The sequence below is a fragment of the Lemur catta genome, chromosome 7 (assembly GCF_020740605.2).
Source record: "Lemur catta isolate mLemCat1 chromosome 7, mLemCat1.pri, whole genome shotgun sequence".
Lineage (NCBI taxonomy): Eukaryota > Metazoa > Chordata > Mammalia > Primates > Lemuridae > Lemur > Lemur catta.
The window spans coordinates 104,577,198-104,642,545 of NC_059134.1; the positions used below are offsets into that span (position 1 = coordinate 104,577,198).

Consider the following 65,348-nt stretch of genomic DNA (forward strand, 5'->3'; position numbering starts at 1 on the left):
TTCCTGGCCCTCACTTTTCCTGGTGTCCCTTATGTCATTCAGCAGCCAGTGTGTGGAATGTGAGGCTGTGGATAGAGCATAGCTGTGAAATCTGTATATATTAAATGTCCTATGGGATAAATTCATAGCAGACCTTTTTTTTACTCTTATTTGAATTGTTTTTTGTGCATATTTTCTGCTACCACAGAGATTGTACTATATAAATAAATAAATAAATAAATAAATAAATTAAAAACCCAATCTCAAGCTGTCACCCTTGGATGTGTCCTGAATCTCAGAGAGGGTTCCTGCTACCTTAGGTCCCCATGTGAGGCTCCTGGGCTGGGAAGTGCTCCAGGCAGGGCGAGCAGTGCCCTGCTGCTCCACTGTGCCCCTGAGGCTCTGTCAGCGCTTCCCCCTCCTCCCCCTTCCCCTCCTCCCCTTCTCCTCTCCTCCCCCCCCCCTTCCTTGACATAACTACTCTCTGGGCCAGCACGCTCCTAAACCCTCTGCCTCCCTGTCCCCCTCACAGCCTGGGCCCCCCCTCACAGCCTGGGCCCCAGATGTCAGAGGGCCACTAGGTCTGCCCTTGACCTCTCCCTCTGAGTCCTAAGCGGATCTCGGCCAGCAGTCCCCAGACGTGAGACCTGACTCCTTGTCTCTGCTTCCGGCCCAGTGTGAGGACCTCTGGAAGATGCAGGTGAGAGACTGGGAGCAGGGTTGTGTCTGGAGAGGACACCAAGTGGCTGGGCCGGGCAGGAGAGGGGCTTTTCACTGTTCACCCTGCTAGACATTTAAAACTTTAAGCAGGTGAATGGGTTTTGACATCCAGACAATAAAACAGCAAGGTAACGTCACACTCCTGTGTAAGATCCCAGTGGCTTCTCCACTCAGAACGAAGATGCCAGGGCCTTCCTGTGTGTGAGGCCCTGCTGGCCCCTCTGCCAGCTCTGCTCCAGCCCTGCTCTTCCTTGGACACACCAGGATGGTCACATCTTCAGATGATGGGCTCCTGCACACTGCCCCCCTGCCCGCTCCGTGGAGAACATGGCCTTATTTGGGGAGAGGGTCTGAAGAGGTAATCAGGACCCAATGGGGCCATTTGGGTGGGCCCCAATCCAAAGTGACTGGTGGCCTTATAGAAAGTGCTTTCTAAACTGCTCCACTAAGATGGTGCCGTTCCCAAACCACCCGCACCCCACGTCCCTCCCCGGCCCATCACTTCCTGGTGCAGTTAACTCCCCTGGGGTTCTCAGGTGCCTCCTGTTGGGCCACCCACCGGGCAGGGATGGGGCCTGTGCTGCTCTCTGCAGAGTTCTCACCCCACCCCACCCTTGTGTCTCCTGATCACCTCCACTCCCCAAAGGTCTCCTCCCAAGTGCCTTTGCATATGCCATTCCCATGGCAACGAGACTTCTCAACCAGTGCTGCCCGCTGGGATCCCACACCTGTCTCCCCAAGTCACACTTGGCTCTGAGTGTCTATTCATAATCATCCCCTGCCTCACTGCCTCTGCTCCCCAGGAAGGCGTGAGGCTTTGAGCTCTGGGTTTAGTCCAGAGCGGGCAGCAGCCACCTCGGTTCCTAACCAGCCACTCGCACCAACACTGCTCTGAGGCAAGTCTCTGCCAGGTATGTGGAATCGCCGCGGAGCCCCTCCTGCCTGCTCCCGGGGTCCAGGGGTCCTGAGTAGGGCAGTCCAGGCCCCAAGGGACAGGCCTCTTCCAGCAGCCAACCAGAGCCACAGCCATGGGGCAGGCTACCTTGGCTCTCTGTGCCCATTGCAGCTCTGGCCTCAAAGTGGCCTTTGTTCCTAGGGCCTCCAGCTGGAAGAACCACTTTGCAGGGCTGGCTCTGCCTCCCAGCTGGTGGTAGGGCCCCACCCCAGCAGCCCTGAGTGAAGGACCACCCAGGAGGGGAGTCGGGGGAGGTAGGCAGCCCCTGTTCTGACCCTCAGGGTCCTGGGCAACTCTTAGGCTGCTCTGGGCAGCCCCTGCCCTGCACTGCGGGCGTGTGGCCTTGGGCTGTGACACCACAGTCCTCCCGCACGGAGAGCACTGTGTCAGGCTTGGGTGTCCCGGGTTGCTCTCTTCTTCAGAGCGCCTTGAGCCTGAGGCCCAGCACCGCACCCCGCTTCCCCCAGAGTGTCCCAGACACGCCTGCAGCCAGTTTGTACACCTCCAAGGATGCCAACCTGGCCCCGGGAAGACACTTGCCTCTGAGTTAGAATGTGCTGGAAACATCCTCCTTGGCCCTAGTTCTGCCCTCTTTTACCCCCAAAGTCTGGGGTTATTGCAGATGTGCTCAAGCATCAAGGCCCCAGATCCTAGACCAGTGCCCCCACCTCAGCCAGGAAGGAGGGTGTGAGCACAGGCAGGTAGTGCGGGAGGGACCCTGCCCCTGGTGCCCCCTGCTGCTGCCGACAAGAACAGACACAGCTCCCAGGCCTGCCACCTCTTTATTCTTTTCTGCTCAGAGCGGTCGGGACAGGGAGCTGGGTGTGACCCCCAGGTGGGCGCTATTCATCCTCCAAGGCGAAAGTGAAGGGGCTCAGCTTGTAGCCAGTACCGGAGTAGAATTTGTTCTGGAACTCCACCCTGGGGGGTGAGAAGGGGAGAGGCAGGTGAGCGGAACCTCCCCCTGGCCCGTGCTGCCCAGGCCAGCCCGGCAGGCTCTTACCAGTGCAGCCGCAGGGCGTGCAGGAAGGCCGAGAGCCCCTCCATCACCAGCAGGATGGCCACAGTCAGCACGGCGAAGGCGGCAAAGATGGGGACCAGCGCCACGGCCGCCACGCCCACCTCCCGGCCCATGCCCAGGCCCAGGCGCATCACCATGGCCCACAGGACCTCCGACAGCTCTGCGGGCAAAGGAGGGGGCCGTGAGGGCCGAGAGCAAGCAGGTACCTGCCAGCCCCCCTCAGTGGCGAGGGACCTCCTCAAACAACCCCATTTTACAGCAGGGGGTACTGAGGCCCAGAGAGACGTGACCCGCCCAGGCCGCCCAGCCAGCAGCTGTGTGTGAGATGGAGCCAGGGCCCAGGGCGGCCTGCCCCACCGCAGCCAGGACACTCACGGGCGTGGGCCAGGCTCAGGGCCCAGAGGCGCAGGTAGGAGGCCGTGTTGGAGATGCAGCCCAGGCAGAACTCAATGGTGTGGATGGCCTGGTGCATGAACACCTCGGAGGGGACGAGCTGCAGGGCAGGTGGCAGTGAGTGGCCTGCAGGGGCCAGCAGCCAGCCACCCCGGAATCGGGAAGGCGCCCCGCCCACCTTGGCCTCCTTTTCGTCCTCCGGGCACCCTGCCTTCTCCTCATCAGAGCCCCAGCCGTTCTCGGACACCTCGGGCGAGTCCAGCAGCCCGGCCTTGTCTTCCTCCTGGGGCGAGGGGCAAGCAGGGTGGGCAGCCCCCCAGCCTCGGAGGGGCCCACGCCGCCCCCACTGCCTGCTCACAGCCACTCAGGAGCCAGCCCCCAAGGGAGCTGAGGGTGCGGGTTGAGGACATGGCCACCTGCAGCCCCACCTGCCAACCGTGCCCCCACCTTGTGCTCCCAGCCCTACCTGCCTGCCCGCGGGGTCCCTCCGTGAGTGGCGGCGCTGCCTGCACAGCAGGTACAAGGGTGTACCGAGCAGCAGCACGGGCACCGTGGCCACAGCCAGGACCACCAGTGTGGACTGCACCACTTCCTGCCGGAGAGAGGGCGCGAGTCAGGTGGACCCCACCACGCACACGCGAGTCGTCCAGAAACTTGGGTCGCACCAATCACACGGGCCCAGAGAGCCTACAGTCCCTCCTCCCCAGGGCCCTGCAGGGCGATGGCTCCTACAAGACTCCTGTGAGAAGGGACCTCAGGCTTCCAGCACCTACTGCCAGCTGCCCTGCTCAGAGCTGTGCACCGTCGCCTCCAACCGCCCTTTCCGCACAGCCTCAGCCTGCACCCCCATCTCCCAGATGAGGAGCCTGCAGCTCTGAGCGGCCCAGTGACCACAGGGACCCCGTGAGGCCGGGAGCCCTGCTGCCCTGGCCCAGCCCACCTGGCCGGGGAAGAGCGGCTGGTTGCTGGGGCTGCGGGAGAAGAGGAACATGTTGATGAAGTGGATGAGGATGCTGGGGGCCGAGGCAGCGCTGGTGGCTGACGCACTCAGCCACTTGTAGACGACCAGGAAGACGAGGTAGCCAAAGAGCCCCAGCAGAAAGGTGAGCTCCGGCAGGGTCTCCAGCAGCAGCCGGTGCCTCTGGCCAAAGTGCCTGGCGGGGAGGAGGGCGGCTTGGTCACTGGGCCCACCCTGCTCTGCGTGGCCTCCACACCCCGCCAGCAGCCCTGGCCCTCACAGGTGGTTGAAGACTCCAAGGACCACCCCAAAGGCCATGTGCGTGACCCCCAGGATGACGGACATCTTCATCTTGAAGGAGTTGAGGAAGCTCAGGTGGTTGCCAGCCAAGCTCCAGACCTGGGGCAGGAGGGGCAGGCTGAGCTCAGGGACTCCCCAGCCACCGCTGCCAGGAAGCCCCATCCCCCAAGGACGCAGCCCTATCTGTCACCTGCCCACCTGTCCAGGGCAGGCACCTTGCCTGTCTCCCGTGCCCAGGACAGGGCCTGCCCATCGAGGGGCAGCAGAGCACACATGGGGCCAGATGGCTCCGGCCCCAGCTCCGCACAGCTGGGTGACTTGGGCGCGGCATCTGTGCCTCAGCCTCCGCATGTGTAGAGTGCGGTAACGCTAGCATGCACCCCCCGGGTGTTCTGAGGATCAAATATAAAATTGCTTCACAGCCAGGGCTGAGAGAGCAAGCCTCAGAACGATGCGACATCCGCCCTCCCTCCTCTCTGTGTGCTTAGGAGACCCTGACGTAGCCCGGCAGGGCAGGCGCCTGGTGTCCCCCGTGCCTCGGGTGGGGCCCGGCAGCAGGAGGTGCCCAGCGACCTCCCCCTGCCTCCGCCCTCCACGGGCACTCAAGTGGCCGGGGCTCACGGGGTCAATGCCGAAGGGGTAGGGTCCCAGGAAGACGCCGTTGACGCTGGGGTCCAGGGTGAGCACTGCGTGCTGGGCCAGGAACGCGTCGCTGCGGCAACATGGGCAGGACAGTTAGGGCCGCAGTGGGCCGGGGGCAGGCAGGGCCGGGGGCGGGGGCCGGGGCCTCACCTCCAGCCAGACTGGTTGGCCATGGCGGCCACGCTCCAGCCCGAGGGGAAGATGGTGGTTGCTCGGCTGAAGCACTCGTTGTAGATGAAGCCGGTGTAGATGGAGAACAGGCCCATAAGCAGGAGCAGATAGCGGCCCCCAAAGAAGGTCCGCCAGATCTGGGGGCAGCAGCAGTGCAGTGAGGGGCTGCCGGCCCCCACCCCCACCCCTGCCGGGACCCCAGCCCGGCCCGCACCTCGTTCTGCGCTGTCTTCACGGCCGGCCGGTCCTCAGCGAGCACCATGGCCAGGGCGAAGAGGAACATGAGCAGCCCGTGGCCCACGTCGCCAAACATCACGGCGAAGAGGAAGGGGAAGGTGACGATGGTGTAGGGGGCTGCGGGCAGAGGGTTCACGCTCAGCCAGGACCCCACAGAGAAGCCAGCACCTGCTTCCCGTCCAAGACGCCACAGAGGTGCCAAACCCAGGCTCCTGGGACCCCAAGAACGGCCAAGGTGGTGCTCTTAAGGCAGGGACACCAGACTGCCTGCCTGCAGTCAAGAACCTGCCATTTAGGAGCTGTGTGACCTTGGGTTAGCTACTTAACCTCTCTGAGCCTCCATTTGCCATCTGTAAAATGGACATAACCCCAGTGTTACTGTAGGGTTCCTAGAAGTGAGCGAGGCCACAGGTGTGGCCGGCCGACTGCGGGTACGCCACGCAAGGTCAGCGCTCCAGCTACTGCTAGTCACAAGAAGAGCGTTTCGCAGAAGCCCTGAAAGGACAGCTGCAGCCCTGGCTGGCATGTGGCAAGTTCCAGACGGCTGAGCTGGTCACTTACTCCCTGAAGTCCTAGGTTCCCTTCAGTAAAATGGAACAATTCCTAGAGGGAGTCGGGAGGATTCCAATACACAGGCCCTGCTAGGGCTGAACGGTGATGCTGCCCCCAAGAAATATATATTGGAGTCCCAACCCCCCAGTCCCTCAGAAGATGGCCTTATTGGAGAAAGAGTCTGTAGAGGTAACAGGTTACCATGAGGCCATCTGGGTGGGCCCCATTTGGGTGGGCCCCGATCGAGTGTGACTGGTGTCCTTACAGAAAGGGAGAATTTGGACGTAGAGACAGAGGAGGACAGCACGTGAGGATGAGGACGGCCACCTGCAAGCCACGGGGAAAGGCCTAGAACGGATTCTCTCCGGCAGCCCTCAAGAGACACCAACCCCGCTACACCTAGATCTGGGATGTCCAGCCTCAGGCAGAGACAGCACCCAGGCGTGGCCCCGTGTCACAGCAGCCCTGGCAAACTGACACTCCCCAGAAGATCGCCGTCCACCACGGGTATCTGGTGACTCGGCTTGTTCCAATTCGACTGGCCTGTCGGTGTGCAAGAGCTATGGCCAGGTGCAACCGGGTGGCCGCCCCAGATCGCACCTGGGGATGCTGGCCCTGAAGGATCAGTGGGCCCCAAGGAGCACACGGGCCGTCCTCACATCCTGCCTGCACCCCTGGGGCCCAAGCACCCTGACTCTTGCCCACTGGGTGAGGCAGGGCCCCTCCCTGGCCTGTGGCCAAGTCCCCTCCCCAGAGAGGCTCCACCACGGTCACGCCCATGCTATGGCTGGGCCTCTCCTCCCAGGCGACGGCATCGGCCACACTGCAGTCAGCCCACTGTCTGGGGGGAGAGGAACCAGGCAGGGGACAGACCAGGTGTCACAGATATCAGGGATCCTGAGAATGAAGGGGAGGGGGCAACCAGAGCTCCTCCCCCACCATCTCTTACTGGTTTCTGCTGGGGGCGCCTCCCTCAACAGACCCCTCACACCACAATGCCCGTCTCAGGGAGAACCTGACCCAAGACAGCATCCATTCAAACTTTTCACACAACACCGCCTGGCCAAACCAACCACACTGGCAGTGACTCGTTTGCTCTCTGCAATGACCATGAACCTTCTCCACATTCCTCTAGGGGCTGCACTATTATTTCCATTTTGCAGTTGAAGCGACAGGCTCAGCAGAGCTAAGAAGCTCACAAGGCGAGTGGGCTGGGCTTCGAACCTGGGCCTTCCCCTGCAAAGCCTCTGCCCCCCGCACAAGCCCATCCAGCGCCCTTAGTAACCCAACTGGGGCGCGCTGCGGACGACAGAAAGCCTGCCCAAGGGCCCCTTGAGAGCGTGGCAGGGCGCGCACCTCTCATTTAATCTCCAGAGGCCGGGCAGGCCCGGGGTGGACACGCCCCCGCCCCCAGGCTCACACCCTACTTGGGGCAGCTGAGCCTCCCAGAGGGCGGGGGTTGGCCTGGGGGCGGGGACACACCGGGGCTCTCACCTGGGTTGACCTCCTGGTAGCGGCCCACGCCGTAGGCGTCCACGATGCCCTGGAAGCTGGCCGTGAAGCGGTTGGTGCGGATGAGCGTCGGGGGCATGTCCTGGCTGGGGATGCGGTGAGCCACTGCGCTCACTCCCGCCTCGCTCTGTGGCACCAGGCAGAGAGATGGACCAGACCCGTGGTGGAACCCTTCAGGGACCCTGGGATCCCCTAGGCAGGCCCAGCTGGAGAAGCGGAGCATGGCAGGGGCTCCCTGGGTGGGCACCGGGGGAGCCAGGGCAGCCCCTCCTCGCTCTGCAGAATGGGATGATCAGCCCTGCCCTGCCCGAAGTCGGGGGCCCAAAGACCTCACTTGGACTGGGAGGTGCTCAGGAAAGGAAAGAGTGGTCCAGGAGAGGGAGCCCCAGCCTCACCGTGAGCACCTGCTACGCAGGGGCAGGTGTGTGCGCCAGCGGCCCGGGGCAGGGTCACGCACCCACAGATGAGGAGCCTGAGGCTCCAGAAAAAGCCTACGGCCACCAGGCCAGAGCCTGGGGCAGCCTAGATTTGAATGAGGTTCCTGACTTTATAACTGCCTCGGGCGTGGCCTCCGGGGGCTCTGGGAAGTCAGGAGAGTGGGGGCTGGCAGGGGCAGGGCCAGGGCCCTGGGGGGGGCGGGGAGGACGGACGCCTGCAAAGGCCAGGTGGGAACTCGAGGCTTGGTGTGAGAGAGAAGCAGGCACCTGCTGGCAGGAGGCTCCTTGGGGATGCCCAACCCAGGGGAGAGGAGTGCAGCCCCCGGTGACCCTGCTGAGCTCACCGAGCTGTCCCGCAGCGCCTCCTGCAGCACCGGCAGGTCCCGCGTGGCGCACCAGCCCTCGGCGATGAGGCACTTGTGTGTGGTGCTCACGCTGCACTGGTTGAGGGCCAGGTACACAGCCTTCATCTTGCGGACCTGCACCTGCCTGGGCGGCAGCAGCTGCTGCACCCGGCCCAGCACCTGGCTCAGGAAGCGCTCGGTCTCGCCCAGCACCTGCGGCCAGAGCGGGCGGTCAGGGGGAGCCAGGAGGGCTGGGCAGGGGTCCGGCCACGCCAGGGGCACCCACCTCCTGCAGCTCCTGGCTCTGCTGCTGCAGCTGCTGCAGGGCCGCGCGGCGGGCCTCCTCCTGCTCCAGGAACGGGAAGACGTGGCAGTGGAAGCTGGCGGGGAGGAAGGGCTGCGTGAGTCTGACGGGAGCCCATGGGGCAGGCTGCAAGAGGACAGGCTCTGTGGAGGTGACAGCCGGCGCTGGGGAGGGCTCTGCACGCCTGCGAGGCCCAGCGGTCCCCATGCGCTCACCAGTCGGTGATCTTGCGGATCTTCTGTCCAATCTGCTCGCCCCAATAGGAGATTACAAAGGTCATCCATGTCGCGGGCTCACCCTGCGGAGCCAGGCTCAGGTCACCCTGTCGTCCTGCCCTGCCCAGGCTGCCCCTCTCCCTGGGCGCCGCCCGCTCACCGTCACGGGGTCCTCCAGCTGCTGCTCCGTCTCCCTGAAGCTGGCGATGAGGAAGCCGCGGCAGGCCCTCCAGAGCAGGCGCTCCAAGGCGGCGGCCTTGTGCGGCTCCACAGCACCTGCCACGAAGCTGGCGGCCGGCCGGCTGGGTGGGGGCTGCCCCGCACTCCCTGCCCACCTCGCCCTGCCAGGCCACCCCAGCCAGGCCGGCCGGGCAGCCACCTTGGCCCTGCCCCCAAGGAGAAGGCAGGAAGCCACCCAGGCAGGGCCTGAAGAGGAGGACCCCCCACCCAGCGCAAGGGCCAGGCCGAGGGAGGAGGCAGAGGGCACCCCAGCCACGCGGTCGTCCCTCACTCACTTGACCTGCAGGTCCTTGTGCGGCCCCCCGAGGGACAGGAGTAGCGGTGTCCTTTCCGAGGGCCCATCCATTTGGGCGGCTGCCAGCTAGGAGTCGAGAAGCACCGTGAGCCCTGGCCCGGGGGCCTGGCATCCGCTCTCCCAGCCCCGTCCCCTGCCCGGGCTGGAGCTGACCCGGGGCGCGTGGCCCTGGCCCAGTACGGCCGAGTGGAGCCGCAGCTGGTGCAGCTGGATCTGCAGGGCCTGCTGGTTGCCCCGCACGTCCCGCAGTTCCTGCGAGAGGTGGTCCGTCTCCTCCTGGATGCGCAGCAGGTCTCGCGGCGGGGGCGCCGGCAGCCTCCCCTCGGGCGCGGGTAGTGCCAGCCCAGCTCGCCGCACCTCCTCCTGCAGGAAGGCTAGGTGCAGAGGGACAGGGTCACACCAGCCAACGTCTAGTGGACCCCACACATTGCCCCAAACTCCCTTGGCCACCAGCTAACTAATCCACCAGGCCGGGGGCCCCAGGAAAATGCCAGGCCAAACCTCCACCGCGAAGGTGTGCTCCCAGCCTCGGAGCCCCAGTCCCTTGGCCACTGCCCAGCGCAGGGCCTGCGCCCCACAGACGTCTCCCCACGCCCTACTCACCGCAGGGCCTGAGAGCTTAACGGAGTTATGTACCTGCCTGATTATTTAAAAGCTACAAATCAAACTAACAGGCCACAAAATAAAACCTGCTCTATCCTCCTACCTGGAGGAGACTGAGGGGCTGATCTCTTGGTGCCCCTAAAGGCTCCTCCTGGGAGAGGTTGCCAGAGGGGGCCTCGGATCCCAGATCCTGGCCTCCACCCAGCCCAGCCCAGCTGCAGAGGAGAAAGCTCTGTCCGTGCCTGTTCGCTGTTTAAGAACCCCTGTGGCTCCCCAGTGCCCACGGGATGATGTCCTGGCTGCATTCAAGGCCTCCTCCAAGCCAGCCCTGCCCGGCTGTCTGCTCAGCACAAGGCTACCCACTTTCCCAAGAACGTCCCAGCAGCTCCTCTTGGCTCTGCAGGGCCCTGACTGCACCTCCTTTCTCTACCTTCCACCTGGGGAACCCAGACTCTCCCTCTCAGGCCAGGCTTGGCTGGTGTCTCCTCCAGGAAGCCTGCCTGGGTTGCGGGCCTGGGGCCAACTCACTGAAGGTCTTCTCCAGCTCCTCGCAGCGCCGGACATCTGCCACAAAGCGTCTCTGGAAGGCGCTCACTGAGGCGTTGAGCTGCAGTTGCCGCATGGAGGGGTCAGTGTCCCAGGGAGGGGACCAGGGAGGTGTGCACCCTGGGGCTCAGGTCTTAGCCGCCTGGTCCAAGAAGGTGCTGAGCACACCGTGAGGCCCCAGACACCTGAGTGGAGCACAGACCAGAACCTGTGCCCTGGGAGGGTGTGAGGGGGGCCGAGGAGGCCTGGCTGGACCCAGGCTTGGGCAGGGGGCCTCAGCCGTGAGCTTCCCAAGAGCAGAACGTCTGCGGCAGGGACTGCTGGGTCCACGTGGGGCTGGGGCACTGCAGTGGGAGGCTGCCCTGCCCAGCCTGTATTCCAGGCCCACCTCACAGCAGCGCCCAAGGAGGAAGCCCCCCCCCGGCCCAGCCCCCACTCACGTCTCTGAACTCCACGAGACCCAGCTCCCCAAGCTGGCTCACGCAGCTGTAGGCGGCTGCCGTGGGCAGGAAGAGCTGGACCAGCGCCACCTCCTCGCCGCGGAACATGGAGCCCATGGTCCTGCAGGGCCGGCCACAGACAGTTCCCAATCAAGCTGGTGTCCCGTACACCTCGGCTCACAGAATCCTGGAAGGTAAAGCTACCAGCCCTATCTGACAGATGGGGAAACTGAGGCCCAGGAAGGCGCGATGGGGTGCTACGGTCACACAGGAAGTATGCAGGGCGGCTGGGAGTGGAGCCCAGCCTGGCTGAGCCCCCAGCCCAGGCGGTCCACCCTTCAGCTCTCTCCTGCCTTGCTCCAGCCCCACCCTGGCTCTGCTCCTACCTTTGCTCCCGCTGTCCCCCTCTCTGGCCTCACCACAGCCCGCTTGCCCCAGGCCCCAGGCCGAGGGCTGCCTCCAGCGAGTGGGGATCGTCTCAGAGGCCGCTGGAGCCCTCCCACCCCCTGTGGGGGGCGCTGCAGAGGGGGCACCTTCCCCGGGGCCCACCGGGCTGCAGGGGTGTGCCCTGGGGGCAGCACAGCCTTCTAGGTGTCGAAACCACGAAAGTGAAACTGAAAAGGGCGGGAAGGCCCGGCTTGTTGCTCAACCTGTGCGGGGAGGGCCAGGGTGGCCTCTAGCAGCCGCAGACGTCCCAGCCTGGGCTTTCCAGCCCGCTCAGCGGATGCCAGGGCCCCTCTGTGCAACCCTTAGCTCTTAAATTAGAGGGGAGGGGACAGCCAGGGGGAGGGCCCGGCTGAGAGGGGAGTGTTTGGCCCCAGAGTGCCCTGCCTGCTGTCTGGGCCGGCCAGGGCCTGCCCGGCTGGCCACTTCCTCCCCTGAGCCCAGTTTACCTAACTCTAAATAGGGAACCGCAGCCCTGTCCCCAGTCTGGGAAAGGGGAGAAGGCTGAGGCAGCCCGAGGTTGCAGGAGGGCAGGGCCCTGGACAGGGAAGGTGGGCAGGGGATGCTGGGTTCCATCCCCCAGGGACACGGTCCCACCCAGGGCAGAGGGCCCTGTCCAGGCTGTGACTGGCTGTGTGACCTTAGACAAGTCTCTTGCTCTCTCTGGGCCTCTACTTCCTCTTTGGGTGAATGAGACTTGGCCACCCATGGCAAAGACACGATCTGGGTGGGGAGGTGACAAAAATAGCCAGAGTCCCCATATAATCAATCCCTTCCTCCACTGTCTCACATAGGGGTCCCTAGAAGCAAGCCCAGTGGGAGGGGTACTGGGTGTACAGGTGGCTCAGCTGATACTTGCAGAGGTGAAGTCCAAGGTCACGTGGCTACCCAGTGGCCAAGCCAGGCCCCAGGGCTGCAGGTGTGGAAGTCCCGGCACACAGTATGTGCTCAGAGGAGGGCTGTCCTCTGACCTGGGCAGCCTGTGCGGCTGTGCATCCAAAGAAGCAGTTGTGGGGAGCTGGCTCTGGGGACTCGGGGTGCAGCAGCCCTGGGCAGCAGCTGCGGCAGCTCCAGCCTGGTACCCTCACGGGGCCATCCGGGCCTCCCACCGCCCTTCTGCCTAGGGGTTGGCTCCCTCTGGCCTGGGCGCTTTCCTCGGCTGGGACAACCTGTGGTGGGCCGGGCTGTGTGTAGGGGCCTGGTCAGACCCGTCTCCTGGCATTGGAGGCCCCCACTGACTCACCCCTCACCCTGGGCCCCAGGGCCCCTGTTCCAGCCAGGGGACACCACAGCCCCATTTAAGGAGCAAACGAAGGTGCCTACATCCTGTGGCCTTCAGGGTCCAGACTCGTCCACTACTCACCCTGTGCCCCCCTCCATGTCCCTCAGGGGCTGGAGGCTAAGGCACCTGCTCCAGGAACCCCCCAGATCTCTCCTCTGAGCCCCTCCTCCCCACCCCGGTGATGAGGGGCGGGGGGAGCGGCCTGCGGCCCCCTCCATTACAGACTGGTGGGCTCTAGTGTCTGGATGACCCGGCTCGTCTCTGGCTCTGCCATTTCCTAGTTAGGCCTCAGTTTCCTCATCTGTAGAACGGGTCCCTCCCTCCCAGGAAGATGCTGCTGGGAAAGCTCTGAGCGCCCGCCCGGGCAGAGTTGGGCACAGTAGTTGCGGCGGCTAAGGCCCCACCCTCCTCCTCATCTGCCCCGCAAGCCTCTTTCCTGGGCGTCCTCCGTGGCCCCCGGCAAGGCCTGGCACCCGGGGCGGGGGGTGACGGACTGCGCTGCCTCCCCCCCCGGTGGGGCGACGGGGCGCCCTCCTCGGGGCAGGGGGCGGCGGGTTGGCAGGCAGAGCTGGGGCTCCGCGGACCCCGGCGGGGGCACTCACCCGGGCGGGCTGCGCGCCGCCGCTCGGCTCTTCGCTGCCCCGTCGGCCCGGGCCCGGCCGGGCCTCGGCACTGCGCTCCCGCCTCGCCCGGGGGGCGGGGCCTGGGGGCGGGGCCAGCGACGCGCCCGCCCGAGCCCCGCCCCCCGGGTCGCGGAGCCTGCAGAGAGGCCCGGCCGGCCGTGACCTCGCGGAGCCGTCCTCCGCGGGCGGCTGGGACGCCCTTCCCGGCCGTGGGGCGCGTAATCCCGGCGACCAGCGCCAACCGCGCGCGTCTGCGCGACCGGAATTGGGAAGAGGCGCCGAGCTCAGGCCTAGCTCTGGACTAGGGGCTGGGACCCCCTCTCACCTCGAGGGCTCGCTGGGTCTATGTCTGAGGGGACCCCCGCACACTGAGGCTAATGGCCCTGGGCCAGGGCCCCCCAAGACCCGCGTCTGCCCGGCGCGCTCCCCCAGCTCCTGAGTCCCCTCCACTTGGGTGAGGCGTGCGGTGACACCACCGCCTCCTGCGCTGACTCCTCAGAATGGTGTCATAGGCTCTTGGGTGGGTGGCTGCCTCTCTCTGGGTCCTTCTTCAATGGCAGCTGGGCGTTAGGGACCGGGCCATGTTGTATGGTTCTGCTTCCGGCGCTGGGAAGTGCCTCGGAGCAGAGTCTAGCTGTTAGCCAGGGCTGCAGCTGGGGCCGCCCACCTTGCTCCTCATCAGCTCCCAGGCCCCAGTGCCTGGAAACGAGCTGACACCCGCCCGGCTGCCTGCACTTTACCCACTGGGGCCGAGAGGGACAGTGGCCCCTCAGCTCTGGTGACCCTTAAAGCCACTCGGTGAGCAAAGGCCTGTGAGGGGTGGGGGGAGGGGTGGGCAAATGGAGTCCCAGAGCTGGGCCTGGAAACTGAGTCACAGCCAAGGTCAGCTTCCTCAGAGAGTTGGGGGACTCGTGTTTGGGTGCCATGGTCTGTTGTGATGGGGGTGGCAGTGGGGCAGGGGGGCTCATACAACCACACAGCGCCAGAGGGGCCTCAGCAGAACAAGGCCTGGGACACCTCAGTAAGGGGAAGAGCCAAGTCACACGCGGACACATTCTGACCGTGCTGAACAGAAGTTCTCTGTGTGTGGGTACAAACTGGCTCCGTGCCAGCTATCTGTGGCAGTTATGTCCGGGAAAAGCTAAACTCAAGGTGACAGGATTTCTGAGCCCGCTTCGTTTTTAGAAACGCTCATCTCTTCTCCCCCCAGCTTCAGTCTGTGGGGGCCCCCAAGACTTGGCCGGGGGAGGGGCCCACAGAAGGGCCTGGGCCACTTCCACGTCAGATGGCAAGGGCTGGCCTAGGAAATAGGCCCAGGTGTCAGCAGGTGATCCGAGGAAACGGACTCCCTGGGAATGGGCTGGGGAAAGGCTGGGTTTCTTTGCTGCAGGCCTTCTCAGAGCCTTGAACGTCTAACATGCCATGTCTGCCCAAGAGAAGTCACTGAGGCATTTCCCACACTCACTATTCGGCAGAACACCCCCCCCCCCCCCCGCTTCTTTCCAAGAAGCATCTTGGGATGAGCGATGTCCTGCAAAAAGCACTTTTGGAAACGAGGGTGGGGAGGACTCAAAGCCTCTGACTCGAGTTGGCTTGTCCTCTGGATGTGTGATCCCGAGCAAGTCACCTCACTTGGCTAAGGCGTTTCCTCACACCGAGAGTGGAGCGCAATCCTTTCACAGTGGCTTGCGCCAAGTTCAAGGGGGCTGTTTTTGACTATTATGTCAGCACGGGGCTCAAGTCCCCGGAGAGAATCACACCACTGTGCTGGGACTTTCCTGGGACTGCAAAGCAGGAAGTCTCGAGCCACAGGACCCAGGTCGGCAGCCTGGGCAGGGGAACTTGCGGCGGGAGGCAAGGCCAGCTCAGGGCCAGCAGGGCCTGTGTCACCCCCTCATGACTGTCACCCCCATAGCAAGCTTCCTCCTACCCCGACAAGGATGCTTTGGCCTTCTGAGTTTCTGCCACTTGATGTTCTTCAGCCTGAGGCCTGGGGAGGCTCCAAGTCCTAAGGGTCTTAGTTGTGGGGGGCCCTCAGGAGACAGCAGGCCCAGGCCTCGGGCAAGACACCCAGGGTCACAGGAACAGCCGGCCTGAGGGGACCTCTGCATTGCCGTGCCTTGGGGAAGATGTGTGGGAGACAGGGATGCTCTGGCCATGGCCCAGCCTTGGGGAGGCCCAACGGGTCCCCTGAAGCCACACAGGCAGGCTGGGGATGGTCCCCCCCTGGTGGCTGGATTCAAGACAGGAGGCGTTGGTGGGGTCGGAGCTGTTTTACTGGGCAGCAGGGGCTGCGGGCAGAGCCAGGTAGGCGGGGGCGTCACCGGTACAGGTAGTCGGCCTGGATGTTGGCGGCGATCTCAGCCTCCCACTTGTCCCCGTTGTTGAGCAGCTTCTCCTTGTTGTACAGCAGCTCCTCGTGTGTCTCAGTGGAGAACTCAAAGTTGGGGCCCTGCAGGTGGGGGTAGAGGGATGGTGATGTCAGGCCCCTCACAAGAGCATCAGCACCCTGACGCCCCCATCCTGGGGCCCGCTCACCTCCACGATGGCGTCCACAGGGCAGGCCTCCTGGCAGAAGCCACAGTAGATGCACTTGGTCATGTCGATGTCGTAGCGTGTGGTCCGGCGGCTGCCGTCAGCCCTTGGCTCGGCCTCGATGGTGATGGCCTGGGAGAAGGGGACACCGGGCACTCCCACACTGACCAGCCATGTCCGAGCCCCTGGGTCTACCCCTGGTGTCTGCACAGAAGCCCTCACCTCTCAGATGTCTTCCTGACACCCCCAGAAGCCACCCCTCACTTTTCCACATCCGCTTCTCCCAGTTTGCTTCTTATCTGTTAGCCGCTGCTATCTCCACCCGGGAACAGACTTCCCGCGAGGGGCGGCCTGTCGCCTGCCTTGCTCAGTGCGGAACCCGCAGCCCTAGGGGGCTTGCTCTACAGTAAGCACTAGATTACAGGCACACTTTGTCTTACTGCACTTTGCAGATAATGCTTTCTCCCCCCATAAATTGAAGTTTTATGGAAACCCTGCTTTGAGTATGAGCTCACTTCATTTCTCTGGGTCAGTACTTTTTAGCAATAAAGTGTTGTTTTTGCTTTGTTTTGTTTTGTTTTTTAAGAGATAGGGTCTTGCTCTGTTGCCCAGGCTGGAGTGCACTGGCATCATCATAGCCCACTGCAGCCTTGAACTCCTGGGCTCAAACAATGCTCCTGCCTCAACCTAAGTAGCTGGGACTCTAGGCATGAGCCACCATGCCTGGCTAATAAAGTATTTAAGTATATTTTAATTAAGGTGTGTACATTGTTTTCTCAGACATAATGCTAATGCATACTTAATAGACTGCAGTATAGTATAAACATAACTTTTATATGCCCTGGGAAAACGTGTGGCTCTTTATTGTGATGGTCTGGAACGGAACCCACAACATCTCCAGAGCGCCTGTTCTGTCTGTTATGTCGAGCAACTCTCCGACTTAAGTCTACTTATCCCCACTTGACGGATGAAACCTGAGGTTCAAAGCGGTTGAGGGGCTTCCCAAAGCGAAGTGAGGGGCAGAGCCCAAACTCAAAGGCACGTCCTTAACTCAGTTCCTGGGTACAGCCTTATGCCACCTGGAGGAAGGGCTGACCTGGGCCTCCCACAGCTGGGAGGACCTTCAAAGGTGCTCAGCAGTGACCCTCATACCCCCCCAGCCCCGGAGTGGAATGCACACTACCTGCAGTGGGATCTCTGCCTGGTAGCCTCATCTGTTTGTGCCCATAAAAAAGGGGATAATAATCTCTACATCCTAGGGTTGTCGTAAAGATTAAATGAGATAATGTGAGTAATGCGCTTGGCACAGCGCCTAGTCCGTCTCTAGACAGCACTATTTGGAAGCCACTATCATCGCTGCTGCTGTCTGGGGACTCTATATGCTCCTGGTCTGTGGCTGGAGTGGAGACATCAAGGCCACAGCCCATGGCCTGGAGGACCCGGGAATGATCCAGGAGACAATCTAGGACTTGGACAGGAGCCACCCCGAGTCACAGAACACTGGGGTGTGGGGGGCCATTGTGTGGACAGTGAGTAACGGCCGTGACTGCTGGAGGTCATGCTGGGCACACCCAGGGGTCTGGACCACAGCTCTAATCAGATCTTTCTGTTTCTGCACTAACAGGCCCGACTCCAGCGGGACGAGATCCACCAACAGAACCAAAAGCTCAAAGGAGCAGCAACCAGGGACAGGGAGGCCTCAGCTGTGGCATTGCGTCATTGGGTAAAGCCTGCAACAGGCATACAGGCAAGGCTCCCGAAACCAACACTGTGTTCGGGGACAGCGGACAGCCTCATGTGCCACCCTGTGGCTCAGAGGCCCTGGTTTCACACCCCTGACCAAACACCAAGGGGGAACCCATGAGTGTCCCACACCTGCTCAAGCTAGAAGCTTCACTCTGCAGACTCGCTGCCACAGAATGCTCTGGAACAAGGCCTCACTGTTCCCATTTGTGGGGGGATGTGGCTAAGAGAGGGAAAGGGACTTTCTTGGGGACACATATCAAGCAGGGGCAGAATTCGGGCCCAGAGCACCTAGTCTCCCTCCTGCAGGGGCAGGGGCCCGGTGGCAGTTAGGGGCTCACCTGGGCGGGGCAGATGGCCTCACAAAGCTTGCAGGCGATGCAGCGCTCCTCTCCAGACGGGTAACGGCGCAGCGCGTGCTCCCCACGGAAGCGAGGGCTCAGCGGGCCCTTCTCAAAGGGGTAGTTGATAGTGGCCGGCTCCCGGAACAGGTAGCTCAGGGTCATGCCCAGGCCTGTGGGCAGCATGGGCATGGTAGACGGGGAACACCTCCCCCTACACATCTGTGACTGCTCCTGCCTGCCCCGTCCCCTCCCCCTAGGACCCACCTCGGAAGAGCTCAGTCCACAGCAGGGTCCGGGCTGCCCGGTCGGTCACTGACTTCATGTCCATCGCAGGCTCCTGCATGTTCACATACTCTGCAGAGAGGACGTGGCAGGAGGCCTCACACACACCTTTCCTCCCTCAGGAATCCAGCTCAGGGAGATGAGGCCTGGCCCTCACTTCCAGGTGTGAGAGTTGGGTTCCCCAGTGGCCTATTCACTCACCAAAACTTTCCCAGCCTTAGCAAGGGCCTGTGAGGCTGCCTCCGGCCCTGGCCAGTCCGTGCCCACTTCTCCTTGTGCTTGGGCAGCCATTTGAGCAGGGCTTGAAAAGGGAGTCAAGGGGTGGGTAAGGGCCTTGGCATGGGGCTGGTGAAGAGGCACAGGCACCATGGCCCACACCTGGCAACCCTCTCCCCATCACGGGGGGGCGGGCAGTGAGATCACACCTGCCAACTCCTGCAATGACGGAGTCTGCCCCCAGGAGCCACAGTCAATCTCTCTTTTTTTTGAGACAGAGTCTTACTGTGTTGCTCCAGGTAGAGTGCAGTGGCATCATGATAGCTCACTCAATCTCAAACTCCTGGGCTCAAGTGATCCTCCTGCCTCAGCCTCCCAAGTAGCTGGGACTACAGGTGTGTACCATGATGCCTGGCTAATTTTTCTGTTTTTAGTAGAGACAGGGTCTCGCTCTTGCTCAGGCTGGTCTCAAACTCCTAAGCTCCAGTGATCCTCCTGCCTTGGCCTCCCAGAGTGCTGGGATTACAGGCCTTAGCCACCGTACCCAGCCTGTCAATCTCGTCATCATCCTCATTTTAAGAGTGGAAACTGAGGCTAAGAGAAGGGAGTCCTGACAAAGCCAGGACTAGAACCCAGGTCTCCTCCCCATCTCTGGCAGGACCACAGTCAGAAATGCCTGAGGCTAGAGGCCACCTCTGTACTCACTGTAGGTGGCTGCCACTGCACTGCTATGGAGGCTCCGGCCACTGGGATGTCCTGCAAGGAGAGAATGACACTCTGTGGCCGTGACCTTATGCCAGAAGACCGAGTTCCTCCATCCCCAGGAAAGGCTCCCTTAGTCCTACCTGCATTTGCGGCTTGAGCCAGGGCCCGCAGCAGCGTGGGTGTGGTCAGGCAGCGCATCTGGGCGTACAAAAAGGGAGGGAGGAACATAATGCTGAAAATCTGCAGACATTAGTAATACCAACAAAACCCACAATGTGACACCTAAACCATTATTTGTTTTCCTTCAGGACATGTGTTCAGAAAAAGAACTGTGGCAGTTCTCAGCCTTTTAAAGACATCCACAGTTAAAACTTATTTTCGTGGTACTAATTTATTAATTGAAAAAACATTCGGTTGTATTTTGTGGTACAGCCTGAGCTGTTCAGTTTAAGCCTGGTCTCTAAACCCTGTCATCGAGGAAAGATATAACTAATAAAGATTTATTTTAACCCCCCCCCCCAAAACGGAGGGAGGCTGGTGTGCATCCAAGACCTGCCCCCTCCAAGAACTCTGACACTGAAGGAGCCTTCAGCCTAGACTCCAGGCCATCTCGTCCCCTGCTAACACCCCACTCTTGTCAGAGGCACAGATGGTCTACTACCTGTTCCCATGCTAGGCACCTCCTGGCCCTCCAACCTGACCCAGCTCAGCTGGGCTAAGGTTTAGAGAGCTCCTGTGGACCCCAAGTTCTATCTAACCTCCTTAGAGGCCTTTAAAATCCATCCCTCCTCCCTCCCTTCCCAGAGTTCCTGCTGCCCATCTCTCCCCTCCTTTATCCTCCCCAATCTGGCCAAAAATAACATTACCAGCCAGCACCACCATGCACTGGCAGTTAACTTTTTGCCAGGCACTGTGGTGGGCGTGGGGGTCACATGCACTGTCGTCTTACAGATGAGGAGCTGCTGTTAGCCCCAGTCACACGATAGGGGGGTGGGCCAGTACTGGAACTCAGCCCTCCCCTGCTAGAAACCCTTAAAGGCTTAAATAATCCTCAGTTTCAAATTCTTTTCCCCAGCTTCAAGGCTCTGCTGGAACTGGCCCCCAGCCTGCCCAGTGACCTTGGGTAGAGGACGTCACCTGGCCTCAGTCTCCTCACCTATGAAATGGGGAGGGGGTGTCATGAGAACTAAGGAAATTCGTACATGCCAAGGGATTGGCCCAGAGCTTGGCACTTAGCCGGAGATCAAAATGCCCCTCCAGTGACCTGTAACCTCTGGCAGACCAACTGGGTCCGAGGCACCCAAACCAGCACCTTCTCCGACCTTTCCCATGACCTTTGACCTCAGAGCCGCCTGCCCACCCAGGAGGCGCATGCGCCCTGAGGCTGCCGGCTCCTCGGTCAGTCCGCTACACGATTGAAGGACAGTGGCCGCGGGCCCTGAGCAGGCTGAGATGAAGCCCGACGCAAAGCCGGCGGCGCCAACGGGGACACTACACTCGACCCCGACGCCGCGCTGCTCAAGCCGAGCCTTCACGACGGAGCTCTGAATACCCACCTTGAGCACTGCCGATTCTTGCCTGGCTGAGATGGTAGGTCAACCGAGAGGCGGAGCCTACACTCTGAGACGCTGCCATTGGGCCAGCTGGCCTCGCCTTTCCGAGCTGACCCTCCATGATATGCTCTGATTGGTTACTGGAGCTACCGACTGTCACGGACTCCCGAAATATCTTTCTTTTGATTGGCTAGAAGAGTTTTGTAAGACGCCGCCATGTTGGTTTGGGGAGGCCAATAAGCGACGACTTCGGAGCCGTTGGAGGCGGGACATCCGGGGCGTGGTTTAGAAAGCGGCTCCGGGTCGCTCTGGGCGCCGTGGGCAAGGGGCTTGTGATAACAGGGGGACTGACAGCGACAGCGATTAGAATCACGGCCCGCAGCGACTCACCGGGCAAAGGCTTTACCCATATGCGGCTTCATTTAATCCTCACGGCAGCTTTGCGTGGAGGAGCTACAAGATTATTAGCATGACGTTACAGTTGGGGAAACTGAGGCATGAGCGTATTTAGTAACTGTCCCCGGGCCGTAGAGCTGTGAGTTTCGGTCACCTCATCGGCACCTGGATCTCTATGACTCAGAAGCCCCGTCTCTCAACCAGCCCTGTGAATTCTGTGATGGAGGCTGCGGCGCCGAGGCATCCCCTGACTCAGTCTCCGTGTGTTGACGGAGGTGGTGGTCTGGGAAGGATTCCTGGAGGAGGTCATGTTTAAGGTGTCTGTGAGTAGGAGTTGGGCAGGCCAGGAAGGTTAGAGAGGCGTATCTTGCGTATCTGCAGAAGTCCTTGGACAAGGAGGACACGCACACTAGATGAGGACAAGGACAGGCCAAGTTCGGGCAGAAAGGGCAGGGGCTTGGTGACCAGCGTCCCTGGAGCGATAGGCAGAGCTAAGGATTTGGGACTTGTGGGCCACAGGAAGCCCCTGGAGGATTTCCCAGGCTTTGGGAAGATCAGCAGGTGCCCTGAGGAGGGGGCTGGGCCTGGGGAGAAGGGAGGTCGGGGGATGGTGGCCCTGGCTGTGGGCATGGCGATTCAGGTGTGGATCCGGGAAATCCCTTGGCGATACACAATCATCAGGACTTGCTCAAAGATGGGACTTGGGAGGTGAGAAGTGGTGTCAAGCAGGAGACCTGGGATTTGGGCTGTGACGGCTGAGTGGATGGGCCTCAGGAGGGTAAGCATGATGGGGACGAGGATGAGTCCAGGGTGGGACGTGATGAGGGTAAGGGGTCCGGAGCTCTGAAAGGCCCACCTGGAGGTGCTGCTGCAGGAATCCCAGCTGACCTGGGGGAGGGAAGAGGGTGGCAGCTCCCCAACCCGCGAGAGAAAAGAGGACACCGGGACCTTGGGTCAGCAGCTCCCCAATTTAATTCTCACAACAGTTTCAGGAGATGTCAACTGTCAGTCATCTGCACTGCACAGATGGGGAAACTGAGGCCCAGAGAGGGCAGGGCCAGCCTGGGTCACAGCAGTTCCGTGGTACGGCCTGGACCAGAAGCCAGGGCCCTGCCACTGCACCCTCCACAGGAAGGCAGTGGCTCAGCGTGCGGCGTCTGCCTGCTTCTCCCAGGACACAGGTGCAGGGAGGGGTGGCCACTGCACTGTTTCCCATGCCCCTCCCCACGGCCCATCCTAGTTGAGGGGAGGCTGAGGCAGGAGGGCAAGCACTGGTCTGTGGCCTTGGCGGTTCTTCCTCCGCGTGCTCTCAAGCCCAGGCCCTGTCTCTACCAAGTGGCAGCGGTGGTGGAGGATGCAGACAGGAGCCTGGGGAGCGCGGGCCGGGCTCAGAGGAGCGTGCAGCTGCAGCAGCAGGTCTCCATGGCCACCAGCAGCACCCTTAGGTAGCGCTGCGAGTTGGGTGGGTAGCGGAGGGCATTGACTTTCTCCATCCCGGGCCTGCGTAGCAGGCAGGCGCGATGGTGGGAGAAGGTGTCGAAGGAGAACTTGCCGTGGTACCTGCCCATCCCACTGGCACCTGCACAGTAGCACAGAACGCAGGGAGTGAGGCTCTCAGGGGCCAGCCCTGGGGATAGCAGACCTGAACTGCCGGTCACACACTGGGACCTAGGTGGGCTGCTTCACCTCTCTGGGCCTCAGTTTCCCCATCTGTCCAGTGGCTAATCATGAGGCACTGTGGGTAAAGGGCTTGGCCTCAAGCCTGACACCAGCTCAGTAAGCGTGAGGACATCAGGAGTTGGGACAAGATAGGCAGACAGTGGTTGAGGCCATGGGTTCCAGAGCCAGGCTGCCCTTGCTTGAATCCTGGCTCTGCCACAAACTAGCTGTGTCACCTTGGGCAAGTGACTGTGTCTCTGTGTGCTTAAGTCTCCTTCCCTGTGCCATGGGGTGACAATGGCACCTAGCTCCTGGGTGTGGTGGGGATTAAGGGAGCACTCAGGCTTGTGGACACAGTAAGCACTGTGTCGTTAGGAGTCCTCCTCAGCCTCTAGGTAGCGAGGGCAGCGGGGACCCAGAGGGTCCAGCGACACAGCCTGGGTGGAGTTAGGGATAATCGGGGAGGGCTTCCTGCAAGCAAGTGAGGCCCGCGGAACGTGGAGTTAACCACATGAAGAGGGCGGGTGGGGGCTTAGAGGTGAGTGACGCCTGGCATGTTAGGGACCTGAGCAGAGCTCAGGCAGGGAAGTAGAGGGAGGCCAGAGCAGGACCCCACAGCCAGGCCACGAAGGGCTGGCTTCAAGAGCTAAGTCAGCCTGGCTTGATGCCCGGGGCCCTGGGAGCTGGGGGAGGTTGTCCTCAGGGAGCAGCAGGGTCAGATTGCCCGCAGACAGCCCTGCCCTCTCTCCCGCAGAGGAGGTGGGGTGAGCAAGGCTGGGGACTGGAGGGGGATCTAGGCAGGGTCTGGCGCAGAGACCCAGGTGAGAGCCATGGCTCAAGGCCAGAGGGAGGGGGTTCCAGAGCCAGGGACAGCAACCCACTGGATGCTCCTGTGGCACTGGCCACTCTCCAGGGAGGGTCCCAGCCCATCTGGTTCCGCTTGCCAGGCCCTGCGGTCATTTACTCTGGTGCTGAGTATGGACAGGTGGAGGGACCTCGAGTCACCTGCTCTGGCCCTACCTGTTCTGAGGAGAAAGTGGGCTCAGAGAGGGCAAGTCACCCCAGGTGACACAGACTGTCAGAGCACTGTTGGACCCAGCCCTGAGGTTTCCTGACTCAGAGGCCAGGACTTTGCAGCTGCATCAGGGCTGCTCTGTGGGTCGGGGGTGGCATTGGCGCTCACCCGGGCCTCCCCAGGGCAGGGGAGCCGGAAGCAGCCACCTATGGGGTGGGAAGGGGTGAGATACCAGGGATTGGACTGAGGGGACGGGGAAGAGGTTAGAGAAGTGGCAGCCATGGAATCAATGCAGAGATAGGTCTGGAAGGTTCCACAGACTGTGGGGAGAGGGGCAGGATAGAGGTGCTGGGGTGGGACGTGGACAGTGAGGAGGGGCACCCTTGCTTGTCCCTCTACACTGAGGCTGGGTTGGGACATTTTTTAGTGAGGACGTGTGCAAGTGACACTGTCGCAATTCATTCAGGAATGATGAAAGCAGGCCAGGGTCAGCTGGCACCTACCCACTCCTCCGAAAGGCAGGCTGGTGAGCGTCAGGTACATGAAGCCATCGTTCCCGCAGAAGGCCCCGCTGCTGGTCTGGGCCAGCATCCTCTCGACCACCTGGGAGAAAGCAGGGTGTGTGCGAGCCTGGCCCCGGGCTAGGGTCTGTCCTGGCTGAGCTCAGTGACACTGACCTTGTTTCAGAAAGGGTCTCAGGCCACCGTGTCAGCTGAAGGGGGCGTGGTGGGACAGGAGGGTTGGGTGGTTGTGTTCTGGCTCCTCATCAAGGGCCCAACTTGGGACGTGTTTCCCGAGTGTCTGCTTGTGTGTGGCCCATGCAGAGTGCTGGAGACAGTGGGGAGTGTAGGAAACTCAGTGTCACCTGGGGACATGGAGGGTGCAGGGGCAGCTGTGCAGTGCCCGATAGTCAGGGAAGTGTCCCAGGGGAGGGACATGATGTGCCTGCCAAGTCCTGGCACAGGGGAGGAGTTGTTCCGACAAAGGGGGCCCCCCAGGCAGAGCAGAGGCCAGGGGCCCTATGTGGCGTGAGCACTGGGGATGTGACACATGCACGATTGTGTGGTCATATGTGCACTTAGAACATGAACTTTGCCCTTGCTTAACTTCATAAAGGACTTCCTTCTTCAATCTATAGGTACTAAATAGTCACTGCAGAAATAACTTCACTATATTTAGTTCCAATCATTGTGACTCTCAGATGACAGCTGGGTCAGGGCTTGTCTGACGGTGGGTAGACTGGATCCGCCACCAGCAGGGTCAGACATCGCTTCAGCGCAGTGAGACCCGCATTCCTGAGCACGGAGCGTCAGAGTGCCTCCCAGGGAGTGTGGGCAAGTCCCCTGTGCAGTGTGTGTTTGGGGTGTGGCCCTGGTCCTAGGACCAGGCTGGGTGGTCAGGAAGGTGTGAAGCCAGATTACCCCCAAGAAACCTCTAGCATTTTCTAAGGTTAAAGTATCCAGATAAACCAAGGCTCCTTAGAGGAATGGCTGCCTCTAGAATTGGGCAGGGAAACACAGAATGAGCCTGGTGCTTCTTGACCACCACCGGAAAGGAAGTGGTCAAAACCTGAAGGCCAGCACATGTCACCAGAACGCAGGCGCTCCCGCTGCCAAGCCTGGGACAAAGCTCACGGCCTTGGATTATAACCCAGAGAACCAAACATGCATGAGGCCATGCTGGTCTAAATAAAGAATTCAAGACACAAATCTTTCCTACAGGACTTCAAAAAATATATGTAGGTATTCCACCTTCTGCAGATAGAGCTGCCACACACCCTGCCTGTTGGCAGTGGTTCGACTTAGAACTTGCTTCCAAAGCACAGACAGGGAACAATGGCAACTCCTGGGTGGAGACCCCTGGCAGACACAGCCTTGGCCAAGCAGGGAAGGTTAACCTCACCAAACTGGGTGGGTCTCCGGACTCCGGACGTGGTATGAGGAGATGGCCCTTCCTCTGGTATTCTTGCCAAAGCCCGTGACACTGATCTAATCATGAGAAACACCGGACATCCTGGGCTTGGGGACATTGTGCAGGAGACTTGGCCAGCACTTCGCAAGCTACGGCTTGGTTAGTGCATCGTGGGACCCTGGCTGGGATCCTGGGGCAGGAGGAGGACATTCATGGCAAACTGGCAAAATCTGAATGGAGTCTGGAGTGTAGTTAGCAGTAACACACCAGCGCCACTTTCTTAGCTTAGACCACTGTAAGGGCCCTTAAACAGGGAACCCGGATGTGGGGTCTGTGGGAATTCTGTACTATCTTTGCAACTTTCTATAAATCTAAGATTATTCCCCAATAAAAGGTTTATTAAAAAAACATTGTTCAAACAGGGAGGGGACTGCGGTACCTCTCAGTGTGTTTTCATCTGGGGGCCCCCAGGCTGCCCCCACGGCATGAGCAGGGGTGGGGAGGACAGGGCTCACCTTCAGAGCTGTGTGTCCCGCTCAGTCCCCACCCTGGGTCACTCCCGAGGATGTCGTGAGTGCCTCCAGAGCCAGGCATGAGGAGGACTCACCTCGGCCGCCAGGCTTGGGTATGTGAGGAGGGACGAAGGAGAGGGCTGACGGGGCAAACAGGACCCTGTAGAAGACCCCCGGAGCTGCCCACTGAAGGCCCAGGAGAGTGTGGCTCAGGTGGGGGTGTGGCGGGAGGGTGAGGCCCAGCTGCTCCCAGGACAGAGGGCAGCAGCAGAACCACGAGGACCACCACCAGCCCTGAAGTCCTGAGACTGCCTGCACGGGCATGGCCCCTGTGCTGCCACCACACCCACTCCCACAGCCCGTCCGCCACCCAGCGCGCCGAGCCCCACCTGGCTGCTGTTGGAGAAGGCGTAGAGGGCCAGGGGCTTCTCCCGCCGGTTGATGAAGTCGATGGCCTCGTCCAGGCTCCGCACGCTCACGATGGGCAGGATGGGCCCGAAGATCTCCTCCTGCATCACCGGCTCGGTCTCCTGCACGTCCACCAGCACCGTGGGGGCTGCGGGCACAGGGCCGGCTCAGCCCCGGGGCCACAGCCGGGACACGACCTCCCCCTGGAATCCAGGCCGGGGAGTCCCAGGGCCTGACTTCCCAGGACGCCCAGCTTCGGGGTGTCCTAGGGAAGAAAGTCCCCAGAGGCCCTGACAAGGGACCGCAGGGCCTTCCCCAGCCTGGCCCGGCCTACGGGGCCCAGAGGATCCCCCAACCTCGGTCTCACAGTCAGGGGTGACAGGATCTTAGAACCACAGAGTCCAAGGTGACAGTACCCAGAATGTTGAAGCCACAGCGTCACCATGAGCTGCTGAGCCGCACGGGCCCAGGAGACTATGGGGCTCAGGACGGAGCCGTGGGAGTTTAGAACCTGGGCGTGGTGGGCCCACGGACTCTGGAGTCACGGCCTCGTGGGACAGAGATGGTGGGACGGGGGTTTAGGATCTTAGCGCCCTGGAGCCCTGGGGTGTGAGCTTACGAGTCCAGAGCTGTGGGAACTGAGTTTGGGGTCGTGGCGTCCCAGGCTGAGAACCACAGCCACGGGAGTGTGGCGTCAGGGGATCGTGGCACCGGGAGCCGGGGCTCAGGGCTGGGCTCTGGCGGTGGGGCCGAGGTTTCAGGCGCCGGCCCAGGCTCGTGGCCCAGCTGTGGCCCCTCCAGCGTGGAAGGGTCTCAGCCCGGGTGGGCTGTGGCCGGGCGAGTGGGACCCACCGATGTAGCGCTGGCTCTCGTCGCTCTGGCCACCGATGGCCACACGGCCACAGCCCAGCAGTGCCCGGAGCCGCTGGAACTGCTTCTGGTTGATGATGCGGCCCAGGTCTGGGGAGCTCTGGGGGTCGTTGCCATAGAAACGGGTGATGGCGCTCTGCAGGGCGGGCAGCAGGCGCTCCTGGGTCTCAGGGCTGCACAGGATGTAGTCAGGGGCCACGCAGGTCTGGCCGGCGTTGAAGTAGCGGAACCAGGCCACGCGGTTGGCCACGGTCTGGGGGTCGCAGTTGTCATCCACGTAGCAGGGGTTCTTGCCCCCGAGCTCCAGAGTGACCGGTGTCAGGTGCTTGGCGGCGGCGGTCATGACGATCCTGCCCACACGAGGGCTCCCTGGGCGTAGAAAGAAACCAGAGTGGCCTTTCAGTCACCTGGACCAGGTAGGATGGCCTGGGCCCGGGGGCCCCGTGACTCCCTGGAGAGGTAGTGGGCTGGGGTCGGTGCTGGCTCTCGCCTGGCCTTTCCTTGCCACCAGCTGCCACCTTGTAGCCCAGGACTCTGCTCATCCCTTCCCCACCCCGCCCCAGGTGCGGAGCCTGTGGGAGGAAAGAGGCACCACTGCCCCTGGTTCCCCCTCCGGAGCTGGGCCCCTCGGCTCCTACCCTGAGCCTGGCTCACCTTGCAGGGGACTCTGCAAAATGCCATGTGGGACCCTCCCCACGTCTCCATTCTCCTGTGTAACCTTTGGGGACCCCCTGTCACCCAAGGCTGGAGTACAGCTATTCGTCTTGTGACGTTTGGGTTTCTCCTCTCTCTGACCTAAACCTGGCAGCTCTGCCACCCTCACCACCCGCCTGTCCCTCCCTCCTGACTCTGGACTGGCCCAATCCCATGCAGTCATCCCCATGTCCGTCCCGGCTCGGCCTCCCCTGTCCTCTGTGCTGACCTGGGCCTCACAGTCTCCCTCGTCCACCCCGCGTCCTCTGCCCCAGACCCGCCTGGGCCTCGGGACCTCCTGCCCAGGCCTGGCCCAGGGCCCGTGCTGCCTCGTCTGCTGGGGTGGCCAAGGCCCATGGCCACATGGCCCGCGTGTCACTTCTCTGCTCTCACTTCTGCCCCTCCCACTGTGGCTCTCCCTTGGCTCCTTCTGTCTTCGTGCAGACGTGGCCTGGCCAGTCCCGCCGGACCCTCCTCACTACGGCCCCTCTTCCAGCCCCACAATTCTCATCCTCTCCACGCCTGCTCTCTGCCCCTTGCTGACTCAGGACCTCAAGGTTTTGTCCGTCCAGTCCCTGCTGTGCCACGAAGGACAGCCCGCATCTGGCCCGTGGTTTCATGCTCAGGGCGCTGCTGGCTGAGCGGTGAGCAGAGCTTCCCAAGGTGCCGTGTGCCATACAGGGCGACATCGTTACTGCTTTCACCCTCACCCACAGCCCCGTCTTGGGGATGGCCCCGGGTTTAGAGGGAAGGAAACTGGGCCCGGAGCAGCTGGGGGCCCCGGCAGGCAGAGTAGGTCCCGGCTGGGTCTGTTGGCCTCCGTGCGGGCAGCCGTGGTGCCTGGCCTGGAAGCTGCCTCCTGGGGCCTCCTTTCGAGACAGTTGGGGACCTCACCCTCTGCCCCCTCCGTCCCCTCCCTGTTAGCAGCTGGGGGCAGGCAGGGCTTTTCCTGGGCTGGAGGCAGGGTCCAGGGAGGAGAGGGCCAAGGCCGTGGCCCCTGCTGTGGCCCTGTGCACAACGTGGGAGGCCAGCCAGGAGCCACTCAGACCTGGCCTCCTTGGCTCTTTCGTCTCTTCCAGAAACTTGTCCTGGTCACTTGAAGCCAGACAGTGCCTGTGCCATGCGGGCACATGCCAGGATGATAGCAGGTGAGCCCCCATCTCACCAAGGACCTGGGTGCAAATCCCGGCCTGCCCCTGTCCCGGCCAGCGTGGTGACCCTGGGCAGGGCACTGTGCCTCTTCATCACCCTGAGCCTCCAATCTCTCGTCTGTCCTGCCTGCAGGGGTGGCCATGGGACTAACAGGGTCACCTGCAAGGGCCTGGCACGGCGGGAGCTCAGCACGGGCATGTGCTGTGATTCATGAGATGTGGCTGGTGGAGGCAGGCTGTGGCCCTGGACACGGGACTCCGTCCCTTCCTGAGGGTCCTGGGGTCCAGGGCTGCTCCCAGCCTGGTCGAGAGAGGAACAAGCGGGTCGTGGAGCCGCAAGTGCAGCTCCAGTGCTTGCCCGATCTCGGTCCTCCTGGCTGGCTGCCGCCTCGGTCCCTTCTGGACTCCCTCAGAGTTAGGGACAAGACACCTGAGGGTGGGGCTGTCCTCCCCTCCCCCGGCCTCACCTGTGAAGAAGATGTAGTCGAACTTGTGCTCCAGCAGCTGCCCCATCTCCTGGGGCCCGCCCAGCACCACGGCAAAGCAGCTCTGCAAGGTGGGACAGGCGGAGGCTCCCTCTGGGATCCCAGCCCGGAGAGCCCAGAGGCCGGCGTGCCCTGCCCTCCTGGCCCGGCCCCTGGCCCCATGCCTGGCCTGACCCTGAGTCGCCAGGCCTCCAGGTGGGCTGGGGGGGGGAGGTGGGAGTGGGGAGTTCCCCGAGGCCCAGCCCAATAGGGGTGAGGTTGGGTCTGGCCGGGCTGCAGGGAGGGCTGAGGCGAGCAGGGTGCAGCAGAGGCAGACATGGGGCCCCAGGGGATAGGCTCCTCAGAGGGAAACTGAGGCTGAGGGGGTGGTTGGGACTCCGGTCTGACCGACAGGCCCTTCCATGCCAGGGGCTGGCCAGCCCACAGGCCCTGCCTGCTTCAGCTCCCTGTGCCCCGGCCCTGCTCACCTGGTCCAGGTATCGGGGCAGCACCTCGGCCAGGACCTTCTCCATGCTGCTGCTAATCTCTGACGGCTTCAGCACCACGCAGTTCCCTGCAGGGCAGGCGGGGAGAGAGCTGGGCAGGGCGTCGCCCACTCCTGGTCTCCACATACCCGTGGGGTGGATGCCGGCCTTGCACGTGTTTAGAGGAAGAACCTGGTTCAGAGAGGTGACATGACCAGCCCGAGGCCACACAGCCCGGGGATGGTGGACCAGACCTGTGCCAGCGCACCCCATGTCCTCCCTGGCTTCACAGGTGGCCTCGAGGCCTGGGGGTGGGGACAGAGGCAGGAAGGTGTGGGCTCAGCTCTCACCTGCGGCCAGAGCGCCCACCAGGGGCACCAGCGTCAGGTTCAGGGGGTAGTTCCAGGGGGCGACGATGAGCACCAGGCCGAAGGGCTCCTTCCGGATGAAGGCCGAGTCCAGCTGGGTGGCCTGGGCCGGGAGCCAGAGGTGGCCGTGAGGTGCCCAGTGCCCTCAGCCCCTCACAGCCACCCGCACCCTGAGAAGCCACCCGGTGGAGCCAACAGTCCCTGAAGGCCCCGCTGCCCTGACGCCCAGTGCGCTCACCAGGTTCTTGGGCACTCTCTCGTCCTTCATCCAGGCCCGCAGGTTCCTGAGGGCCAAGGTGACCTCGCCCCGGCTGATGGCGATCTCAGACACCTCCGACTCGAAGGCTGACTGCAGGGGGGCGGTGAGGTCAGTGCCAGGCCAGGGGACCCCAGGGTCAGCAGGTGGCCAGAGCCCTGGGGAGGGCACAGCCTCCTCCAGCCAGGCCTGCTGTTATTCACTCATTCACTCATTCCTTCGTTCCCTCACTCTGCGTTCAGTGCTCCCCATGTGGGATGCCGTCCCTGCGCCCAGAGCAAGCTGCCCTGTGGGGCTGACCTCGTAGCGGGTAGTCAGTGTGACCGTGAGGGCACTGGTGGCGCCATTAGGATGTGGCGGTGCTACGGACAGGACAGAGCAGGACTGAGGGGTCGGGACAGCTGGAGTGTGCGGGTGCGGGTGTGCACGGTGTGCACAAGTGTGCGCACACGAGCGCGCGTGTTTGCTCTATTTTATACAAGATGGTCAGTCCAGGCCTCCAGGAGGAGGTGACATTGGAGCAGTGATCTGAAGACAGGGAGGGAGAGAGCCCGTGGATACCTGGAGGCAAGGTATTCTGCGCAGAGGTGCTGGTACGTGCCAAGGCCCTGAGGTGGGCAGGGTTTGCTCTGTTCCTGCCCAGTGAGGAGAGCTGTGGGCAAGGTGACAAGGCCAGGCAGCCAGGGCAAGGACTCCCAAGCAGAACAGGGACGAGACCTGACCCAGGTTTTAACAGGACTGCCTGTGTGGCCTGTGTGGCCTGCTGCGTGGGGATCCGTCCGCAGGGAACATGGGGCAGAGCCATCCCTGGGGAAATGCTGGCATTTCATAGGCCAAGGGCACTACCAGGTTTGCAGGCAGGAGTGAGAAGGAGAGGAAATCAGTAAGGACGTTGTCCCGGTCTCTGCCAGCCAGTGTGCCCTGCCCTGCCCCGGGGAGCAGAGACTCAGCCAGCGGTCTGCAGGCAGCTGGAGGCCGGGCCAGGGGGGTGGAGCCAGGCTGACCCCACCTGAGGCACTGCAGGCTGTCGTGTGTCAGAGCAGAGAGGGACAGGCCAAGGGGCCAACAAAGCCCAGAGAGGGGATGCCCTGCCAGGGCCACTCAGCAAACCAGGGGCAAGGCCAGGGCCAGAGCTGAGCCCTGGGCAGGAGGGGAGTGTGAATTTGGAGGATGACATTGCGGCCACCAGCACTTCCTAATCGTGAGTCTGGTTCCAACACGCTTCCAGCTACCCCTGTGTGGAGCCCTTGCTCCCTCCCGGTGATTGGCCACAGGGCAGTGTGCTGCTTGGGGTTCTGCCGTGGCTGCCGCTGGAATTGGGAGGGGCTGAGCCCCCAGGTTTCACACAGCGGCCACGATGCCCCCTGCACCCAGAGTGAAACCAAAGTCCTCCATGGCCTACGTGGGGAGACCCACTCCCCAGACCTTGTCTTTTGTGTCTCTGCCTCCCACCCGCTGTAGCCATGCCGGGTTCCCTGCGCTGCTCAAGCACAGACACACCGAGCACCTGCCTCAGGGCCTTGGCACACGCTGTGCCCGCTGCCACTTCCCCCAGCATCCACGTGGGCTTTCCCTCTCCTCCTTCATCCCTCTGCTCTAATGCCCCCTTCTCGGAGAAACCTCCCCTGAGCCTCCCCAACCCCACATGTAAACCAGCAGCCTGGCCCTGCCCTCCCCCTTCACCTGGGGCTGTCTCCATGGCAGTATTTCAACCCAACATGCTGTGTCATTATTTATTTACTGTTGTATCATCCCCATGGGCACAGGGACTTTGTTTCATTTCTGCTGTATCCCCAGAGCCTAGAACAGTACATGGTGCATAGTAGGTGTTCAATAAATAGCGGTTGCAGGAAGGCAGAAACGGACGACTGGGCGAATGCAGGCGAGCAGGCCCTGGCCCAGGGAAGGAGCTGGGCTTTGATGGGCTTTTAGTTCCCCTTCACGAGGACGCAGCTGTCCCCATCCCCTTGTCCCAGCTGTCCCCCACCCCCGCCCCGGCCCACCTTGTGCAGGTCCTGGGCCAGCGCGTCCTGCAGAAGCTGCTTGTTGTCCTGAAGGAAGCGGCCCAGGGCCCTGAGCTGCGCAGCCCGGAACGTGGCCGGCCGCGTGCGCCCCGCGTTGAAGGCCTCCCGCAGCCGCTGCAGCGTGTCCTCGATGTGGTTCATCCTGCGGGAGGGGGCGGCATGGGCTGGGCGGCCGGGGCTGCCCCTCCCTCACAGGCGCCCTCCAGCCGCCCAGGGCCCACGGCACCCCTGCCCCCCCTGCACCCACAGGGGCTCGTGGACACTCCCGCCTCGTACCCACGAGGGGACCCACTGGGGGGCCTCACAGGGGCCAGGGGCTGCCTGCGACCCCCCTGCCCCCACCACAGGACACACCCAGACACACACCAACAGACCCACAGACCACTCCCAGAGTGGTCTGGAGGCCTGGAGGCGGCTGCAGGCCTGGGCGTGGGCTTGGGTACAGCTACTCCATGGCCCTGATGGATGGGCAGGCAGGCAGAGGGTCACGCTTCTTCCTGCCACGTAGAAATTAGCCCTAAGCCATGGCCTCAGCCTGCCCTGGTGCCCTCCGGGAGGCGGGGCAGCCTCACCACTGCCTGGCCTGAGTGGAGTAAACAGGAGTTTGCTAAGTAGAGGGACATTCCCACCTCAGAATGTGCCAGACACAGAATTCTCCATCCTCCCCTGCCCCCAGCCCAGGCCAGCTGGTGGTGGCTCGGAGGCCTGGGTGACCTTGGGCAGTGGCCTCCTCTCCCCAAGCCTCAGCTGCCAGGGAAGAGAGGAAAGATACCTTGGGCCCCCAGAGGCCCAGCTGCCCACCCAGCCTAGGCTGCTGTGTTTGGAAGAGGAGGTGACAGTGGAGGCGAGGGGTGAGAGGGCAGTTGTGCCTCCATGCTGTCGCCAGCTGGGGCTGGCAGGTGGGGTAGGGGCCCTGACATTCCCCCGAGGCCCTGTCTGTTTACCTGAGGCTCATCAGAGGAGTGCTCTGACGCACTCACTGCTCGGCCTGGTGCCAAGAACCTGTGGGAACCCTTTCCTCCTTCCCTCTCTGACTCCCTTCCCTTCAGGGCTTAGTTTGGCTGATGCCTCCTCCAGGCTGCCCACCATGATTACTCCCTCATCTACTCCCACAGTGGCCCCTTGGCTCTGCTGCCTACCGACGGGGGTCTGGGTGTGAAAACTGCCTAGTTACACTGTCCCCGTGCCTCCCCCATTGCCCGCTTCCCGTGGACTGGGAGGCAGGCCCCTCTTTGCCTACTTAACTCATCATTTGGGACTTGGTGCCCCAAATGCCTCATCTGTTAGGGGCACCACTATAGTCCCTGCCAGCTGGCTGGTGTTCCCGAAGGCTGAGACCGTGCTGTCCGCTCTGTGCCAGGGCTGGCATCTGTGCCCCCAAAGCTGCGCTGTCGTGAAGCAGCTCCCTTGAGGGCCGAGCCTGCCCCAGCCCAGGAAGGCCTGGCCCCACAGTTGTGCTAAGAGCCAGTCTGCAGCCCTGGGCCGTCCCCCAGCTGGTATGACTGGGGGCACCGAGCTGTCCCCACAGGCCTCCTGCTCCGATTGGGAGAAACTGGGCAGCTGCCTCAGTGCAGGACAGGCACGGTGGTCTCCAGAGCGGGCGGGCAGGTCACAGAAGGGAGATTGAGACCCAGGAGCCCAGAGCCCTGCCCACCTCTAGAGCTGCCGTCAGCCTTGTCTCCTGGCTGTGCCTCTTACTGGCTGCGTGACCTTGGACAAGTCACTCGCCCTCTCTGCCTCGGTTTCCTCATCTGTAACATGGGGATGATCGTAGCACCTGGTATCGTCATGACGATTAAATGACACAATGTGGCATAAAGCATTTGCCATTGTGCACACAGAAAGTGCCCAGCAAAGGGCAGCGCGGGTATTTGCACCAAGTAGTCTGCAAACATTCCTCCCCGCCAGCCTCCCGGGCCTGCGTCTGCTCTGCTCTTGCCCTCAGACTTCGCCGGTGGGTGCCAAAGGCAAACCACACCTGCACCTCTCGCCCTTCACGAGAGTCCCCACAGAAGCCACAAAAATGTGAGGCACGGAAGGTGAATGGGGGACCTGCGGGCAGGGCAGTGGGCAGCGGCTCTGCGGGTGGGGGTGGGGGGCCTGGATGGAACATTCCAGCAGCCTCTCCTAGCAACACTGAGGCCAACTCACCCAGGGCAACAGGACGCACATCTCCCCTGCAGGGCCGCCAGACCTGGCATTGTCCCCTGTGGTTGGTCACTCTGGACTGACAGCCCGGCAGGGACAGGGAGCTGGGCAGGACCCAGGCAGGCAGAGGAACCAAGGCTGTCTTCTGCCCTTGGGGGACCCTGGGCCTGTGGCCTCACAGAGGAGCTGAGCAGCCCTTGTTGACCCACAGAGCAGGGGACTCCTGCACCGGGCGCTGGGCCGGGGCCCCCAAGCCCCATCGCCCGGCCCGCGTCTGGAAGGATGCGGGGTCCCACCGCGCCTGCCTGACGCATTTAGCCACCGCAACGGCCCAGCCGGGGCCACTGCTCGCCCACTGAAGGAGACAGAGCCCGAGGCCCAGACAGCAAGGAGCTTGCCCAAGTCCAGCCCGCTCCTCACACTGGCAACCCCGAATCCAGAGGAGCAGAAGGCCACGCGCCCCTGACCCCCCACCTCCTGGCTGGATACCTACTGCCCCCCTGTCCCCTGGGGGAGGGGCAGCTAGAGTCCTCAGGGAAGGGGAGGCTTCTGGGCTGGGGCCCGAACTGCAGACCCAGGGCCAGGCAGACACTGGCACGTCAGCTGGGGCCAGGGGGTGCCCGGCCAGGGTGAGAAGTGGCACTGTTTGGTTCCGTTCCCTCGGCTTCCGCCTCTCGCCACTGCTGCCAAGCCCACCGTGCTAGGCTGGGTCCGAGACCTCTTCTGGCCTCCTTGGGCTGAGCTGCTGCGGTCCAGGGCTGAGAGGCCCAGGGTCTCTGGGGCATGGGCCCCCCACAGCTGGCTGAGGTGGCCCCAGCTTCCACCTTCTGCTCTGGGTTTCTGTCCCAGATCTGCAGCTTCTGGGCGAGCAGGGTGGGGCGGGAGTTGCTATATCATTTGATGGTGAAAGACATTTGATGTGGGGCAGGGCAAGACCAGGCACTTCCCCTCATGGCCGTGGGCCTCTAACAGTGACGGCCAGCGCTGACTGCCAGGCACCGTGCCAAGCTGGCGCTCGCCGTCGGGACCTGTGGGTTCTGGCTCGGTGCTCCACAGAGGTCTCTCGGAAGAGAGTGGAGGGGAGTGGGGCCTGGCACTCGGGTCTGCTGGCTCCAAAGCATCACGGGAGTGAATGCCACCCCTGCCCCGTCCCCATGGCAGGGTCCTGCTGAGGGACCGTCCATAGGGCAGACCCACGGCTCATTCCCACCCCCACCCGTCAAGCGGGCTGGATTCTGGGGGAAGGAGGCTCCCCCCATTCTCTCATTCTTCCTGCCTCAGTTTCCTCATCTATACCACGGGCCTTCTAAGAGTACCTCCCAGTATGGCATGGTCTGGGGGCCCAGTGACCTGGGTTCAAATCACAGCAGCTGCGTGTATTAGCTAGGAGGCTGGGGCAGGTCGCTTGGCCTGTCTGTGGCTCACTCCCCGCCTGTAACAAGGGGCGGCACCTGCTGCCACCCTGCTGCTGGGAGAGTTCAGGCATAAAGCTTCGCACAGGCGGGGCACAGGGTGAGCCTGGAAGCACCCAGTGACCATGGCTCTGAACGATCACCATGCAGAAGGCTGTGAGGGACACTTGGGCCAGAGGGGGCCTTTGGGAGGAGACCCCTGGTTGGGGGCCCTAGGGAGCCTTGATCCAGTGTGGGTGCCAGGGAGGCAAGGACATCATCCTGAGACCCAGGTGGGGACACAGATGTGACAGAGGGAGTGAGTGGGTGGTTTGAGGGCCAGGGGGACTGTCACCAGGGCAGGCAGAAGGCAGGGGTCCTGGGCTGGCCTCAAAGATGCCACAGGCCCTGACACCCCAGGGTCTCTAGTTCTAGTCTCCTGCCATGTAGCCTTGTTAAAAGTTACGGGAGGCTGTTGTTTTACATGGAACTTCTGCACCAGGCCCCAGCAGGTCAGACCAACCAAAACAGAGTCACTTGTGCCAAGTGCCAAGTGATCAAACTGAAATTGTAAGGAGGTAGATAGATCCCAAAACAACAGCCCCGTTTTCCTGAAAGCAGAAGATTCCCGTCTACCTGAGTCAGCAAGGTGAGGGCATCTGCTCTGCCCTAACCCTCACCTGATGGTCGCCCACCAGTTTGTGCTTCCCATTCTCCTGCTTCCTTGTCGCCGCCGCTCAGAGCCCACTGTCCCGCCACTGCCTGGCCGGGGCTCCCCCTCTGCTTTGTAGAACGGAGGCTGCCTCGGTCCGTGAATTGTGAATAAAAGCCAATTAGATCTATAAGTAAGTTTCTTGTCATCTTGGCTTTTGTCACCCCTAACCTGGATTTTCACAAGGTGTCCCACAGCTCTGGGCAGCACCCCTCTCATCCATGAGGTCCTGGGGGAGCTGGGGGCCGAGCCAGCCCCCAGCCCACCCCATGGAGAGGCTGCAGGCCCTGGCCACAGCTCCCTGACCCCGGCCACCTACCTCTGATAAGCCCCTCCTGGGGTGGGGTGGGTCTGGCGAGCCCCTCCTTCCCTGGACCCTGACAAAGTCCATCACCGAGGAGGACTCTCTCCCGGGGTCATTTGTTGCTGTGTCCCTGCACCTGCACCGGGCACGCACGGTGGTGCCCAGGAAATAGCTGTTGCCTGGGTGGACACTCGGCCCCTCCAGGACGGGAAGCACATTCCTTCCCGGGGCAGCTGGGTCCCTCAGCTCCCCAGAGAATGCCCCAGAACCCCAGCAAGAGGAGGCCACGGCAGCCCAGCTCGGACAAACTGAGGGTGCTGCTGGCCGTGGGCCCCACCCCAGCCTCTCCTGGTCTTCTCCCTTCCCTTCCTCCCCAGCAGGCGGATGAGCTCAGTGAGGACAAGGCCGCCTGTGTGTGCAGCTGTGTGTGGCCAGCCCTACCCTGGTGGCTGGCAACCCGGGGTTGCTGAGCAGGATCCCGCCCTCACTGCTGGCCCGCTACAGCCCAGCCTCCCCGGGGTACTGTACCTGAGGCCTTGCCAAGCTGTCCTCCTCCTGGCTCTCCGGCTCTGCCTGGCCGCCCTGCCGTTATAAAATGCCCAGCGCCGGCCCTGGGGCGGGGCTCCCTGGCCTGCTTCCTGGCTTGGCTCTGGGCGGGCTGGAGGCTGTACTGCCTCCCGCAGGCACCTCTAGAGCCTCTCCGGGCTGCAGAGAAGGAGCTGGGCGGAGAGGACCCGCACCAGGCCCGAGGGCACAGCAGGGCTGAGCTCTGTGCGGAGGGGCCCGGCCCAGGGAGAAGGAGAGCCGGGGCAGTGGCTGCAGGAATCACTGCGTGGGGTGGGGCCCAGCGCCTGGAATAGCAAGGAAGGCTCTGTCCCCCCTCCCTCGATGCCTCCCCGACCTGAGCCTCAATTTCCCTATCTGCAAAGTGAAAAGGTCACACCCAAAGATGGCTGGAGTCCAGAAATACAACCTCGGGGGCCACGCCTGCTGCCTGCTCTGTTTCCCAGCCCCCTGCGTGTCTGCCCCTCAACACCACCCGTGGACCACCCCATTCACGGAGCCTGTCACCCCCAAAACCTGACATTTTACAAATGAGGAAATGGGGGATGGCCACATGGGGCGTGAGTGGCAGAATTCTCCCTCCAGAGCTGGGGCTGCCTCCATCCCACATGTCCCCTCTGCTTCCTGGGGACGAGTGCCGCTCTCCACCCTCTAGGACATGGGTCATGATGCTAAGCATTGCCACGGTTGTTCCTGCGGTCCTGCTCCGCCTCGGGTGCCAGAGCTGTGCCAGGGGGTCTGTCCCCTGCCTTGGCCCGGCCCACCCTGGGCACAACCTGCCGGAGCCGGTGCCCAAGCAGCTGCTGGTGTCAGACAGGCAGGTGATTGGGTTACAGGTGTGGGGGAAGGAACATCCTTTGTGCCACTTCCTGGGCCCACTGCCACCGCAGTCTCCCTGCGCGCTGCTGCCCTGGGTCCTCCTGGGCTCCTGGCCCCGGGGCCTCTGGGCCGACCTGGCACCTGGGAGGTGCCCATCATTGCCACCACCTTCCCGGCTCCCCTGCCTACCTGGGAGGGCGGAGAGGTCTCCTGGTCCACACCCACTCTGGTAGCCTCTGGATTTCACTAGTTAGGGTGGGGGCAAGGGGCTGCCGAGGCCTCCGTCCTCTGTGTGGGATGGAGCCCCCGGCTGCCGTCAGTCACGTGGCTCAGCATGTGACAGCCCTGCCCTGCTGCTCTCTGGAGGTGAGCCAGGCAGGAGCGACAGCAGAGCGGGTGCCAGGCAGGGCTGCACAAGGGCTAAGTGTCTGCAGCTCTCAGCCAGGAAGCAGGCCCAGAGAGGGGCAGCCATTGGTCTAAGGCCACACAGCAAATCAGGGGCCCAGTCCCCCGCTGGTGCCAATACCTGCCCTCCAGACCCCCGCAGCCCCTACATCCTCTGCCAGGGCCCCTAGCTTTGGGCTTCCCACCACTCCCCACTCTCTGCTCCTGTCCCGAGGCTACAGAGGAGCGCTGAGGCCCAGAGAGGGGCTGGGACAGCCCCTGATCAGGTGCTGCTCTCTGGCTCCACCAGGAACTGAGAGCCCCTCTCCTTGGGCTGGGCCCCTTCTGTGTGGGCCCCGTGGAAGCCGGGGCCAGGCCCTGCTGCCAGCGATACCTCTGCGGCTTAGTTTGGAGGATTTGGAGGATTGTTTCCACCTTTGGCCTCCATCCCCAGGGCAGAGGGGCAGGGCAGGGTGGGCTGGGCATAGGCCATGGCAGTGGGTGCATTGATTCATTGATTCATTCCTCCCGTCTCAGACACCTGCTGAGTCTTGCTCACAGGGCCTCAGACCTGCCTAAGAGCATCTCACTGCCTCACCTGCCGACAGGCTCCTCAGCTCACCTGCTAAGTGACCTTGAGCAAGTCAGGTCCCCTGGCTAGGCCTCAGTTTCCTCTCCTCACCTGTAAAATGGTGTTGAGTCTACCTGCCTGACAGGGCTGCTATGAAGGTCAAACAATTGCATATCTAGAAGGCACCTGGTACACAGTAGGTGCTCAACATCTGAGAACGCCTCCTGCACCTGTCCCTGCCCTCCTGAGGGAGTGGTTGCCCCAGGCCTTGTCCCTGAGGCTCTGGCCCTGCCTTCCTTCCTCTCCTTGCTGGCCTTGAAGGCTAGACCCACCCTGGCACCAAGGAGCAGGGACCCCCAGAGGCCAGCGTGACCCCTGCCAGGGTGTGAAGGTAGAGGCCGCAGGGGCACAGTGCCCAGGACACAGTCGGCACTCAATAAGCTGTAGAGATTGCCAGTCACTCATTCATTTGCTCACTCAGCAAACCTTTATTAAGCACTGACTGTGTGCCAGACGTTTCACAAGTCTCATATGCTGCTCAGACATTACTGTCTGTGCTTTAGGGCGGAGACGACAGAGAGTATAGTGACCTGGCCAGAGCCACCCAGGGAGGACACATGGGGATTCAAACCCGGCCAGGCCTGAGTCCTCGGCCCATGATGTTTCCAGGGTGCTCTTACATAGGAGTCAGGCTGGGGTCCTCGGCGCTGGGTGAGCCCTTCACCCCTGACTCCTGGGAGCCTCATGTCTCAGCTAAAAACAGCAGCCACTGTTTCCTGGACATTTGCTGGCCAGGCACTGGGCAGGTTCCTTGGCACACCTCAGCTTGGGGACTTCCCAACAGCCTGTGAATCGGACTCAACTCAGATCAGGAGGAACAGAGGGGAGAGGGGAACTGGATATTTTCTACCTTTTGGGGGGTTTTGTTTTGTTTTAGCCAGCCAGCTTTTGCAAACCAGTTTTCTGGATATTTAAACAAGCGTCCCAAGTGGTTCCAGCCAGGTGGACAGTCAGTGCTATGGAGTGTCAGCTCCGCAGGGTGGGAGCCCCCTGGGCACCAGCTGCAGCCCTGAACCCAGCACCCGCTGGGTGGGTGCAGGAGGCTGTGAACCTGGCTGCAGGGTGTTGGTGGTGTTGCCCACTGCAGTCCAGCAGCCACCACAGTCCCCGCCTCCCAGTGGCCCTACCCGAGCTCCCATTTGCAGATGCCAAAACTGAAGTTAAGAGGGCTCAGGCTGTGGGTCCAGTGGGTGCCACTAGTGTCCCTGCAGGGCTCTTTGATGACCTGCAAGACCAAGGCCTGGAGGTGGGGCTGGGGCTGACCAAGGCAACACTTAGGGGAGCTTATAACGGGCCTGGCACTTTGTAAGGCTTTGCATTAACTCTATAGTTCTGCCATAGCCCCGTGAAGCAGTGCTGAGTGTCCTTGTTTTACGGGTTAGGAAACTGAGGCACAGAGAAGTGGAGCTAATTCCTAAAGTGCAGAGCCGGGAAGTGGCTGAGCAGGGATTTGAACTCCTATTTCACATAGAGGGCACACGGGCACTCCCCTGCACAAGCGTCGCAGAGGAGGCGGCCCGAGGGGCGGGGCGGGCCGGGCCGAGGGAGGAAGTGTGGGGCCGTCGCAGGGGCTCCCGGGGCCGCCGCCGCGAGTCCTCCGTGGGGTCGGGCCATGGAGCCGCCGCTCTACCCGGTGGCGGGGGCCGCAGGGCCGCAGGGCGACGAGGACCGGCCGGGGGTCCCCGACGGACCCGAGGCCCCGGTGAGGAGCGGGACGGGGGCGCGAGGGGGCGCGGGGCCCGGGGGCCGGGGTGTCCCGGCGGGGCGGGGGCGGCGCGGGCCCCCGGGCACCAGCCGGCGGTGCGAGCGCGTGCGTGCCCGCAGCTGGACGAGCTGGTGGGCGCCTACCCCAACTACAACGAGGAGGAGGAGGAGCGCCGCTACTACCGCCGCAAGCGCCTCGGCGTGCTCAAGAACGTGCTGGCGGCCAGCGCGGGCGGCACGCTCACCTACGGCGTCTACCTGGGTACGCGGGCGCCCGCCCCCGCCGGCCGGGAAGTGGACACCCTCGCCGGCCGCCCTTCCCCTTTCACTTCCCCTTCTGCCCTCCCCGCGGCTGCAGCTGGGCCGCCCACGTGGGGCGGGGGCGGTGTCAAGCAGGACAGAGTCCCAGGTCCCACCCAGAGCCTCCTTGTGGCTGGGGGGGAGGGCGGTGCTGGGCGCCTCTGCTGGGCCCCCAGGCCCGGCGGAGCAATGCGGGTGGGGGTCCGCTGAAGCTGCCACCGACTGGCAGAATGCTTGGCACAGCTGTGACCTCTGTCCTGAGGGGCGCTGGAATCGGGGATCCCTTTGGTGCCTGGAGCTCCCCACTAGGCTTGCCTTCCAGCCTCTGCCTGGTTGCCCCCAGAGCCAGGCTGCTCCCTCCATGCCTGCTCCCTGCCCCCAGGCCTCCTGCAGATGCAGCTGATCCTGCACTACGATGAGACCTACCGCGAGGTGAAGTACGGAGACATGGGGCTGCCCGACATCGACAGCAAGATGCTGATGGGCATCAACGTGACGCCCATTGCGGCCCTGCTCTACACCCCTGTGCTCATCAGGTAGGGCACAGCTGTCCCAGGGATGACGGGGCGGTCACTCCCATCTCAAAGGGATGCAGAGGCTGTTGGACCTTGAGGTCTCCAGCTGCCCTGGTGTCATGCTGGGCAGAGAGCCAGAGAGAGGCCTTCGTGACCTGGGAGAGTGAGAGCGAAGAGGGTGAAACCTGGGTTTGGGGAAGGAAACAAGAGCGTTGACCCGGGACACATTTGGTTTTGAGCAACATATTCCCACAGGCTCTTTGCCTGGGCTTGCCTGTGCCCCACGTGACGTCCTCCCCCGCAGCCCAGAGCCACTGTGACCTTCTGGGTTGGGGCCCTGGAGTCTCTGGAGGCTCTGATCAGTCAGCAAAGCCCAGGCACACACCCTGGCCTGATCTTCTGTGACGGGTGTTGAGAGGGTGTTTCTCACAGAAAGGGGCATGGCTGGGCAGGTGCCCAGAGGGTCCACTCTAGACCTGAGCCCTGCAGGCCTGTGGCACAGCCTGCCTGCTAGAGCAAAAATCCCTTCCACAGCACCCTCCTGGATGGGACCCGATGGACAAACTGGATGGGCGTTAGTCACCCCTTTTATTTACTTGTTAATCTCCTTTATCACAATTGTACAAACAGCATTAGAGTCACCATAACTGAGACCAGAAAAAGGATAAGCTCTGCAGTAAATCGGACACCTCTGGTGTCCCACCTCTGCTGTTACCTGTAAATGGATGGCATTTACATCCTTGTCACCAGAGTGTGCGTGTGAGTGTGTGTGTGCAACGCTCACTTTCCCTTTTTCTTCTCTTCGCCTATCTTAGCCTGCGCAGCGCTTATGGTCGGGGCTTCTGCAGACACGGAAGCGCTGAGCTGTGGCTCAGAGTTGGAGGTTGCAGCTCCCTCTGTGCTTGTAGCTGTTTCCTTCTTTTGAAAATAATTTTTTAAAAATTCCTAGGATAAATTCTCCATAGTGCCCTTACTAGATCAAAGGCATAGGAAAGGGTTTATGGCTCCTGAAACCTATCACTTTTAATAATAACAGCTAATCCTTATTTTGTTTCCTATGTGCTGGGTACTTTATAAGTGCAATTTCATTCGCAACAATCCCAGGCAGATGCTCTAATTTTATACATGAAGAAACCATGAGGTTAAACACCTGTCCAAGTTCCACTGGCAGGAGCTGGGGAACTGAAGGTTTGAACTCCAGCCGAGTGACTCAAACCCACCTGTTCACCCCCTGCCAAACCAGCGGGCTGATTTGCCAAAGGGTTATGCCAGTCTGCATGACCACTGGCTATATGTGTCGTTTTTTAAACCAGGCCTCACCAGCATTGAATGATCATTTTTACCGGCATTTTTACTTTTTGCTGTTTTGCTCCATGCAAATGTACAGTGCATTTTATGACCTAGATCAGAGGAGACTGCCTAGCTAGCTATGTAGTATATAGCAAAATCAGGATCATGAAAGAACCAGGGCCGTGGGATAGAAGAGAAAGTATCAAAAAAACAGGGTCATTTACATTTGAGCTTTCTGGAAGTTGAGACAAAGAAAGTAACTAATGAGCACAAATTAAGACTTGAAGATGCCAGAAGATTTTTTCACCTGACCAGCCTCCATGCTCTGATTGGGCCCTTATCCTGTCAGTCATGAAGGCCTTTCCACTGTCACTGTGTGACCTTTTTCCTAGACCCAGAGAGGAGAAAACCAACTGACCACAGGAGCAATGGACAGGGAGGCAGGGGTGTGGGGGCTCCAGCTCGCTGCTCCCAGCAGGGAGGCCTCTTTCTCTCTCTCAGCCTGAGTCAAGGCCCTGGGCCCAAAAGTCAGAGCACATGAGCTTGGAGAATGGGAGAGTCAGAGAGCCTAGAACACTAGTAGCTGGGACTAGAGGCATGAGGGCTAGATATGCCCATGGGCCACTGTGCCCATATTACAGCTGTGAAAACTGAGGTGTATGGACAGAGTGTCTCATCTAAGGCCACTCAGCAGTCTGTATCTCTGAGACTCCATCTTGGAGCCTTTGATTCCAGGGCAGGGGTCTCTCCCCACCTCACATAGCCTTGTGAGCTGGGACCTGGGGTTGTCACCCCATCAGGTTCTAGGCCATGGCAGTCTGGTAGAACCATGGTGCCAGCATCCCTCCCATTGTCCACAGGTTTTTTGGCACCAAGTGGATGATGTTCCTGGCCGTGGGCATCTATGCCCTCTTTGTCTCCACCAACTACTGGGAGCGCTACTACACGCTTGTGCCCTCAGCAGTGGCCCTGGGCATGGCCATTGTGCCTCTTTGGGCCTCCATGGGCAACTACATCACCAGGTGAGCTTGGTGGACAGCAGAGCAGAAGACTGGAGACCTGGTCAAGCCTCCGCTATATTGCCAACATTGGCTGGGGGACCTTGGGTGAGCCCCTTCTGCTCTCTGGGCCTCAGTTTCCCCATCTGTGAAACACTGGGGCTGGCCAGCCTGTAGCTCGGGTGCAGGAAGTGGCAGCATGGCAGCGGCTGGAGCTAGGGAGAGCCTTCTCTCCTTTGTGGTCCAGGATGGCGCAGAAGTACTACGAGTACTCCCACTACAAGGAGCAGGAGGAGCAGGGGCCTCAGCAGCGTCCACCACGGGGCTCCCATGCGCCCTATCTCCTGGTCTTCCAAGCCATCTTCTATAGCTTCTTCCATGTGAGTCCACGGGGGCCCTTCGTGGTAGGGCATTCCATGGGGCAGCCCATTCCACAGTCTCAGCCCTCTAGTCCCCCCTTCTTTCCTTCCTTCCTTCCTTCAATAGAGACAGGGTCTCACCATGTTGCCTAGGCTGGCCTTGAACTCCTGGGTTCAGGTGATCCTGCCTCAGCTTCTCAAGTAGCTGGGACTAGAGGCATGTGCCACCACGCCCGGCCCCACCTTTCTGGAGCTAGCCCCAGCCTGCTCGCCCATAGCCACTGAGACCTCATTTGGCACCCCCTCACCAGGCCCCACAGGAAGTAGGAGGGCTCCTTTCCCCCCAAGGCTGTACCCAGACCAAGCCAGTGTTCCCTGCCTGGCCCTGTGCCTGAGTCTGGCCCCAACTGCCCCCCTGTCCACAGCTAAGCTTCGCCTGCGCCCAGCTGCCCATGATTTATTTCCTGAACCACTACCTGTACGACCTGAACCACACATTGTACAACGTGCAGAGCTGCGGTTAGTCTTCATGGGGGGGGGGGGCAAAGCCTCCCTTATTCAGTCATTCAGCAGACACTGGGCCCTCACGGGGTTCAGGGCTGAGAGCCCAGTATGCCACAGCTCCGGTGGGCAAGGCACAGAGCCCTGCAGGAGTATGTAGTTAAGACATCTAACCCAGCCTGGGGTGGGAGGGTGAGAGGGCAGGGAAGGCTGCCTGGAGGAGGTGCCATCTGGGCTGAGGCTGCCAGTGGGATCTCTCTGGGGGTCAGGCCAACAGAGCTCAATCCGTGCAGGGTGAGTGTATGGAGCTGTGAGGTGGACTGTGTCCCCCCAGCCTCAGGGCAATACAGTGCGTGGGAAGGGAGGGAGAGATGCTCCCCTGCTGGGGCACACCCAGCACCAGCGGCCCTAACCTGCAAACTGCTCCTCAGAGGAAGCACACATGACCCGCCCCTCCACCCACCTCCGCTGCCCGCCTCACTGCATTTCCCTGTGGCTGGGTTGACAGTGTTCCCCGCTCCTGCCCCTCTCCCAGGCACTAACAGCCATGGCATCCTCACCGGCTTCAACAAGACGGTTCTGCGGACACTGCCGCGGAGCCGAAACCTCATCGTGGTGGAGAGTGTGCTCATGGCGGTGGCCTTTCTGGCCATGCTGCTGGTGCGGCCCGGGATGGGGATGGGACAGAGTCAGCGAGGCAGAGCGGGACTTGGGAGAAAGGGTCTGGGCCTGCAGACGTGGCCCGAGCGGGGTTCGGGCCTCTGGGCGGGCCTTAGGGCTGGAGGCGCGGTCTGGCGAGGGGCAGGGGCAGGGTCCTGAGGCTCGGAGGCGAGGCTGATGCCTGCAGACCCAGGCCCGAGTTGGAACCAGAGGCCAGGGGGAGAGGGCTAGGCCTGGTTCCCAGGGTCGTGCTGGAGACCAGGTCCTAGGGGACCGATAGAGACCTGAGTGGGGGTTGGGGACGGGACCCAGAGTCAAGGACTGGAAGGTGTGGCTCAAACCCCGGCGGTACTGGGAGGCAGAACTAAAGCATCGGGGGCGTGGCTGGGGCCATTGGTGTGTCGGATGGGCGGGGCCTCGGGCTGGGAGGCGGGGCTAAGGCAAGGCTCAGCTAGGCTTCTGGGTGGGCCTGAGGGGCGGGGCCTTGGGCTGGGGGCGGGGCCTAGAGGCAAGGCCAAAACCTTCGGGCGTGTCTGTGGGGCGGGGCTGAATCCCGGGGGCGGGGCCCGGGGCCTGGCCGACCGCCCCTTCACGGCGTGGGTCCGCAGGTGCTGGGCTTGTGCGGTGCCGCTTACCGGCCCACGGAGGAGATCGACCTGCGCAGCGTGGGCTGGGGCAACATCTTCCAGCTGCCCTTCAAGCATGTGCGTGACTTCCGCCTGCGCCACCTCGTGCCCTTCTTTATTTACAGCGGCTTTGAGGTGCTTTTTGCCTGCACTGGCATCGCCCTGGTAAGTACAGCCTGCAGCGGGTTGCCAGATAAAAGACAGGATGTCCAGTTAAACTTGAATTTCAGATAAACAACGAACAAGTTCTAATTCTATGTATAAGTATGTACAAGTGTGTCCCAAACATTCCTCTCCCTCTTCTTCTTCCCTCTCTTGCCCCCATTCCTCCTTTACCTTGGGCAAGGTATTTTAACCTCTCTGAAGGTGAAATGGTATAACAGCCATAAAGCATCAGGTTCACGGGGAGTACAGCCCTTGGTGTTGAGAGACACAGTCCAGGAATTTTCACATTGTGCCCTCGGAGCCTTGGAGGGAGTTACCACCCAGTGGTCCAGAGAGGGCAGTGTGTGGCCTAAGTGACACCTCGGGGGGTGGGGGGCAGAGTCTCGGCTGTCTGACCTCCAGTGCTTGTCCCTGTCCCCTCAGGGCTATGGCGTGTGCTCCGTGGGGCTGGAACGGCTGGCCTATCTCCTCGTGGCTTACAGCCTGGGTGCCTCAGCTGCCTCAGTCCTGGGCCTTCTGGGGCTGTGGCTGCCACGGCCTGTGCCCCTGGTGGCTGGGGCGGGGCTGCACCTGCTGCTCACCCTCAGCCTCTTTTTCTGGGCCCCTGTGCCTCGGGTCCTGCAACACAGCTGGATCCTATACATGGCAGCCGCCCTCTGGGGTGTGGGCAGTGCCCTCAACAAGACTGGACTCAGCAGTGAGTATAGCTAAGGAAACTGGGGTGGCTGGGCAGGGGCCTTATGGCCACCTCTGGGTGGCTGGTGGGGCATAGACATCCCAGGGACAGACATGGGGTCCCATGGACACACAAGGGGTCTGCTATGGGGTCCTGTGGACATGGCAGAGGTAGGTGGGGATTCCTGTGGACACTCCAGGGGTGGAAGAAAGTCCTGTGGACATTGTGGGGACATATGGGTAGGGCTGTGGGCACCCTGGAGGCAGGTATGGGAGTTCCATGCCATGGATGTTCTGTTGAAACTCTAGGATGGCCATAGGACCCTATGAACACTGGGGGTTCAGTGTGAGATCTTGTGATACATAGAGTGAGTGTGGGGCTCTGTGGACACCCCTTAGGGACAGTGTGAAAAACACCTCAGGGATCTCTCCTTTTCATACTAGGGGGCAGAGCCTACCTTGGCATAATTTTCATGACACTGGGAGCAAATGTTGGGGTCTCTGCTCCAGGGAGCATGGCTAGCAGCAGGTGGCCCTGGGCACACCCCAGGGTATAGGCACAGATATCGGCCTTTTTATAGAGAGGAGCCAGGAGCAGGCATGGAGCCCCAGCCCAGTCTTCCCAGTATCAGGGTCTAGGCCCTAAGTTTGGGCTGCTGGGGAACCGGCCTGTTTGCAGAGGGCGGGCCTGGGCCCCAGTTCAGTTGTGTGATGCTCTCCCCCTGCAGATGGGCACATGCCAATGATGTGAAGCTGGTGCATGCAGGTGCAGCCATGTGGGGCATCCACGTGGGCATCTGTTCTGATGGGCCAGTGCTGTTAATATTTTGAATGTCACCCCTGGGGTGTGGAGTGGTGGAGGTTGTGCCTGCTCCAGGGGCTGGCTCAGGTGAGCCCTGCACCCACCATCTGAGAGCCAGTCAGGCATCTCTGCCTGTCTGTTGTACGAGATGGAGTCCCATACTCTGGACCATGCTCTCTTGGCCCTTTTGCTCAAGGGCAGCCAACACTGGGGAGAGCCCAGCCTGGGTATCCTGGGCCCATGTTGCATGTGGACTGGGCCTAGTCCCAGCATCCCCTCTGCCCAGCTTCACGTCCAGTCCCCTCCTTGTGGACCCTGGGAGCTCTGTGTCCCTTCACAGCAGCACTCTGGGGCACAGTCACACGGCAGAGCCTCAGGACAGGGGTGTTAATGTCCTGAGTGCCTGGCAAAGGTGTTAATGCCGACTCGCACAGTTCACCGGGTGCTGTGTGGGCTTTCTCACTTTAGAATTTCATAACACAACATAAAACATATGTAAGCTCATTTCACAGTCGGGGAAGGTGGCTCTGGGAGTTAAGTAACTTACCCTGAGTCACCTGCAGAGCCAGTATTTGAACCCACATCTCTGTACTTCTAAACTCTCAACTCTGTCCACTGTACAGTCCTGAGAACAAGTCTGCCTCTCCTGACTCCCTGTCCAGTGCTCGTTCTGCCCACTCCAGGGAGGATTCTTGGGAAAACAAGTCCCCTCCCCCTTCCCACACTTAGCTTCAGGGGTTTTTTTTTTTTTTTTTTTTTTTTTGAGAGAGTCTCACTCTGTTGCCCAGGCTAGAGTGAGTGCCGTGGCATCAGCCTGCCTCACAGCAACCTCAAACTCTTGGGCTTAAGCGATCGTACTGCCTCAGCCTCCCGAGTATCTGGGACTACAGACATGTGCCACCATGCCTGGCTAATTTTTTCTATATATATATTTTAGTTGGCCAGATAATTTCTTTCTATTTTTAGTAGAGACGGGGGTCTCGCTCTTGCTCAGGCTGGTCTCGAACTCCTGACCTCGAGTGATCCACCCGCCTTGGCCTCCCAGAGTGCTAGGATTACAGGTGTGAGCCACCGCGCCTGGCCTAGCTTCAGGTTTGACTGGCAGAAAGTTTGTTGCTGCTAACAGTTTGCCCTCCCTAACCCTGGCTGAGGAGAAACAGCCCCTGCATACTTGGCACTGCGAGCCTGGGGTCAGGGACAGGACAGGACTGAGCATAGAGCTTTCTTCTTTTGGGGCCACACATGTGTCCCAGAGTGAGACCCACCTGCATCCGTACAGCCCTGCTTCCCTGCTCTCACCTGTGCTTCGTCAAGGCAGCGTGGTAACCAGGGGCTCCGCTAGCGGGTGGCCCAGGACCGACTTACAGCGCTCCCTGGGCACTCTCCTGCCCTGGGCTGGGACCAGGGCTGGGCCTAGGGGAGTCGCAGGTAGGACATCAGCAGCCCCAGGCCCCAGGTAACACCTCTCCTCTGCCTGCCCTGTCCACTTGCCTGCAGCACTTTTGGGAATCCTGTATGAGGACAAGGAGAGGCAGGACTTCATCTTCACCATCTACCACTGGTGGCAGGCCGTGGCCATCTTCATCGTGTACCTGGGCTCCAGCCTGCCCATGAAGGTGAGGCTGGATGGGGCTGGGGGGGTCCCAGGCCCCGCCCCCAGGAAGCAGATACTTTCTGAGGACCCGCCCTGGCTTCACAGCCTCCTTAAGAGTACCCCGTCCCAAAGGCCAGGCCCTTGGCCAAGGATCTATTCCCCCAGTCCACTGGGTGGCCCCCAACCCAGCACCCCACTTACTGCCTCACTTCCTGCCAGCCTCGTTTACCCATCTCTGAAGGGGTTCACAGTTTGCCCTTTCTCTGTGGGTGCATCCCACCTGCCCTGGTCACCAGCTGTTGGGCTGGCACTGGATGCCCAGGGTCTGTGTCGCTCCATGGCCTGCAGGGGAGTGGGCTCCTTGTGCTCTGCTCCCCAACAGTGGTGGGTCAGTTTGGCAGGTCCCGACCAGCATTTTTAAAAAATGAAATATTATAGAAAATAGGGCATATGCATGAAAGTATGCATGTACTGAGTTATGATGTACAATTTCTGACTGTGGGTTACAGTCAAAAATGTCTAAAAAGCATTGCTATGGTCCACTGGCGTTTAAGGGACACAGAGTCATCTAACGGCTGCACAGGAGGGCCAGGCCCGGACCGCACTTTATCAACATCTGCACATCTTCCCTGTGAAGCAAGGGGATTATCACTGTCCCCTCTTACAGAGAGTGAAACTGAGGTCCCTGGGGTGACTGCCAGGGACAGTGCTGGGATTTGAGCCTTGCCTGCAGGAGGGTCCCATGAGGCGTGGGTGGAGGGAGTGGGGGAGTCGAGGGTCAGCTTGGGGGGAGGCTCCCGGGGAGGGAAGGGCGGCAGAGAAGGAGCTGTGGGTGCGAGGCGGGCATGGGAGTGGGCCTGTCCCAGCGCGAGGCGAGGCCTGCGGATCCCCTGCATCCTTCCCCTTGCGCCCAGGCTAAGCTGGTGGTGCTGCTGGTGACGCTGGTGGCGGCCGCGGCCTCATATCTGCGGATGGAGCAGAAGCTGTGGCGGGGCGTGGTCCCGCGCCAGCCCCGCATCCCGCGGCCCCAGCACAAGGTGCGTGGCTACCGCTACCTGGAGGAGGACAACTCTGACGAAAGCGACGCGGAGGACAAGCGCGGCGGCGGCGCCCGGGGGGACGGCGCGGAGGAAGAGGCGCCGCCCGCAGGGCCCCGGCCCGGCCCCGAGCCCGCCGGCCTGCACCGCCGGCCCTGCCCCTACGAGCAGGCGCTGGGGGGCGACGGGCCTGAGGAGCAGTGAGGGGCGGCCGGGGCCGGCCACCCGCAGGTCAGGTCCGGGGCCTCTGTGCGTCCTGCACTGTCTTCGGGAAGGCCCCTCGGTGCCGCCCAGGGAACGCCCCTCCGAGCGCCCGGGGTCACCTGGAACTTTCGCAGCACCCTGCAGGGCGGGGCAGGGCCTGGATACCCCCAGCCAAGCCCAGGGTTGGAAAGAGCACCCGAAACCCCAGGGGCCGCCCCCAGCGCGTGCCCTGGGGGGCCGGGGTCTCCCTGCAGCCCGCGCCCCAGTCCTGCCCAGGGCACTGGCCTGGACGCGGGTGGCGCGCTTTGCACCTCCTATGCCCAAGGTCCGCCAAGAGCCTCGACTTTTTATAGAAAATGAGCAATAAAGAGATTTTGTATTGTCCTGACTGGGGAGTCTCAGGCCCTGGGGGGACGGAGAGCACCTGGCGTGTGTGCCTGGCAGACCAGGACGCTGGGACACTGTCGTAGGAGACCTTGACCCCCCCGAACGACCAGAGGTGGGGGGCTCGGCCCTCCTGCTGGGGCGGAGTGTGTCCGAGGCCCCGCCCTGCCCACACCGCCTGCTTTGCCGGCCCCACCCCATCCACCCTGGAGAAAGAAGCGGCTGGAGTGGCTTGCTGGGACCTCAGCGGAGGAGAGTGTGACGGAACTGCTAGTCCCTTGTGGTCTAGAGGACGGTACAGACTCCTGAGGCCCAAGCCCAGGCACCACCACCCCCTCCCCTGCAGGTGACCTGCATAAGCATCCCCAGCCCTCCAGCCATCCCTCATCCTTTTTTGTCTATTTGGGCATTTATGCCACAGCTCTCCAGGTGCCACCTTTAGAGGCAGGGCCCACTTCTGAGCCACGTTGGGGTCAGCCCGTGCCCAGTATGGGCCTGGGAAATGGTCACTGGAGCCCAGGTAAACTTGGTTTCTGCCCTTTCCAGCCTGCAGCATTGGCCACCATGCACATGAGAAACACAGAGGCTGGAGAAGGGGACAGACCCCTTCTAAGGGCCAAAGGGGCTCTTTCCCCAGCCCCTTTCTGTCCAGAGGAGACTGAGACCCTACTGAGAAGAGCTCAGAACAGTTGAATGAGGACAGACAAGGTGGCCATTCAAGGGTAATGGAGCCCCCCACTACACCCCGAGGGGTCCTCTGCTGGGACACACTATTCTTCACTGCCCCTTGATCCCTGGCTGAAGGCCAGACCTTGTCCCTACCTGGAGGCTCCACAGATTCTCACCCCCCCCCCACCTCCTCTCCACCCTCACTAGAGCTCGGTTCTAGCAGCCTTTGGCGGGCCCTGGAACCAGGCTGTGGCCCTGGGCAAGGCATCGACCGTCCGAGCCACAAATTCCTTCTCTGTAAAGTGTATCTTTGTAAAAGAGAAGACATGTGTTGGACCCCTTAGCATGGTGACTTCAAGGTCCCAGACCCTGTAGGGGACTCATAAGGGTGCAGCAGAAAATTTTGAACTTTCTATTTAATAAATTTTCTAAAGAGAACTGCCTGCCTCATACACAGACTTCAGGGACAGAAATGGTCATGTGGTGAAGCACCACCTCTGTCCTTCCAGTCTCCCATCAGCATCTGTGGGAAAGTTCCCCGGAGGCTGATGTGGCAACATCCCGTGGCAGGCGTCCAGCTAAACTCCAGTTGGGCAACCAGATGCCCAGACAATAAGCGTCTGAATGCAGGGCAAGGTGTTTTCTGGAAGGCTGTGGGCCTCTGGGTGTGCTGGGCAAATGTGGGGCGGGCGGTGCCTGGACTATGGGTCTACAATTTGTCACAGTTCCAAGCCATTTCTAACATCTGTCATGCTAATGGCCAAAGACTTTGGTGTTGAAAAGACCTGAAGGCAGTGCAGGCAGTTGGAGTGGCCGGTCAGCCTCTTACCAGGGCGTGTTCCCATGAGCAGGCTTCACATGCCACCTAGCTGCTCCTGGCATGTGGATGATACCCACACACTCACATGTGCCCGGCAACACATGATAGGCCACGCACATGACAAGCACCACACGACGCAGTAGGCAACACATGCACACACCCGGCAGGCAGTGCAGCAGGGCAGGGCAGCAAGCCCCAGCAGGCTGGCTCCGTGGGCAGAGGTAACTGAGTCATCAGGTGACAATGCCAGTCTCTTAGTCTCATTGTACATGATGACATTGACATTGGTGTCACCTCCCCTGTCTCCATCACCCCCAGATAAGGGGACCAGGTGGAGGTTCTGGATCCCTGAGTGGAAGCTCAGACTGTGCCATGGCTCTGCCTCTGATAGCCATCATTGCTGCCAAAGCAACTCCATGATTTTGTCAACCTGTACTATGGAGATTTAAAAGTTTTATGATTCCAAGAATCTCCAGTCCAAGATCTTAACTATCTTTAAAATCTCAGTAGCAGATTAAATAACTTGAAAAATTTGCTTCTTCAAAATACCTAGAAAAGCTGAAAAAGAAACAGACTTCCTTTTAAATATATAGCTGAGCTCTCAAGAAAATAAGCAGAAGTCCCCCAGGACTAAAAATAAAGAGGGAACCGAGAACCAGGGTGGGGACAGAGAAGCTGGTGCTGCAGCTACCCGAGGGGCGGGGCCGGGCTGGGCTCGTCAAGGCCATGCCAGGCTCGGAGGCTTGGGAGCCCCTACAAGTCAGGGAGCTGGTTTGAAGGCCATGGGCAAAAAAAAAAAAAACTTGCACCCAGAGGAACAGAAAGATGTAATGAAACTTGAGCTTTGGGTGGGAAACAAGTTTCCCAGGAGAGTTTTGCATTTTCAGGCCTACCTTATACGTGTTTGGAATTCTTACGAAGGAGTCACACATCTGTACAGTCTAGGAATGCCAAAGTTGAGAAATTAACATTGAAAACTAGTCTTATCTTAGTGATACCCCTGGGGCTCTTGGCCAACCAAACAGAAGACCTCTCTGGATGGATCCCTTAAGCCTAGTCACCACGATTGCCCAGAGAATGTCCCTGTGAAGCTGAGCTCACAGTCCCAAATGACAGAACACACAAGGAAGCAAATCAACCAGAATAAAGGACAGCAGACACAAAAGGGGGCAAGATTAGACACCCCCTCCCATGCCTCCTCCAACTATCAGACAGAGGCTGTCAAGTAGGTGTGTGCAGCAGGCAGCTTCCAGAAGGGCTCCCGGTAATCTCCGACCTTTAACCCTTCACGCCTTTGTGTAATCTCCACCCCTTGACTGTGGCTGGACCTAGTAGTTTCTTTTGACAAACTGAATCTAAGCTGGCCTCCAAGATTCTCGCTCGATTCTCGCTCGCTGGCGTATACCCCATGAGTGAGTACAATGGCATCTCATTCTGGTGCCTTTGAGCGAATCAAAAGGGACATTACCTGGGTCGACCTGATCCAATTAGGTGAATCTTTTAAAAGAAGGGGACATGCCAGAGAGGGCCTCTCCTGCTGGCTTGGGGCAAGACAAGCCACAGTGGTGTGCCCTTCCAGGAGGCCTCCAGCAGCTGAGAGTGACGTGGTCCCCAGCGGACAGCCCGCAAGGAAACGAGGACCTTGGTGCTACAACTTAGGAAACTAAATTCTGCCAACAACCAGAATGAGCATGGAAGAGGACGTGGAGCCCCAGATGAGAACACAGCCTGGCCCACACCTTGACTGCGGCCTTGTGAGACCTTGAGCAAGACAGCCCAGCCACACCATGCCAGAGTCCTGACCCACATCAATTGCATGACAATAAATTGCTGTCATTGCAAGCTCCTGAACTCCTGGCAATTTGTTACACAGCAATAGAAAACTAATGAAGGGCTGGGCGCGGTGGCTCACGCCTGTAATCCTAGCACTCTGGGAGGCCGAGACAGGCGGATCGTTTGTGCTCAGGAAGTTCGAGACCAGCCTGAGCAAGAGCGAGACTCCGTCTCTACTAAAAAAATAGAAAGATATTAGCCAGACAAGTAAAATATATAGAAAAATTAGCCAGGCATGGTGGCGCATGCCTGTAGTCCCAGCTATTCGGGAGGCTGAGGCAGGAGGATTGCTTGAGCCAGCTAATTAAGCTGACCCTTGGGCCCCATCTTTGATCAGGGAGGTCCCCCAAAGGGGATGGAAAACATTGGTTGTTTCATTCGGTGGCTGGCATCCTCTGTGGGCAGGGGGCAGTCCCGCCCAGGGATTTGCAGATTTTGGGACGAATGGCACATGGCACCAATGAGCACAAAGTAAGGTTTATTACTCACATAATAGGCATAATATCCAGGGGCTGGTGCGGTTTGAAATTCCCACTGGTGCCAGGGACGGGGGGGGGGTCCACTTGGGGTTTCTTATTGGCTGCCCAGATGTGATGGCTTAGAAGTCGTCAGTGGTCAAACAACAAAAATGGAGTCTTTCTCCCTATTACACATTGATGACTGCTGCAGACATTTCTGTTCAAGGCGGGCGGCAGACGGCAGCAGTAGGTAATCCCTGGTCCGCAGCAACCCAGAGACCAAGGCTGATACCTGGACTGCAGCCTGAGAGCCATGTACTAAGCAGTAGCTGGATTCCTGACCCTGAGAAACTGTGAGATCAGAAATGGTAGTCATTTTAAGCCACTCAAGTTTGGGTGTCACGCTGCAACAGGCAGCTCATACAGATTTTGGTACCTGGACCTGAGTTGCTGCCATGACAAATAGCTAAAAACAAGACAAGCCGGTTTCAAAAGGAAGTGAGGCACGTGTTGGAGGAAATAGAGGATGGGTGACATTTGTTATGTAGTGGAGGAAGCTGAGTGACACTGTTGTCTGCAGTTATGTGAAAAGTGAAAAAGGGGCTGCTTGAACTTGGTGACCTGTGGAAGCAGATTTCCCAGCAAAGTGTTGAAGGTGCTGCCTGGTTTCTTGCTGCTTACAGGAAAATGCAAGAAGAGAGAGAGAAATTATTTAACAAAAAAGAGCCAGGACTTGATAGTCTTTAAAACTCCAGAGAGTAAAAGTTGCTAAAATTAAGAAATCGCTTCTGAGCACGGAAAAAAGTTGTGATCTAAAGTCAAGGTTGTAACTGTTACCTTTTGTAAAGACCCCAGAAAGATCAAAGGATCAGAGCATTGTGCTCCCACTTTAAGGCGACGAAAGTTCACTTCCCAGACAGGCTCAGCTGGACATGAGGCCACTGGGAGACTGAGCCCGGCCCTCTCGGCCTGCAGAGAAAAGGGCTCAGCTCAGAAGGACGTGTGGGTGCAGTTGTCACGGAATGAAGTGAGCCCGGATGAGACCCACAGAATTCCCACAAAGCTTTTGGGAAAAGTTGCTGTCTTGGCTTGAAAGGACACAGACGGTACAAAATGAAAAGAGGCCATTGGACCCCCAAGTGCCACCGGCTGGAAGTGTTGGCGCAGGAGCCTAGGAGGCAGGGCTGGGACCTGCAGAGGTGACCAGTAAACAACCCTCAGGCAGAAGCTAACCAAGGGCAGATCACCACAGGCAAGAACCAGCCTGGGTTCACTCACGAGCGTCATGGAGCCAGGCAGGCGGTTAGACGCTGGGAAGGAGGCCTGTGGGGCCGTCAGAGGAGCATGGCCCTGCCCGCACCTGCACCGTGAACTTCTACCTTCAGAGCCCTGAGAGGACGGACCTCTGCTGTTTGCAGCTGCCACGCTGCGGTCATTTGTTACGGCAGCCGCAGGACACACACACAAAGGGTATGACAAGGTACCTTGCAGTGGTTTCCTTTTACATTTTGCCTATTGCTGGTGAGGTTGATTTATTTATAGGCTATTCAGATTTCTTGTCAATTCAGTTTTGTTTTTTTTTTTTTTAAACAGCTCATTGAGATAGAATTCCTGTTCCATACAATACACCATTTAAAGTGTGCGATTTGGCGGTTTGGGGGAGGTGGGCCTGCTCAGTGCTCTCAGACAAGTCTTGCCAGCCTTGCCTGTCCCCTGCCCCAGCCCTGAGGTTCCTTGCTGATGTCACATCGGCGTTGACATCCTTGGCTTCCAAGGACTGGGAGGCCAGGGTTGTGTAGTTGGCTGCGGTTCCAGTCATGGCCAAGGGTCATGGCAGATGTCCCGCCTGCCCATAGGGGCCTGCACACGCCGCCACGGAACCCTCCACAGCCCTCAGCAGTCGTGTTCTTAGTCTCAGGGAACAGGGCGAGGAGTGAGGGACCGTGGTAGGCCTGAGCTCATCTGCCCCCCAGAACCTAGGAGGTGCTCCCTAAAGACTTGCAGAAACATGAGCAGCCAACACTGAGGAGCACCGATTCCGCACCAGGAGCTGTGATCGGCCTTGTCTATTCTCGCATCTCTCCCTGCGATCCTCTCAAGAACCATAATTAGGTGCTATTGTTACATCGGAAAGGCTCAGAGAGGTTAAGTAACTTGCTCAGGGTCACACAGTAAACAGGAGAATAAACAAACAAATGAGCGACATGCCATCCTGGAGCCACAGGTGCAGCTTCCCACTGTGGCCTCCCCACAGCTGTTGCCACCCCTTGCTCTGCCCCGAGTGTGCCAATTGATGGGCACACTAGGAGAGTGGAAATGAAGGAAACGTAGTTGCTGATCTTGACCTGCGCACCCTGAGCTGTGGGAGTGGAGGAGTGGAGAGGAGGATTTAGCTCAGGGGCCCTGGGCGGGGCCGTGGAACACTGCCAGCTGGGGGCCTGTGAGTACTTCCTGGAGGGGGCAGCATTTACTGCCGGGGTCCTGCTGATACTTTCGTCCTGCAACCCACCTGGGGGATTTCTCTCCTTATGCTCTCTGCCAGCCCATCCCAGCAGCCACACAGAATAGCCTCAGACAACCTCAAGTTGTCAGACCAGTTTCCAGGGGCTGCCCGGGGTGCAGGGGTGCAGGGGCAGGATGGGGAGAACAGGCCGGACAGAGTAGCTGTGGGAAAGGGGCAGGTGTGAGGTGTAGGAGGCGCTGCCCTGCCCTCCCGGGCTCATTAGGTAACCCCAGACAGCTCTGCATCGCCAGGCGCCAGGCGTGGCCACAGGAGTGGGGGGACGCAGGGCGCTCCTGCAGCATCAGCAGTCGGCAGAGGCAGGGCTGAGGCCTGGGTAGGAGCAGAGTCGGCACATTCGGAGGCAGCATGTCGGGGAAAGGGACCAAAGGCGCGGCAGAAGATCCGGGGTCCGAGCCCCCGCTAGGGTATGTGGGGCTGCTGGGGCGAGGCAGGGGCAGAGGGGCCTTAGGGTAAAAGGCACTGGGTGGGGCCAGCATCAGGGGGGTGGGATGTGGGAGAGGGGTCAAAGGGCGAGACCACCAAGGGTCCCTGCTCAGGGTGGGAGGCTGGTCCTGCCCTGGCTCAGCTGTCCTGTGTGAGACTCACTCTTCCCTGTGGCGGGCTCCCGGGAAGCACTCTGGGAGGTGAGGCGTGTTCCCCAGGAATCCCAGGTGTGGGGACAGACCTCATCCTCCTTTGCGGAGCTGCCTGGCTGGGGCAGGAGACAGCCTCATGGACAGACAGGGACTTGGCAGGGGTCCCCAGGGTGTGACTGGGATGTGCTGGGGAGTGTCAGGGTCGGGAAGTGGGGAGCTTCTTGGGTGGTGAGGCCAGAGATGTCTTTGGTTTCAGGTTTTAAAAGCAACATTCGTTGCTCATTTCTGATTCAGGAAATATTACATCTCATTGTACAAAATCTCAAAGCTACAAAAAAGTGTTGAGACGACAATAAAAATCGAGGGACAGCCAAGCACGGTGGCTCATACCTGTCATCCCAGCACTCTGGGAGGCCGAGGTGGGAGGATCACATGAGGCCAGGAGTTTGAGACCAGCTTGGGCAATGTAGCAAGAGCCCATTTCTACAAAAAATTAAAAAATTAGCCAGGTGTGGTGGCACACCTGTAGTCCCAGCTACTCGGGAGGCCAAGGCAGGAGGATCACTGGATCCCAGGAGTTCCAGGTTGCAGTCAGCTGTGATTGTGACCACGCCACTGCACTCCAGCCTGGGTGACTGAGTAAGACCCTGTCTCTTAAAAAAAACACACACAAAAAGCACAGGGCACACCTTTGGTTGGCAGGCACATAGGACAATGCTGGTGGGGAGGGGGTGGCAGGGCCGCATGGACTGAGTTGAACCCATCCTTTAGCAGCTGTGAGGAGGCATAGCAGGTTGCCTCCTGGAGCCTCAGTTTCCTCATCCTTCGAATGGGGTGGTCATAATCCCCGAGGCTTAAATGAGACGCTGCAGGCAAAGCACTTGCTCCATACTCCAACTCTGCCTTCCTCCGGCCTCTGTGCAGGGGCTCCCCACTGCCCAAAGCACGAATGCCAACTCTCCCTGCAGCAGGGCCCATCAGGCTTCCACCTGCCTGCTATGTCCTGTTTCTCAAAATCTACCCCACAAGCCCTCTGCACACTCTGGTCCCTATGTCCAGAACGCCCACCCCTGGAAGGGGCCCACGTGGGCTGATCATGTTTGTCATTAGATTGTTTCCGGTGTCATTGCTTCATGTCTGGACAGGAGCACCAAGAGGGCTGGCCAAGTTGGGGGTGGTCATCTGGGTGGCCCAGGTCCCACCAGGGCCTGCCTGGTGGGCAGCCAGGAGTGCTAGAGCCCCACCCCAGCAAGTGCTGGGGCCCCTTCCCTGCCATGGGCAGGCGAGGCAAGAAAGCGCTGGGATTGAGAGGCAGGGCCGGGGTCCAGCTCCAGCCCCTGAGGATACTGCCACCTCAGCCCATCTGTCTCCTCATCTGCCAAGCGGATGCTGCTGGCTGCCAGGAGTGAGCTACTCTCCCACCAAAACAGGCCCCAAAGCAGGATCATCGCAAGGGATTTGGAAATAATAGGAAATAAAGAAATAATATAGACAGAGAAATGATTGAGATGGAGACAAAGTGCAGCTTAAGTGATGGAGGGGTCAGGTGTCCTCCAGCATTCCCGCGAGCTGTGAGGCCCCGACTGAAATCCCACATCAGTATTTGTTGTTACAGCAAATACTTGTCTTTTGTTAAAGAATTATGTGTACAGCTCATTTTTTGAGGTTTCCAGGGGAAACCTTTACCTAATTCTGTCTACAAGAATAGACGGTTACACAATTTTTCTAAGATAAACATGTTAAGCCCTAAGTTAGAAACACACCTAGCTGAGTATGCAAATTAAAGATAAAATGTATAAAGTAAGAACACTGCATCTGTGTACTACTGTAATCTACTTCTAAACACAGATACATGTAGTCAGGAGTGAAGCAGGAATAGCCTTGAACTCTAGGATAGTTCCAGCTGCACGTTATCTGCTGGGCAGGCGTTTTAATCAGCTTCTCCGCCAAGGACCCAGACCGAGCTTCTGCCTTGCAAAAAAGCTCAAGGGGATGGCCGGCGGCAAGGAAGAAATGTCCTGGGCCCAACGTCTTCTGACAGTGCCTCCCTTGTTGGAAGCAGCTTCTATTCTGTGAACTAACATGTCCACAGATTCCTTCAAAGCAAAGCCCCTGAAACCTTTCACATCTCAGCCTATTTCCCCACAGCTGGCTCCTCAATTATGCTATTGAGCACCAGGTGTGCACAAGTAAGGACACGGGTCATGACTGTTGAGAAAGAGAAGAGGTTCCCCACCTGCCTCACCCGGGAAAGGTGTGACTGAGCTGGGGCCAGGGTCTTGGGATGGATATCAGGACACCTGTGTGCCATAGTACACCCCAGACTCATCTGCCCTGGGCCCTGAATACCAGTCCTTGAATCAGGGCAGAGACAGCCCTGCAAAGGCACTAGGGAGCCATGGAAGAAGTTAGAGCTGGGCTAATGTGACCGGGAGCTGCTTAAACCCCAGGCAGGGAAAGCTGGGCTCAGGCCAGTGATGTTGGCAATGCAGGCAGAGCTGTGGGGCAGGGCCCTGGAACCCAAAGGCTTGGGAGAGCTCCAGGCCAACTGTGCCACCGCTGGAGGTGGGCCCCAAGCACCCCCACCCAGGCCTGTTCCTCCAGGAAGCACTTGCCAGGGAATGGCCCATCGTCCCCCTGGGCCTGGGCTGGGCCTGGGCTGATCCCACTCCAACCCCCCACCCACTCCCTGGGGCAGGATCTGGGTGGCACTCCTCAGGTCTGGCTGTGGGGAGGGCACAACCCGGGTCCCCTTGCAGCCCAAGACAGGGGTTGAGCGTAGCCAGTGGACAGGTCTTTACTGAGCACCTGCTGTATGCTGCGTCCTCCTCCAGGCCCGCGTGAGAGGGGCGGACAGTGAGTGTGGAGGTCCCGTGCTGCCAAGGGCAGGGAGGGTGTCTCTGCGGGTGTGGCCAGGAAGGTGCCCGGCACTGGTTCTGGTCTCCCTAATTTCCACGGCTGGGACTACCACTGAGTCGGGCACCCACTGCTCTCTTTGTCTGATTGTTTGTAAGAACAATGACCACGGCAGGCAGGTCAGCAGGCTCCGTCCGCAGGGGGGCACTGGCCCTACCTCACAGATGCGCAGAGTGACCGGTGGGGGCAGTTGCTGATGGGGCCACCGGCCTCCAGGGCACCCGGGGGGACGCTGAGCCCCTGCTCACCACTCACGCCCACCGCCAATGCCAACGCAGCTCTGAGCAGAGGTGCTGGGAGTGGCCCTGTGGCATGCTGCCAGAGGCTGAGGACTGCCCATGTCCCCACGCCGACACACACAGACACCCATAACACGCAGACACACGTGGACATAGACACAGGCACACACACCGCGGCACACGCAGGATGTGCGCACCGTCTGCAGCCCCTGGGCTGGGTGCTCGGATGGCCCTCGCGCCAGGTCTTGGCAGTCCTCCTCTGAGCGTCCCCGGCCTCTCCCCCCACCAACCCTCCTCCACTCTACCCTGCTGGGGCTCCCTTGGGCCCTCAGGAAAAGCCCAGATAGATCAAGGCCCCAGGGCAGTCTCAGCTCTGCACCTGCCCCCACCTCCCACCTGTGCCCACGGGTGCCCAGGCCCAGAACATTCTCTGCTTCTGCTTTGAGACCCTCCTTCCAGGACCAGCCAAGGGCCACCACCTCCCCAGAGCAAATAGCAACCCCTCCTCAGCACTAGGGCACCAAATGTGTGCTCCCCTATGGCCAACCCAGGCCTCAGTTTCCCCATTTGACACTCTGAGGCAAAGAGCCCTCAGAGTCCCTGGTTTGGTCTGGGAGAGCCCTGCTTGGCCACCACGCATGTGGCCTGGGTGGTCTGGGTTGGGGGTGGCCAGGGGCTGACACAGGTGAGAGTGTGCGTCCGTGTGTGAGGAGCTGAGTGCTGGGTGGCCAGGGTCACGTTAGGTGTGCGTGCCGAGGGCACCAGGAGAGGAGGGCTGCAGCCCACTCTGGTGTTGGGAGGCTGCGCCCAGGGCCCTCCCACACAGGTGCGACTAGGAGGCAGGTGAGTGGGGGGTCGCAGGCAGCCCCTGGCCCCTGTGAGGCCCCCCAGTGGGTCCCCTCGTGGGTACGAGGCGGGAGTGTCCACGAGCCCCTGTGGGTGTGGGGGGGGCAGGGGTGCCGCAGGCCCTGGGCGGCTGGAGGGCGCCTGTGAGGGAGGGGCAGCCCCGGCCGCCCAGCCCATGCCACCCCCTCCCGCAGGATGGACCACATCGAGGACACGCTGCAGCGGCTGCGGGAGGCCTTCAACGCGGGGCGCACGCGGCCGGCCACGTTCCGGGCTGCGCAGCTCAGGGCCCTGGGCCGCTTCCTTCAGGACAACAAGCAGCTTCTGCAGGACACGCTGGCCCAGGACCTGCACAAGGTGGGCCGGGGCGGGGGTGTCTCCAGGCAGGGGCTGCTGGTGTCCTTCCCAGGGAGGGGCTGCACCCTCTGTGGTGTCCCTGTCCTCCCTGAGGGGGTCCGTGCCCCCCAAGGTGACTAGCTGTGTGCCCAATTTTATTCCTATGTATTTAACACACCCTTCCCTGGCATGTGGTATGTGACAGGCACCTTACATTAACTCGTGGACACCCACAGCCTTCCTGTGGGGCAGGTTTGATTGCTGACCCCGTGTTGCAAATGGGGAAACTGAGGCACTCAGGGGTTCAGTCACTTGCCTGAGGTCACACGGCCAGGAAGTGGCAGATCAGAATTGCAGCCTGGCTCTAGGGCCCAGCTCCTGGCCCGTGTGCAGCTCCCGTAGGACCACTGTGCCACCACAGGGACTATCTCTATATGCCCCGGGGTTGGGGGGAGACCCTTCCTGCCCAGCCCTGGCCTGATCTCCCCAAACCCCCTTTGCTGCAGTCGGCCTTTGAGTCGGACATATCTGAGCTCATCCTCTGCAAGAACGAGGTGGACCTGGCCCTCAGGAACCTGCAGGCTTGGATGCAGGACAAGCCAGCTGCCACCAACGTGGTGAGCCCTGCTGGGGCAGAGGCTCCAGCCCAGGCCCCTTCCTGCCCCAAGCCCCAGCGAGTGGCTACTTTCTCAAGACCTCATCTTATCCTTTGGGACTCCCTCGCGCAGGGAGCTGGGGGCCCCGGGGTGCGGGGGTGGGTTCTGGGTGGTCGTCGGCAGAGCCTCATCGTGTGCCCTGTGCCCCAGCTCACGAAGCTGGACTCGGCCTTCATCCGGAAGGAGCCCTTCGGCCTGGTGCTCATCATCGCCCCCTGGAACTACCCCCTGAACCTGACGCTGGTGCCCCTGGTGGGCGCTCTGGCCGCAGGTGAGGAGGGGCTCCTGGACCCCATGCTGCCCTGGCCCAATCGCCTTCCCGAAGAGCGCCTGCAGAACACTCGCATGTGGTGCCTCCAAGTTCAGCCCCGGGTGGGGGGGGCTCGCCGCCCCCCACGACTTCCCCACCTGCCCTTGCAGGGAACTGCGTTGTGCTGAAGCCGTCAGAAATCAGCAAGGCCACAGAGAAGGTCCTGGCTGAGGTGCTGCCCCAGTACCTGGACCAGGTGAGGGTGGCCCTGCCCTAGCAGCACCCGGCATCCCCACACCGCTGCCCTGCCAGCCGAGGAGGACCTCCTGTCCCGGGTCTGCCCCTGAGCCACCTGTCCTGTCTTGCAGAGCGGCTTTGCCGTGCTGCTGGGCGGGCCCCAGGAGACTGAGCAGCTGCTGGAGCACAAGTTCGACTACATCCTCTTCACGGGTGAGGGCAGCCCTGCCAGGTCCTGCGGGAAGGGGACAGCCCAGAACACAATGGGGGGGACTGTGGAGGGAGGTGGTGGGAGGCGTATGGAGAGCTTGAGGTGTCACAGATGGCAACTGTCCTGGGCAGGCCAGGCCTGGGCAGTCTTGGAGACACGGGATCCTGGGGTGGCCGGGCCAGAGGCGGATCCCAGTGGTGAGGCAGGGTCAGCCCGGAGAGGTGAGTGGGGCAGGACTGGCCTGTGAAGGTCTCTGTGGAAAGGGAGGGGCAGGAGTCAGTTGCCTGGACCATCTGATGGGGCTGACCGTGTCCCTGGGGAGCACTGGGATAGGCAGACGGTCACGGTCACTGCTGACCCCACCGCCTCTCCAGGAGGCGTGAGGCCCCCGGGCCCAGGCCATCCTACCTGGTCCAGGTGACTGAAAGGCCACTCTGGTTTCTTTCTACGCCCAGGGAGCCCTCGTGTGGGCAGGATCGTCATGACCGCCGCCGCCAAGCACCTGACACCGGTCACTCTGGAGCTCGGGGGCAAGAACCCCTGCTACGTGGATGACAACTGCGACCCCCAGACCGTGGCCAACCGCGTGGCCTGGTTCCGCTACTTCAACGCCGGCCAGACCTGCGTGGCCCCTGACTACATCCTGTGCAGCCCTGAGACCCAGGAGCGCCTGCTGCCCGCCCTGCAGACCGCCATCACCCGTTTCTACGGCAACGACCCCCAGAGCTCCCCAGACCTGGGCCGCATCATCAACCAGAAGCAGTTCCAGCGGCTCCGGGCACTGCTGGGCTGTGGCCGTGTGGCCATCGGTGGCCAGAGCGACGAGAGCCAGCGCTACATCGGTGGGTCCCACTCGCCCGGCCACAGCCCACCCGGGCTGAGACCCTTCCACGCTGGAGGGGCCACAGCTGGGCCACGAGCCTGGGCCGGCGCCTGAAACCTCGGCCCCACCAGAGCCCAGCCCTGAGCCCCGGCTCCCGGTGCCACGATCCCCTGACGCCACGCTCCCGTGGCTGTGGTTCTCAGCCTGGGACGCCACAACCCCAAACTCAGTTCCCACAGCTCTGGACTCGTAAGCTCACACCCCAGGGCTCCAGGGCGCTAAGATCCTAAACCCCCGTCCCACCATCTCTGTCCCACGAGGCCGTGACTCCAGAGTCCGTGGGCCCACCACGCCCAGGTTCTAAACTCCCACGGCTCCGTCCTGA

At 60.9% G+C, this 65,348-nt stretch overlaps 5 protein-coding genes across 23 annotated transcripts in view; 2 read left to right on the forward strand and 3 right to left on the reverse strand.

Annotated features, from left to right (window-relative positions):
• Positions 1 to 2,417: 2,417 nt before the first annotated feature.
• Positions 2,418 to 13,269, reverse strand: TCIRG1 (T cell immune regulator 1, ATPase H+ transporting V0 subunit a3). Of its 5 annotated transcripts, none has more exons than XM_045558281.1 (20): positions 13,193 to 13,269; positions 10,865 to 10,985; positions 10,407 to 10,485; positions 9,429 to 9,649; positions 9,256 to 9,341; positions 8,901 to 9,027; positions 8,741 to 8,823; positions 8,508 to 8,601; positions 8,222 to 8,434; positions 7,423 to 7,567; positions 5,354 to 5,493; positions 5,119 to 5,276; positions 4,948 to 5,038; positions 4,307 to 4,425; positions 4,009 to 4,222; positions 3,535 to 3,660; positions 3,247 to 3,351; positions 3,051 to 3,168; positions 2,658 to 2,835; positions 2,418 to 2,575 (listed from the first exon to the last, which is right to left on the reverse strand). In XM_045558281.1, the coding sequence occupies exons 2-20, from the start codon at positions 10,979 to 10,981 to the stop codon at positions 2,497 to 2,499; spliced, it is 2,493 nt and encodes an 830-aa protein (XP_045414237.1). In that variant the 5' UTR covers positions 10,982 to 10,985; positions 13,193 to 13,269; the 3' UTR covers positions 2,418 to 2,496. The 5 variants fall into 5 exon arrangements, with proteins under 5 accessions (XP_045414237.1, XP_045414240.1, XP_045414239.1 ...); XM_045558284.1 differs by lacking the exon at positions 13,193 to 13,269 and adding an exon at positions 12,168 to 12,246; XM_045558283.1 differs by lacking the exon at positions 13,193 to 13,269 and adding an exon at positions 11,515 to 11,719.
• A 2,202-nt stretch (positions 13,270 to 15,471) lies between these two features.
• Positions 15,472 to 20,697, reverse strand: NDUFS8 (NADH:ubiquinone oxidoreductase core subunit S8). 2 transcript variants are annotated; one of them, XM_045558285.1, is made up of 7 exons: positions 20,595 to 20,697; positions 19,179 to 19,236; positions 19,039 to 19,089; positions 18,100 to 18,189; positions 17,833 to 18,005; positions 15,752 to 15,880; positions 15,472 to 15,665 (listed from the first exon to the last, which is right to left on the reverse strand). In XM_045558285.1, exons 2-7 carry the CDS (start codon positions 19,234 to 19,236, stop codon positions 15,534 to 15,536), a joined length of 633 nt encoding a protein of 210 aa, XP_045414241.1. In that variant the 5' UTR covers positions 20,595 to 20,697; the 3' UTR covers positions 15,472 to 15,533. The 2 variants fall into 2 exon arrangements, with proteins under 2 accessions (XP_045414241.1, XP_045414242.1); XM_045558286.1 differs by lacking the exon at positions 20,595 to 20,697 and adding an exon at positions 20,241 to 20,563.
• Positions 20,698 to 21,941: 1,244 nt separating this feature from the next.
• Positions 21,942 to 39,057, reverse strand: ALDH3B1 (aldehyde dehydrogenase 3 family member B1). 10 transcript variants are annotated; one of them, XM_045558288.1, is made up of 12 exons: positions 37,887 to 37,952; positions 37,374 to 37,494; positions 37,023 to 37,141; positions 32,783 to 32,945; positions 30,762 to 30,872; positions 30,506 to 30,626; positions 30,159 to 30,244; positions 29,674 to 29,755; positions 27,345 to 27,731; positions 26,474 to 26,640; positions 24,165 to 24,264; positions 21,942 to 22,566 (listed from the first exon to the last, which is right to left on the reverse strand). In XM_045558288.1, the coding sequence occupies exons 2-12, from the start codon at positions 37,443 to 37,445 to the stop codon at positions 22,376 to 22,378; spliced, it is 1,599 nt and encodes a 532-aa protein (XP_045414244.1). In that variant the 5' UTR covers positions 37,446 to 37,494; positions 37,887 to 37,952; the 3' UTR covers positions 21,942 to 22,375. The 10 variants fall into 10 exon arrangements, with proteins under 10 accessions (XP_045414244.1, XP_045414249.1, XP_045414247.1 ...); XM_045558293.1 differs by lacking the exons at positions 37,023 to 37,141; positions 37,374 to 37,494; positions 37,887 to 37,952 and adding an exon at positions 38,931 to 39,057; XM_045558291.1 differs by lacking the exons at positions 37,023 to 37,141; positions 37,374 to 37,494 and having other exon boundaries at positions 37,887 to 37,986.
• A 2,226-nt stretch (positions 39,058 to 41,283) lies between these two features.
• Positions 41,284 to 51,574, forward strand: UNC93B1 (unc-93 homolog B1, TLR signaling regulator). Of its 3 annotated transcripts, XM_045558298.1 has the most exons (11): positions 41,300 to 41,458; positions 41,581 to 41,722; positions 42,143 to 42,296; positions 44,426 to 44,587; positions 44,811 to 44,943; positions 45,348 to 45,441; positions 45,959 to 46,083; positions 46,692 to 46,874; positions 47,298 to 47,571; positions 49,849 to 49,967; positions 50,860 to 51,574. In XM_045558298.1, the coding sequence occupies exons 1-11, from the start codon at positions 41,369 to 41,371 to the stop codon at positions 51,184 to 51,186; spliced, it is 1,803 nt and encodes a 600-aa protein (XP_045414254.1). In that variant the 5' UTR covers positions 41,300 to 41,368; the 3' UTR covers positions 51,187 to 51,574. The 3 variants fall into 3 exon arrangements, with proteins under 3 accessions (XP_045414253.1, XP_045414254.1, XP_045414255.1); XM_045558297.1 differs by lacking the exon at positions 50,860 to 51,574 and having other exon boundaries at positions 41,284 to 41,458; positions 49,849 to 50,719; XM_045558299.1 differs by lacking the exons at positions 41,300 to 41,458; positions 41,581 to 41,722; positions 50,860 to 51,574 and having other exon boundaries at positions 42,218 to 42,298; positions 44,427 to 44,587; positions 49,849 to 50,718.
• Positions 51,575 to 62,644: 11,070 nt separating this feature from the next.
• LOC123642827 (aldehyde dehydrogenase family 3 member B2-like) overlaps positions 62,645 to 65,348 on the forward strand; it is a 4,434-nt gene continuing 1,730 nt past the window's right edge. The window contains exons 1-6 of one of the 3 annotated variants that reach the window (XM_045558301.1): positions 62,645 to 62,807; positions 63,293 to 63,403; positions 63,593 to 63,713; positions 63,863 to 63,948; positions 64,061 to 64,142; positions 64,596 to 64,982. In XM_045558301.1, the coding sequence (XP_045414257.1) occupies positions 62,646 to 62,807; positions 63,293 to 63,403; positions 63,593 to 63,713; positions 63,863 to 63,948; positions 64,061 to 64,142; positions 64,596 to 64,982 (949 nt within the window). In that variant the 5' untranslated portion in view covers position 62,645. The remainder of the gene's footprint in view (positions 62,808 to 63,292; positions 63,404 to 63,592; positions 63,714 to 63,862; positions 63,949 to 64,060; positions 64,143 to 64,595; positions 64,983 to 65,348) is intronic. The other 2 variants (XM_045558303.1, XM_045558302.1) reach the window with 2 other exon arrangements.

Bases quoted from the DNA above. Each gene is read 5' to 3' on its own strand.
- NDUFS8 (XM_045558285.1), bottom strand. From the start codon at position 19,236: ATGCGCTGCCTGACCACACCCACGCTGCTGCGGGCCCTGGCTCAAGCC. The intron at 18,190-19,038 runs GTGAGTACAGAG...TCCTCTCTGCAG, and splicing joins TGCAGTGGCAGCCACCTACA to AGTATGTGAACATGCAGGAG. The intron at 15,881-17,832 runs GTGAGCCCCTAA...CCCTTCTCCCAG, and splicing joins AGGCCATCTGCCCCGCCCAG to GCCATCACCATCGAGGCCGA.
- UNC93B1 (XM_045558297.1), top strand. From the start codon at position 41,369: ATGGAGCCGCCGCTCTACCCGGTGGCGGGGGCCGCAGGGCCGCAGGGC. The intron at 42,297-44,425 runs GTAGGGCACAGC...CATTGTCCACAG, and splicing joins TACACCCCTGTGCTCATCAG to GTTTTTTGGCACCAAGTGGA. The intron at 45,442-45,958 runs GTTAGTCTTCAT...CCCCTCTCCCAG, and splicing joins GTACAACGTGCAGAGCTGCG to GCACTAACAGCCATGGCATC.
- ALDH3B1 (XM_045558287.1), bottom strand. From the start codon at position 37,273: ATGAGAGGGGTGCTGCCCAGAGCTGTGGGACACCTTGTGAAAATCCAG. The intron at 29,756-30,158 runs GTGAGCAGGGCC...CCCACCTTGCAG, and splicing joins TGCCCCGATACCTGGACCAG to AGCTGCTTTGCCGTGGTGCT. The intron at 22,567-24,164 runs GTAGGTGCCAGC...GCTACTGTGCAG, and splicing joins CCTGCCTTTCGGAGGAGTGG to GTGCCAGTGGGATGGGCAGG.
- TCIRG1 (XM_045558281.1), bottom strand. From the start codon at position 10,981: ATGGGCTCCATGTTCCGCGGCGAGGAGGTGGCGCTGGTCCAGCTCTTC. The intron at 10,486-10,864 runs GTGAGTGGGGGC...CGGCAACTGCAG, and splicing joins GTCTCGTGGAGTTCAGAGAC to CTCAACGCCTCAGTGAGCGC. The intron at 8,602-8,740 runs GTGAGCGCATGG...CCTCCCCGCCAG, and splicing joins ATCCGCAAGATCACCGACTG to CTTCCACTGCCACGTCTTCC.